The 69,981-nt window shown below is 43.2% G+C and overlaps 1 long non-coding RNA gene and 1 pseudogene across 1 annotated transcript; both read left to right on the top strand.

The window, feature by feature from the left end:
- Positions 1-9,646: 9,646 nt before the first annotated feature.
- Positions 9,647-19,732, top strand: LOC140586371 (uncharacterized). Its single transcript, XR_011988194.1, has 3 exons — positions 9,647-9,931; positions 10,887-15,437; positions 18,856-19,732. It is a non-coding gene; the product is annotated as an uncharacterized lncRNA (long non-coding RNA).
- On the top strand, positions 14,641-14,873 carry LOC140586375 (U2 spliceosomal RNA; annotated as a pseudogene).
- Positions 19,733-69,981: the final 50,249 nt, after the last annotated feature.

Genomic DNA, 69,981 nt, shown 5'->3' with positions numbered 1-69,981 from the left:
GGCCAAGTAGAACGGACCAACCGAACCGTCGTCGGTATGGTCAAGAAATATGTGGCATCCAATCAGAAAGATTGGGATGTGAAATTGCCTCTGGTGCTCATGGCAATCAGAGCCACACCCCACAAGTCCACAGGAGTGTCCCCCTTCGAACTGATGACAGGACGACAAATGACACTCCCTCTCCACCTGCTCTACCAACCTGGTGACAACAATCTCATCACAGCCTACACCACACAACAATATCTGGACAGCCTGCACCAGCATTTGAGAGCTTCCTTTGCATTCGCCCAACAAAACCTGCAAAGAACCGCAGAGGGCAGGAAAGCCTACAATGACCAGAAAACCTCACAAGATGAACTCCAAGTGGGAGACAAAATCTGGTACTATAGGTTTGTGCAACCAAACTCAGCACAAAGACTTTCCAGGAAGCTTCTACCACGCTGGTCGGGACCACATGAGATCGTGGACAAACTGTCACCTGTGGCTTACCGAATCCGAACCAACAAAGGCACCCACGAAACATGCCTCAAGTGGGTTCATCGGAATCAAATCAAGAAATACCAAGCCCAGAGAAAGCCTGAAACACCCACCAACCAGTCTTCTCAAGATGAAGCCAGCAGCTTGGAATAAACCACATTCCAACCAAAAGAAAGACATCTTTTCAGTCTGAAATCTCCCCAAACTCCCAAGGAGAAAGACCAAAGAGAAAGGGGAGGAAAGATGGTCACAGATAGGGTAGATTAAGGTGGTGGGCCTGACTACTGATATCTGGGTGACCTTTTCAGTTTTTGCTGTACTTATCTGTTTCTTTCTTTTGATAGCTTTTCATTTTATTTTGGTTGTTGTTTTTGGTAAGGACCTGGGGTGGCTCACGCGTGCCCGGGAAATTACTGAAGAGGATCCAGTTTTGCAATTTTCTTTGTCCCGTTTGTTTCTTTGCAATTGTTCTCTGGCCAAGAATTGTTGCCCACTATTTCTTTCTCCTGTTCTCTTTTGCACCGGTGTGCACAACATTCAGAGTCTCGACTCACCACCTCACTCCTAATCTGGTCTTTATTTTCTACCCCCTATTGCTAGGATGATGCTGCCCCCGCTATTAGCATTACTCTGCCTAGGAGGCTGAGGCTCCAGTCTGACACGGCGTTCCCTGGGCCTCCGCCTGGCACCGTCTTCCGGGGACAGCCCGGTCTCGTGATTACCAACTGTTGTACTCACACAGAGAGAGTATTCGTCGGACGATGTCAACTGAGCCATTACCTGCCCGAGAGACCCCAAACTAGTGGGACAGGTGTCAGATGGACTCAGGAGGCCCTGCATCATGCTGCCGCTGACACTACCCACAGATTGGAGCAGTAACCCAACGACCGAGACCCAAGCTGAGTCCAATCGACGGCCCAAGAGGCTCCTGAGCACCCTGCTGGGAGCTGCAGCAGCCGTTGGCACCCTGTTCGACATAGGATTCACCACTCCTCGCGGTCCCAGAAGCCAGGCGCCAGCCCCTGAGCCTCCTCCCTGTCCATCCTGTCACTGTGCCACCCAGAGTGCCAAACAATGGGATGTCAACAATGCCTCGTTGCATGGTGGTGATCCTGTTTCAACTTCCGTCGCCTGAATGATGGCAATGCCATCATCAGCCGAAAGGGGGGATATGTAGGATCACACATGCACATATCACAGGGCCTAAATTCCAGGTGGCCTGAGACAAGGCCGAGCCTGGTACGAGAGGCACCAAAGGGGGGTTACACACACGAACACATACACACAGATAACAAGGGAGGCCAGTACTCCAACTTTTATTGCCCTTGACTTGGCACACAACCCCCCTCCACATACACTCTGCCTTACATCTCACTCACCCAACAGACGAACACCCTAAAGGAAATTTCATTTAAGTTTGGCTTTTGTATACCCTGTATATTGATTTACTCACGACTACTAGTCTCAATCTACAGATACGTTATGTTTGTATGTGTCCTTAGACAATCTTAGTGTTTTGTGTGCCACCCTTATAACCATGTTCACGGAGTATCACCTATTTTACCCCTTTGTACTTGAACACATATAAATTTAAATAAATAGATAGGTATAGCTACCATTGTATATATGTTCTCATGGTATACCAGAAGAATCTGGAAAATTAGTGTAACCAATGTGTCCTAACTTTGTTAAAACCCCCCCCTTCTCTTCCAACATTCCTCTGTGGTCCTTATCTGATCTTGGTGGACAGTCACCAAGTTTCTTTGTTTCTACCATGCTATGTTAAAAGAACTGAATTAAGGTGTATCTTATCCATTCTGGAGAAGATGAATTGGCATAAGCCACACCAAACAAAATATGTTGTTTCCAGATGTGCAACTTATATTGATATTACCACAAACTAACGGCCACGCCTATCTATGGATAAGATGTGCTGTTTGTAATATGAATATTTGATGTAATATCCGCACAAAGTGTAACATCTGTTGAGGTGCAACCCAAAACACCTGTATCCTGATGTGAATCAGTCACATAGATAAAATAATTAATTGTTTAATCAATTAATACAGAGGGTATGAGGTATGTACCTGTGAAGCTGGTATGGCATGTTTGGTGTCAAACTGATTGTTAATCACCCCTGATTGCAAATCTGGTCAGTGATTACCATAAAAGTGGATGTATCAAAAGTTATAACAGCTTAATGAAAATCATCAGTAAAGGGAGAATCAGTCGGGCCATAAATCTCAAAAGGACTGATACAGACCCCCTTCCGAAAGCCCGCCAAATGGATGGCCAGCCATTGGGCCAGGAGTCGAATTCCTGGTCATCCCTATTCATGAACTTTACAGCATAAAATCCTGGCACCTCAGAACAAAGGCGAGCAGAACAACCGCCAGCCAGCGCAGAGAATAACCGCCAGCCCGAAGGAGAACATCAGTCCGGGAGGAGAGAAGCCCACAAGAAGCCCTCCGGTGAAGGCCCAGCTGAACAGAGAACAGCACCCAAGACAAAGCTTCACCAGGAGAGAGAATCTAAAGGGACTCCACTCCACTGCTCCAAACGCCGCGCCTTCCTGAGTGCCATCAGCTCAGCAGCTCTGCCATCAACTGCCAAGACCCCCCCCCCCCACTCTTCAACCAAGTAAATCAACTTCCTTTCATTCTAACAACTTAAGCTGTTCTGTTTAACCTGCTATAAGACTTTAGGGTCGTGTTTCCACAAACTATGCTTGCTTTGCAGAACAGTATTTCCCATTTAAGGTTACTCATTTAAATCCGGTCATTGCATTTTCATAATTACATCGTTTGTTTTATTCCGTTATTTCGTGTTTGTTGTTTGTGTTAGGTGTAATGTCTGTCTTATGTTAGTTGTAGTGTTAGTTAGGAATAAATGCATGTCTTTTACACAACTTCAGCCTCCGTCATTGAGTACTCACACTAAGTTCCTGCCTCTGTGTGATCTTGCTACACGCTCTGAACCTCAAACTCGCCTGAAACATCGCGAGACTCTCTCTCATTGGCCGTGGGGGAAGCTTCGCTACCAATCGTGTACATTACCTGGTGATGCAGCTCGCTGGACGAGCCTTCTAACCCAGGTTACTAAGCGATACTGGTAATTAGTGAATCCCATTTAAGTCTCACATTAACCCTTTCATGCACGCACTATGAAAAAAATTGTCTAGATTTTTTTTATATTGATTTTATTACTCTAAATGAGACTAAAACTGAAAATCATTTTTAATTTTTTAAAAATATAATTTTATATAGAAGTTATTTTACTGTCCACGTATGTGGACACTGCGCAACAAAGGGGTAAAAATGAATAAAGAGAGACGTCAGAAAATATGGACCATTATATAACTTTAATGTAAAAAAACAACTGATTTTTCAAGTATATAATGACAGGATGTGTTGGATATATTATTAAGCTCATAAAATGATTTTTTTAAACACGCTGTGTAACATATCATGTTTAAACTGTATCAAAATTCTAAAGGCTTCTCACCCTGTGCAATTACATTGACCATCCCAGTAAAGGCAGGGAGATTTCCCTGATACAGATTGTCCCTACGTGCCCATATTCTGTTGTTCTGACTACCTCTTCTCCTGTAAGGACCGCTTCCATTACCATTACCTCTGCCTCGTCCTCTTCCTCTGCCTCTGCCGTCCACCATCTCAACCTCTTGTCTGCCTGTGTCACTCTCTGTCTCATTCTCTGATGCTCCCTCATCACCCTTTGCCTCATTCTCTGGTGGTCCTTCTGTGTCACTTTCTGAATCTGTGCCAGATGCTTGTGGTAGGTAATCGTCATCACTGCCATCACTATCACTTCCACTGCCCTCTGGGATTTCCTCAACTACTCTGTACTGAGATGATTTGGGTAGTTCCTGGTTGAAAGGGAAAATGTGATTGGTCTCATTGGTCTCGCTCTCTGTCTGTGTGTGTGTGTGTGTGTGTGTTTGTTTGTTTGTGTGTATGTATAAAATCACTATCTAATGTCATAGTATATTTCTCTATGGAGAACATGCACACCTCTATATATTTCTGTAATGTTGTCACTGAAAGGCAGTACACATAATTTATAATATGTAGTGAGATCATTATTTATGTTTATACAGTATGTTTAATAAATGTTTGTTTTCTTGTAATATAAAGTAGTTAAATTAATCTTTGAACAATATAAATAAAAAAAACCTCCCTAATTACAAAATCAGATTTTTGGTCATTTAACTCCTTTGTTGCGCAACGTCCACATATGTGGACAGTTGGTTTTTAAGGTCTGCAAACTATATTTTACCTCAAATTTCATTTCTAAAAACATAGAATTGTCCAACATACTATCCTGTACATCATAATATTTTTTTTTACCTGATTTTGCCTTTTTGAGTAGAACATTTTTACAGAAATGCCTGGAGCATTTAGCACATGGCCATTACGGTCAGCCATGTTGAATTAATGATGTAATCAAACAGTCAATATTCCAAATACAAGATTATACATATTGTTAATATATAGCGATGAATCTACTAACACTGCCCTCAAGTGGTTTGGAGTATATCAATATGATAAATAAATAGGAAATGGAGTTAAATTTACAGTCCTCAAATGTGGACGTTGTGCATGAAAGGGTTAACAGACTCACAGGGATGCCGCAATTGAGTTTGGAGGAGCCGACCATTCGGCATAACAATTGATTAATAATCAGCATTAAATAATAATTCATTAAACTTTAATTAATTCAAACATATTGGTGGAGAATATTAAAATTTATTTGAGCTAATAATTCCTACATTGGGATAGAACAACAAATTTAATCATTCTGCTCATTTAATATTTCGATTTTAATTAGGTTTACTTTTTGGATATCCATGTTTACATAATATTTAGAATCCCACTGCAGTTGAGAATGGAATGCCACAGATATTAGTCTCCACCACATATCATTGCTTGTTTTACTTCAGGATTCCTTTGGTTGTTTAAACTGATTGCTCTGTATCAGTTGGCTTTGTGTGTTTTGAGATGTATAATTGCCAAAGAGTCCTGAAAAGCTGATGGTTTAGATACCAGAATTAGTATGAGCAGGACTTAATGTGTTTTCTTATGGTGGGGATGTTAGAAGACATTGAGGTTTTTTATTCTATGTACATCCAATCTTAGCCACCCACCCAAGATCACTCCATGGAGCACGAACCAACACACCCCACCAAGATCCGTTTTAGCTGTGGTAGCCAATATATTTGGGGATTTATGCACTTGTCCTATTCAACATCATAACAGTGAATTAAAAATCTACTACATCAAAGGCAGTACCATGTCATGCTATGCAAATATACATATACATACAGCTCAGGCTCTTTTCTGCAAATATAAGGCTACAAGGCCAAGTGTGGGTAATCAAAATGGCCTTACATTAACAAATACATCACCCCAAAAAGCATTACATGAGCAATCACAGCTATTCCATTTTTTTTTTATCTCAACAGAGAACATCTTGCAAGATCAGTATTTGGGAGAGTTTCCTTCATGACGGTGGGTGAAATATACCACAGCTGCAGAAAAGCCCAGTCTTGGCAGAATAGCCATATTAATGAGCTCTTGAGCAAAGACCTTTACTCCCAAAGGGACAGAAAACTGTATCAGGCCATGCTGGCAAAGACCCTTGTTTCAAACCTGGTATCACTTTGCGTTGAATGCTGAAAAGGGCCCTTTAAATACATTAGGTATGTTATTTGCTAAACTTGGGTTTACTTTACTCATAAAAAGTAATATCCCAATTTACCCAAACGAGTGAGTACAAATATTGATTTGAAATATTAATTAATGTTAATATTAAAATTTATTAATATTAATATTGAAATATTGATTTGAGTAAATCTTATAGGATAGTACTGTGACAGTGGGTAGACTATAGCTTTATTTATTTAAAATGTTTCTTAGAATTGGTATAAAGTCAACCCAAAAAAGTGAGTGCAAATTGTTACATCATTCAATCTGAGTAAATTCTACAGTTTATTTTTTTCCAGTTCATGTACAGAATTACAGTACATTACAGTATTTTATCAACAAGGTTCTCATAAATATTGCCCAGAAAGCGTTTTTTCTACAGTATTGTACTATTTTAAACAGTATGTTACTGTAATAATGTCACTGTTTATTACAGCAGGGGTGCAGATTGAACCCATGACCCTGGAGGCGTGAGGCTATAGTAGGAGCAACGGGCCACTATTCATACTGTGAGAAATGATGTATTTTTAATCATACATTGTAACTGATATGTCGTTACACTGCTTGTGTATGCTTTGCACCTTGCCTTTCTCCCTTACTTGTGTTTCTTGTTCTCCACACCTTGTGAGCTTCAACATGAATTGATTGATTGTTTTTTTTAATAAGGCCCCAGGTTAGTTAGGTCCAGTCTCCTGGAAAATCACTAGAATGTGTCCTTGCCTTTGGAAGCTAAGAGCGTCTTATTTTCAGGGAGAGCCCTGTAATATTTAGTTTAATAAATTATTTTTATTGATAAACCTTCATACTGATAATCCTCTTGTAGTGGTCCTAAAAGAAAACATGACTGAAGATATTATCCATTTTAGTAGACACATTTCACGATTCAGTAACCTGACTTGTCCAATAGATGGCAGTGTAGTACTTCGACTAAGACGTGCTATGGAAATTGCCGGTAAAAACGGAAAGCTGGTTTTCCATTTTAAACGTTTGTCTGACTGAAATGACCACATGTTGTACATATGTAATCGTACTATACATCTAACCTTCAGCGTTGTATTACCTACCTTAATTATCTGCAGCAATAAAATATGTACGCGTAATTGGACAGCTGCAAGTTAAGCAATCTGTCTGATTTTACATTGAAGTAGGCATGGACGCAGGAGAGACCTGTGAATAAGCTTAAAGTATACATAAAATATGATAAAATAATACATATTTTTAAACATTTAACTGGATAACGACAGCTTCACAGTACTTATATAACCCTGCACAATTTCGAATATCATCACAGCTCCCTGAAAATTAACAGCTATCATTATAGTACAAATAAGCAGTTATCCAGACATCCCGACTCTCCGGGAAGTTCCGGGAGTCTCCCACATATTGACAGCGACTCCCTGATACCCGCAAATTGAATAAAATATCCCGGAAAGAAGAGGAAGTAAACAAGAGCATGCACGCGAGACAGTAGTGTGTGCATCGCGCACTCGAGAGACGCGCGCGTACGACGGAATGAGCGAGAGAAAGAGAGAACGTGCATATATGTGTGGATCCCTGCGTGTGTGCCTGTAGCCCGTGCTAGACAGACAGCATCCTGATTGGTTTACTTAGCAAATTAAGCCATTCAGATTTCAATGTGGGCGGGCTTCTATTTAACTTCTCGAGGACCGAAGTTATCGGTTCAGTGGAGCATCATGACAGACGGAGAGTGCCCCAAAAAACGGAAGTATAAAACGCATTTCACTTCAGAAAGTGTATCCATGTTTAATAAGGATGAAAATAATGACAGTGTTGCGTGCTGTACTGTTAGCAACAGTGATTTCAGCATTGCTCATGACGGTTTAAACGACTGTAAAATGCATGTTGAGGTGAGTTTAACAAGTGTCATTTCATGTGCTGTATTATTCAGGTCTACACTAGTTAGATACTTGGTTAGTTGCCAATGCTGTCATGAAAGACTCCTTGAACACTTTTGTAACGTAGCAATGGAATATAATTAAGGAATTTGCATAAATGGTAAAATAATCTACTTATATTATTGTCAAAATAATACATAATATTGACCTTCGTAATTTAGTGCGCTGACTAGAGGAAATTAATGAAGAAATTAAACTGTGAAATCAAGTTTATTGGAGTTACATCTCACTCCTTGTCGGGCGGTTGGGGGCACCTCACAGAACTGAGTTTTTGCAGGTTGGGATGTCTGAATTATTCTACCTTAGGGAAGGGAGGGGGTCCTGGCTGTGAAAGTTGGGGGGCGGCGGCAGACGATCTCAGAGGCAAACTGCTGTCCACCCAAAAATGCAGGCCCCTCATGTAAGATCACATCCACCCAAATGTTCCAACCCCAGAGGCAAGCTGCTTTCAACTCAACCCCCTGACCCCAGAGGTAAGCTCACTTCCACCCAAAGACCCTGATCACAGAAGTAAGCTGACATTCACCCAAACCCCCAGCCCCCAGAAGGAAGCAGCCATCTATCTAAACGACCTACCCCCAGAGGTAAGTTGACATCCATCCAACTGCCTTGATCCTAGGCGAAAGCTGCCCCGGTACGTCTAGGTGGTGACACTCCATCCTACAGGGTTCACGTGATGCACTTTCCTGAAGCACACAGAGGACACTTCGGGTTTTAGGTAAGTGTGCTTTGTTTTTCTGTGTGTGTGTTTTATTTGGTATGGATTTTATTTAATGGCACGTAAAGATTTTATTGAGCACTGTTTTGGTTGATCACTGTAGCACTTATTCATCAATATTAACATTATTAACATTTATTAGCATTTTATTTGATCTGTTGTGCTGTTTATTGTGCGATTAACCTATTTCATTCCCAAGCTTACTGATTTTATGTGTTTTGGGAAGGTGTATGATGCCGTTTTAGCCCGACCCTTGTGCAGAGTAGGGCTGCACGATATTGGAAAAAAATTACATTGCGATATTTTTTTCCAAACGATATATATTGCGATATTGAGAGCCATCAATCCAGGCTAAAGTCAATAATTACCAATAATTACATATTAATAATTTCACTAATAAGCAAGCTTCATTACAAGTGACAAAAAGGTTACTTAATATTTTATTCCAAAATTCGAACATTTCTGTAAACACAAAAGCAGAACACATTTTTAAATAAAACAGCAGCTTTACACCAACCCCCCTGATTGATTTACAACAATATAACTTAAAATAAATATATTTTTTATAAAACAACTTATAAGCATTTTGGTTCACAATCTTTTAAGTCAACTTTTCTTAGCCAAAGTGCCAAAGTAAAACAGTGTTGGTGTTGGTCATCATAATCATGGCTAAATATATGAAATAAACAAAATGAAATAAAATTTTTATATATTTTGTATTAAATCTTCTAAACAGATTAGAGAACATATTCCTGTAAACAGAAAAGCTGAACACATTTAAACAGCAGCTTTGCAACACCAACCCCCCTGATTGGTTCATAACATAACTTAAATATATATTTTTTTATTTGCTTTGCTAACTCAAGGTTTTCAGCTAAGAATACAAGTCTATCAACTAGAGGTCGACCGATATATCGGGCCGATATTTAGCATTTTTTAATGTATCCGCATCGGCCGATATCCGAGTGCACTACGCCGATTTTCAGACAGGCACGTCTGCGGGCAGCCCAGTGTTATTGTTGCTGTGGAACACGTGACCCATGCTGCCTTGTGCAGGGCCACAGCCAGAAGTTTTGGAAGAGTCCTGGGATAAAACGGTAAGGCTTAAATTCTGATCTTTCAATGACCTGTTTATTTAAGTAGTTTGCTATGAAATGTTGCTTTAAAAGAAAACGCGAATTACGCTATTGGGAACTGGGGTAATGATAATGAGCCTTCAACCAACTGTAGCTTACAGGTAACATTAAGGATCATTGATTCTAATAGAGTTCGTTTTGTGCGCTTATTGGTGGGCTCACAGACGTTTTTTAATCGTTAAAAATCATTTTAGTTGTTAACATTTTAATTATTACCATATCTGCCCGATGTTATCAGTTACGTTTTTTTTCTTGTGTCGGAGAGTTTCACTCTGTGAGTGTGTGGGGCGGAGCAGGCAGCTCTCAAATACTGCAGCGTGTGTGAGAGTTGCGTTACTCTGCCCTGATCACAGACAGCGCCGTCCTCGGGAGACACAGAGCTGCTAAGAACAATGCATGGCGGAGAAAAGTGTTTGTTCGAAAGCCTGGTTACCATTTACTTGAGCTGATGCTGACAATGGTCCTTCTGTGCAACTTTTTTTCATTTGAGACCGGAGATTCAAACAATTTGTCAGACGTCTAGATAAAAAGTGCATGACTTTGCGCAGTTAGTTTCCTCATTAAACATGTCTGTCCTTTATACGGGCTTATACGTAGACAACGTCACAATCACTAGGGGCTTATGTTGTCCTTGCATACAAGGCTGTGCAATACGACAGTTATTTTATTTTATTTTCCGGGATCACTAGATTCTGATTGTGAATTTGGCTTTAAGCTATCTGTCTGCTAACAACAGAAACAACATGTTAGTGTACACTACTCATCATACCATGATGCACTTAGTGTTTTTTTTTTCTTCAAAATGTATTAGAGTGTAATTGTTTTAATGTGCATGGAATACTGGAATTGTAGAATGAATTGAAGATGAAGGTACTATAATAAAAATTCTAACCTTGCATTTATTCTTCTGTTTTAGTAATTGCTGTCTGATGGCTGAACAAAAATCTAATCCTGTATGGCAGCATTTCACAAAGCCAACACCAGGAAAAGCCAGGTGCAATATCTGCAGCAGACTGGTGAGCTTGGGAGCTGAAGAATGAGTTTGCTGCTAAAGAGATTCTGATGCTGCTATCTTTATTGTTTATAAGTTTAAGTTGTTTATAAGTTGTATTGTGTTTTTGTTATTTAAGTTTATATTTAAATTTACACAAGTCAGTATTCAGTAAATGCTAAGTTGAGAAATTTTGTGTATCGTTTGTTATTATTAATGTGATATTTTATCATGCAAATAGAGGGGAAAACGTCCAATTTTCGGCCAAAAAATATCGGCAGCATATAATGGCCATCGGCTGACCCTGACTCCTAAATATCGGCATCGGCTATTGAAAAACCCATATCGGTCGACCTCTACTATCAACCTTTGCAGGCTTGAGACAGGTTCGTTGGCAAGTGACGATGTTGCCACTAGTACTGAAAAGTCTCTCTGACGGCGAGCTTGTCGCAGGAATACACAGGTTTTTGCGGGCAAGTCTGGCGAGATGAGGAAAGCTTAGTTTGTGTACTTTCCACCATGCAAGTGGATCCTCCTCTTTGTCTATTGGAGGTGTTAGCAGGTAAGTGTTTAGCTCTGCTTCCAAAGCATCCTTTAGGGTCAGAGAGGAATCACCCTTTGCTTCAGTTTCTCTCTGTTTAAAGAAGCTTCCCAATGACTTCTTTGCTTTCTTTGCCTGGGGTGCACTGGTAACGTTGGGCTCCACGTCAGTGCTGCAGCTTGATTTCTCCTGGCATTCCATCATCTGTGATACCACTCTGGCCTTAACTTGGGTCTTCTTGTCTGCACTGATGAAGTCTATCTTGAACCGGGGGTCCAAAAAATATGCCATATCTAGCAGCTTCTGAGTATCATCATCTTCGTATTTCTCATTGAGGTAGTCCAGCATCTTCATCTTTATGTTCTTGGTCAGGTCTGTGTCTTCCTCTCGCATTTCCAGTAGTGAAGTGTTGAAGAGCTGAAGAACTGGCTTTACAAAGGAGACACTGACGTATTCATCGCCTGAAAGTGCATCGGTGAAATCCAGCATTGGGCCCAGTGACTTGCTTACAGACTCCAGCACATCTATATCTTGCCAGGTTGGAATTAGATGCCGCAGCTTCTTGTCTGCAGACAGGACCTGAGTTAAAGCCTGCTGCTGCTCTAATATCCTGCTGATCATCATCTGTCTGGAACCCCATCTTGTTTGGCATTCTGAGATGAGACAATGTGATGGTAGATTGAGTTCCTTCTGGACTTTTGCCAGGGCATCGCTGGCCTTCCAGCTGTGAGAGAAGTGGCTCACCAGCTTCTTGCAGACTCCTGTAGCACGATCATTGCGGCCATCCTTTTTCACTGCATTTTCTAAGCGGAGAAAACAAACAAAACATTGCGAACTTTAATTATTGAAGCACACTGTTTTATTTCAAACAATAAATGAAGAGCTCTTTTCCAAAACGCGATAAACGGCAATAATAATTTCCTTGTTTAAAATGTACTGCAAGATGCAGTTTCTTTCCAAACCCCAATAAGCACCGAACTTAATTTTAGCCTAGTGAACGTTCTCGCAATCCAACGTGGCTGCGCTCCTAACAGATGTTTGTTCATTAGGCTATAATTCCTCAAAATAAGTAAAAAAATCTTATTCTTTCTCTCTCTCTCTCTCTAAGTTTTCGGTGCTGATGCAGGACGCGTTCATGTAAACGGCACCTAAAAGCTGTCACAAAGAACCAGCAAAAGTAATGATTAGGAATATGTAAAATATTGCAATGAGACATTTTAATTGTTTATTAATAACTGCGAACATGAAAAATAAAAGACAAAAGACTTTTAAAAAAAGACAACCATCAATTTTTGGGAAAAATGGATGGATTTATAGCGTTTTGAAAAGAAAAAAAAATTACTTTGAATTTTTCAACAACAATATAGTTGTTTGATTTAATAATCATTATTCAACATGTTCAGACTAAGCAAAAAACATTTTAACAGGATAAATTGAATATTCACAAAATGTGTGGGTCTAGGTAAAACAATTAATTTCCCTGAAAACTATTGAAATGGAGTTATCGCATTTTGGAAAAGAGCTCCTCAAATGTGCTCATAAAACTATTTTTTGTTTAAAATTAAATGTTTAGTGTCTGTATTTTTTCTTACGTTTTAAAGCTCTACGTACACACATGCAACAAATTCATTTTACAAGTTTTGTCAGGTTCAGGACAGGTTATTAAGTAAAACAGCTGAGTAAAAATGTATTTTTATTTTGGATAAAGATCATGGTCATTACTCACCAACTGCAAGATGCAGTCTGTGGCCGAAGCACTGTAGCCTGGTCCACTTGTTCAGATCGGCAGCTTTCACCATGTTCGCTGCATTATCTGTTGTTATTCAGACTTGACATGTCTCATCTAAGCCCCAAGCGGACACCGCTTCTCTCAGGGCCTCTGCGACATTCTCGGCTGTATGACTTTCCGGGAAAAATGCCGTCTGCAAACAGCGACTTTTTAGCTCGAAGTCCTCTGCGATGAAATGGACCGTCAGACTCATGTAGGGCTCCGTTGTCCTGCTGGACCACAAGTCTGTTGTAGTTGCATAGTATTCCACGTGCGACAGTTCTGCTTCAATCTTAGATTTGCATTTTTCATACAGCTCTTTTATCGCAACTTGGGAAAAATATGTGCGGGATGGTATAACATACCGCCTGTCAAGCGTTCGGATCATTTTCTTAAATCCCTCTTTGGCGACGGTATTTAATGGCAACATATCTTTAGCGATATGAAACGTTATTGCGTCTGTTATTTCTTTCTGTCATTGAGAGCCTTTCTGGTAAGGTGTCACACTGGCAAAGGCATCACAAACATTTGTTTGTTTTGGTTGACATCCAGATTTGGCTTTGTATTCGTTGTAAAGAGCTTTGTGGTGCCGTTTTAAGTGATCAGACAAATTGGTGGTGTTTCCATGTTTTGTGGCCACAACTTTATGACACTCCATGCAAAGTACCTCTTTTTGGTCAACATCCTCCTTTTTGTAGCCGAAATAGTCCCAAATAGATGATTTCGACTTTCTTTTTGGTACGAAATAATTTTTTTGCGGCGGATCCTCTTCGTCGCGCATTTTTAGCAGTGAATGTTGGCTGTGAGCGGTGAGCAGCGACACAGCGAACCAATCACTGTGCAGGCACGCGGAACGTGCATGTCACCCCAGCAACAAGCCATACAACAAACTCGTGTTTACTGTGTGCTACCGTTCTCTTAATACACAATGGGCTTCTACCCTTCACATCGTATGTTCCGGCGATGTGACTATCGCTCACGCGCACATCGCGATGTCGATGTCAAAACAGAATATCGTTCAGCCCTAGTGCAGAGCTTGGAAGTCTGCGGATGTGTTCCTTTTTAACCCTCTGGAGTCTTGGGGTAGGGGACACACTTTCACTAACTGGGGCATGCTCACACATTTCATTCAATATCATAAACTTAATTCCTGGCAAATAAATTATTTCTTATATATTTGGTTTGGTAACAAACTCATCTTAATCTTAGTGTACTTTAGATTTATGTGAAGTTTGTAATTTGACATTCAAAGTATAGACATTGCAAAATGCACTTTGGAACACTCTGTGGGTGTTTGTTTAATATTATCTTTGAAAGTCTTATTGTACTGTGTTGGCATGATTTGCATAGTGTGGGAATGTTTCAGCCTTATAGATTGTGATTATGTGTTAATGTAAGTAGTACAAGCATAATATTTATTATTCATGTATTTGAGCTGATTTACATTTTGTTTTGGTATGAAAAGGTTATTTTGATACGTCCCCCATGGAGGGGACCACATATTAAACGGATTTTTGGAACAGGGAGCCGGAAGTGGGGCTTGCCCCGTCTGCTACAGGCATCGACCCGGTATTGCAGTGCTTCCGGGAACGGTGCACCTCTACTGCCCCCTGTTGTTGAAAGGCAGAACTGACTGACTGAATGGGTGACTAATAGACTGAGTGCCTCTGGATGGCCAACTAATTAGCCGCATGTGGTGCGAGGGAGGGGCCCTGTCCGTGCGCGGCCCCAATTTCCCGCCTTTTTTCTTTTTTTTAAAGTAAGGTGACACGCTGTCGTTTGTGCGGTGGGCAGCTGTGCTGAGGTAAGGCATGACTTCATCTTTGCCTTTTGAATTTTCCCTCATGTTTGTTTAAATGATTGCTGTTTTTTGAGAGGACAGGAGGACAGGGAGGACGCCGGTGACTGCGACGCCCCTGGGCATTCTACTCTGCGCGGGGGCGTCACGGAGGCCCGGCTAACGGCGACCCGCTAAGCGGCAGCCCCATATCGACTCGGGTCTCTCTTCGGTTTCTTCTCTTTTCTGGATTGGAAAAGACAAGAGCAAAAGTGGAAGAGTTGACGAAATGGCGTCGGATGGCGTAGCTTATAGCGGTGGGGCGTAAAGACCTTGCATTCCAGAGCATCCCTGCGCATATGAGAGTCTGCTCCATACATCTCCGTTCAGGTAAGTCAAGTTCCGGTGTGATCACTAGACTCCATTCCTGTGTTTGTCCCTAAAGAGAACAGCCAGGATAGGAAATGCTGGAAACCCATCCCGACTGGAGTCCATCCCTTCCCGGTGACACAGTAACCCAAAAGTGTTTGTGAGTGTGGTTTATGTCAGATTAGGAGAGCTGAAATGAACCTTTTGTTGGATGATAGTCGGCGACCAAAACAAGAGCTAGATCACAGAAAAGTGTTTCAAAAGCGACAGCGTCAAAGTGAAATGCAACGCTGGATGGAAGTTTTCTAGTACTGATGAAGGATGTAGAATCGGAATCCAGATATGTTTCCATACAAGGAATTTGCCTTGGTGGTGCTTTTACATGACATTACAAAGAACATAAGAACATAAGAAATTTACAAACGAGAGGAGGCCATTCGGCCCATCAAGCTCGTTTGGGGAGAACTTAACTAATAGCTCAGAGTTGTTAAAATTTTATCTAGCTCTGATTTAAAGGAACCCAGGGTTTTAGCTTCCGCTACACTAGCAGGAAGACTATTCCATACTCTAACTACACGCTGTGTAAAGAAGTGCTTCCTCAAATTTTTCTCCCGCTAATTTCCACTTATGGCCACGAGTTCTAGTATTTAGACTAATATTGAAATAGTCATTTGGCTGAAGAGCATCCAGACCCGTTAGAATCTTATAGACCTGAATCATATCCCCCCTTAGTCTCCTTTGCTCAAGGCTAAACAGATTGAGTTCCGCTAACCTCTCCTCATAAGACATTCCTCTAAGACCAGGAATCATTCTCGTAGCTCTTCGTTGCACCTTTTCTAAGGCAGCAATGTCCTTCTTGAGGTATGGTGACCTAACCTGCACACAGTATTCTAGGTGGTGTCTTACCAAGGAATTATATGAGTGTATCATCACCTCCCTTGACTTAAACTCCACACACCTAGAGATATAACCCAACATTCTGTTGGCCTTTTTTATTGCTTCCCCACACTGGCGAGAGTTACCCACATTTAGCAAAGACATATGCAGAAAGGTAATAAACAATAGACTGGCAATTGGGTAATATGATAATTATATGATAATTAAGTTTATTAATGGTAGTAATGATGGTATTATGATATTTATATATGTGTGTGTACATAGTAATCATTGTAGTATGAATATAAACTATATAAATGGTATAATAATTTAAAGGGCTCTTAAATGGTGCCATTATTAAGTAGCAGCCAAGTCAACTATATGTGCAAGAGTGCAATATGTATACAGAATTTGCAGTATGTGTGCATAATGTGCAAAAGTGCAGAATATAATCATAGAGGAAGTTTATCAGTTGTTCACTGGTTATGCTGGTGGATATTTCACTGCAGCTGACGATTAATTGAACGTCCATTCAGAGACTGGTTTGGTTAATGAGAGAGACTACCTGAGGGGAGAAGCTCTTGGGGGTCTTGGTTCTGATTGCCATGAGTCTTCTCATGGAGGGTAAGGCTTGAAAGATGTGGTGAGCAGGGTGAGATGGGTCCTCAAAGATTTTGTATGCCCGTTTCCTGGTTCTGGTGATGTAAAGTGTCTGGAGGGTAAGCAGGTTACTGCCGATTATTCGCTCTGCTGAGTGGATGATGTGTTGCAGTCTGGCCTTGTCTCGTTCAGTGGCTGATCCAAACCAGGCTGTGATGGAGGAGGTGACGATGGACTCAATGATTGTAGCGTAAAACTGGGCCATCGTGGTTATAACATGTTATTTTGGATCAGGCACGGACAGTTGTGAGAGTTCATTCCGCATTAGCTCCGATAGAATAGTATTAAATGCAAAGCTAAAGTCCACAAACAGAATCCTAACATATGTCTCAGGGCACTCCAAAAGTCGGAGTAAGAAATGGAGTCCAGTGTTAACTGCATCGTCCACAGGTCTGTTGGTTCTGTAGGCAGACTGTAGCCTGGGGTCAAGCGATAGGTCTGTGATGGTTTTAAGGTATGACAGCACAAGTCTCTCAAAAGCCTTCATTACCACCGATGTGAGAGCCACCAGTCTGTAGTCACTGACTGGTTCAGTGACTGGTTGAAAATATCTGTGAAGACAGGTGACTATTGATCTGCACAGTGCTTCAGAGTGGCTGGGGAGACAGAGTCTGAACCAGGAGCTTTCCTTGTATTCTGGCTACTGAAGATCTTGTTTACATCTCTGTCGTTGATTCTCCTGGGGAGGTGGCTGGACGTGGGGGGGGTGAGCTGGGTATAGTGTGGGCGAGGTGTGAAGGTACCCAGGTGTGAAGAAGGCCATTGAAAAGGTGAGGGCTGTATGATGCGCGAATGTGGCTTTTCAAACCCGCAGTAGAATTTGAACAGGTTTTTGTCACCACTCCTGTAAGCTTCATCTTTTGTTTTAGGAAGCTGCCTGAGTTCAGTTGTAAACCATGGTTCGTCGTTATTATAGCTGACAACAGACTATTTGGGAATGCGAGAGTCCTCGCAGAAGCTTATGTGCCATGTTACAGTGTCCGTGTATTCATCCACGCTGTTAGTAGCAGTTTTGAAAACATTCCAGTCTGTCGAGTCAAAGCATGATTTTAATTGCTCTACTGCTCCACATGTTCAGTGTTTCACTCTAGTAACAACAGGTTTAGCAGTTTTCAGATTTTGTCTGTATGCTGGAATTAGATGAATTGTTGCATGGTCAGAGTTTCCTAGTGCAGCACCAGTCATTTTCTGTCATTAAAATGTGACGTCTTTTCAGTTAGCTATTTATTTATTTTGGCTTTTTCTTATTATTATGTGTTCATTGTAATTGATTAATAAAATTATTTATTTTCATTATTATTTCTTTTACTTATCTTTGAAATGTGATTTTGACATTTTAATTTGATTGTATCCTTGTCTTTGTAAAGCACTTTGAATTGCCTTGTGCCCGAATTGTGCTATATAAATAAACATGCTTAAAATCTTTGATGATGACAATGTGCCCAGCCGGCTGTGAACTGTTCTTCGCTTTCTCCATCTTTGCATTTCTTGCATTGTGAAGATCTGCGAGCTGTTTAATTTTAGTGACCACTCCTTTTCAGGATTATGTAGTATATGTTTAACATTACTTCAAAGTGTGGAAGGGAAATTTAAAGTGATGGTAGGCCAGGGTTGGGAGGCATTGTGGGATTGTTCTTGTGTCTCAGGTTTTGTTGTTTTGGGGATGGTGCCGTGTGTCCTTGCCTCACAGCCACCTGCACGGAACCAGCTTTGCAGGCCACAGATCTTGGAGAACTGGGCTAAAGGGAACATCGCCGGGGGGAGAAAGGGGACCTGCAGGAAGCCTTGAAATGTAGCTGCTATACTATGCTAGACGCAGTTTGTTGTATGGTAGCATTTGAACACACAAGCAAGTTATGTACCCATAAGGGTTGTATATGTTTACGCTGAAGTCTTTATTTAGGTATGTTGGAGCACGGCGTCTCCACCGGGTCCGTGGATGAGAAGAGATTCACAGCTGACACGGGGAGAAGTTGCAAATCACCGGTTTATTGTCTGACAGATTGCAATCCGGGAGCGGCCATCTGACATACATTCAGCATGTACAGGAGGAGGCTCTGCCATATGTATCAGCTGTATCCCTTTTAAAGCCCTTTGGGCATCTCCCCCCCTTTCTCGGTACCTTCCGTGTACGTGACAACCATATGTGTGATTCTAGCCGGCTCGTACTGTTCTTGGCCTTCTGGAAGGCTAAAAGATAAGTAGGGGCCGCTGATGTTCTCTGTCGCCCCCCTATCTGTTCCGATTAGGTAGCCTTGACTTGCCGGCGCGCCAGTCAGTTCTTGTTTTGATTAGTTACAGCCTTATAGAATCATTCCCTTTATTTTATTAATTATTCCCTCAATTAATATAGGGTTGGGGTTTCCCTTACTGATAACATTGTGAGCCATGCCAGCCATGGACACCGAAGGGGGGGTTGCACCTTTTTGCTGGGTTGGGAGTGGAATTTCCCTAATGTTTAGGGTTTTTGCCCTCCTTCCTAGGCTGGATAGACAGGATTATGTGTGGGACTCATAGGAGGCCTAGGCCTAACGAGGATTGGAAACTGAACATCCTTGAAGTAGACCAATAGAGGTGGCGTATTATGTTTGTTGTATGTTCGAAACCTGGTTTGCAGATGTTTGGTAACCAATCAGGACTTAGAAGTCCATATAGGGGAATTCGTCTTATAGTATATTAACCTGCTGATTTCTGGGTGCGGGGTGCATTGCGCATTGTCCCCGAGTGTGGTTGGAACACTACGCTGGATTGCTGAATAAAGAAGAAAATTTTGCTCATTACATGCGAGGCCTGGAGTTTGATTCAAGTGTGACAGAGTGAGAGTGATTATAGAGGATTATAGAGTCATAGTTGTTTGGGTTAATTCTGAGTACCACAAAAGTTTACAAGCCCTATTTTGGCAAGAGCTAATCCTAATCATTTTCATCCTTGCCGTTTAAATCACTCATGAATAGATGTGTTTGTGAGAAATTGATCTGTTTTAAGCATTTTCAATTTAAATAAATACTGCAATACTACTACGAGATATCTAACAACATACGATGCAACATTCAACAGGGGGTAGTGAAGTGATTCATGGCTGATCAAAGTGCCAATTCAATGTGGGGCAGTGATTAGCATGTGGAGAATGCTGCAGCAGTATTACAAAATCATAAGAACATAAGAAATTTACAAACGAGAGGAGGCCATTCGGCCCATCAAGCTCGTTTGGGGAGAACTTAGCTAATAGCTCAGAGTTGTTAAAATCTTATCTAGCTCTGATTTAAAGGAACCCATGGTTTTAGCTTCCACTACAATAGCAGGAAGACTATTCCATATTCTGACTACACGCTGTGTAAAGAAGTGCTTCCTCAAATTTGTTTTAAAATGTTCTCCCGCTAATTTCCACTTATGGCCACGAGTTCTAGTATTTAGACTAATATTGAAATAGTCATTTGGCTGAACAGCATCCAGACCCATTAGAATCTTATAGACCTGAATCATATCCCCCCTTAGTCTCCTTTGCTCAAGACTGAACAGATTCAGTTCCGCTAACCTCTCCTCGTAAGACATTCCTCTAAGACCAGGAATCATTCTCGTAGCTCTTCGTTGCACCTTTTCTAAGGCAGTAATGTCCTTCTTGAGGTATGGTGACCAAACCTGCACACAGTATTCTAGGTGGGGGTAGTGATAAAAATATATTATTTATTAATAAGTATATATAATCAGTACACAAAGTATAAGTATATAAATATAAGCATATAAAGTATACACTCACCTAAAGGATTATTAGGAACACCTGTTCAATTTCTCATTAATGCAATTATCTAATCAACCAATCACATGGCAGTTGTTTCAATGCATTTAGGGGTGTGGTCCTGGTCAAGACAATCTCCTGAACTCCAAACTGAATGTCAGAATGGGAAAGAAAGGTGATTTAATCAATTTTGAGCGTGGCATGGTTGTTGGTGCCAGACGGGCCGGTCTGAGTATTTCACAATCTGCTCATTTCACAATCTGCTCAGTTACTGGGATTTTCACGCACAACCATTTCTAGGGTTTACAAAGAATGGTGTGAAAAGGGAAAAACATCCAGTATGCGGCAGTCCCGTGGGCGAAAATGCCTTGTTGATGCTAGAGGTCAGAGGAGAATGGGCCGACTGATTCAAGCTGATAGAAGAGCAACTTTGACTGAAATAACCACTCGTTACAACCGAGGAATGCAGCAAAGCATTTGTGAAGCCACAACACGCACAACCTTGAGGCGGATGGGCTACAACAGCAGAAGACCCCACTGGGTACCACTCATCTCCACTACAAATAGGAAAAGAGGCTACAATTTGCACAAGCTCACCAAAATTGGACAGTTGAAGACTGGAAAAATGTTGCCTGGTCTGATGAGTCTCGATTTCTGTTGAGACATTCAAATGGTAGAGTAAACAGAATGAGAACATGGATCCATCATGCCTTGTTACCACTGTGCCGGCTGGTGGTGGTGGTGTAATGGTGTGGGGGATGTTTTCTTGGTACACTTTAGGCCCCTTAGTGCCAATTGGGCATCGTTTAAATGCCACGGCCTACCTGAGCATTGTTTCTGACCATGTCCATCCCTTTATGACCACCATGTACCCATCCTCTGATGGCTACTTCCAGCAGGATAATGCACCATGTCACAAAGCTCGAATCATTTCAAATTGGTTTCTTGAACATGACAATGAGTTCACTGTACTTAAATGGCCCCCACAGTCACCAGATCTCAACCCAATAGAGCATCTTTGGGATGTGGTGGAACGGGAGCTTCGTGCCCTGGATGTGCATCCCACAAAACTCCATCAACTGCAAGATGCTATCCTATCAATATGGGCCAACATTTCTAAAGAATGCTTTCGGCACCTTGTTGAATCAATGCCACGTAGAATTAAGGCAGTTCTGAAGGCGAAAGGGGGTCAAACACCGTATTAGTATGGTGTTCCTAATAATCCTTTAGGTGAGTGTATAAGTACATAAAGTATAAGTATATAAAGTTTAAGTATATAAAGTATATAAGTCTTAAGTATAAAAATGATATAAGTATAAAAAGTTTAAGGGCTCAGAGGACCGCTTCTCCTACTCATCAGAGTGGATCTGGTGCCTGAACTTCTTTTTCAGAGCCTTTGATTTTTTTATTTTTTTTTCTCTTTTCCCTTTCCTTTTTTCTTTCTTTTTTAAATTCCCCACCACCACCCCCCCTCTTCGGAGGACAACTTTATTTTACACTAAATTCAAGAGCAAAGAGTGTGGCTGCTCCGAACTCACCTGTCCCGTGGAGGAAAGGAAAAAAAAAAAAAAAAACGGGGGATACAGAAACAACAATCGTAACGAGAACAGACATTAATCACCATGGGGAGAGAAAAGAAAAAAAAAAAAAGGAAACAGAGGTACACAGGAAAAATAAAACTAATAATGTAGGTGGGACGGAGAAAATGAAGTGTAGGGGAATACAGAATACAAACAACCATAAGAAAAATAACACTCATTACAAGGACATCAAACAACAAACATTATAACATCAGTAATAATAATTATAATTAATAATGTGACAAATAGGTATTATATATATATATATATATATATATATATATATATATTTATGTAGCATACACACACTTGATCCTACCCTTATACATGTATATTTCAATTCCTATGTCTATAACACACGCTAAAAAGTAACAATAATAATGATACTGATCGCTCAACCATTCTTATATGTATGTGTAAGTGTAGGTGTGAACTGATTTGTCATTGGATGTGCTGGCATATGATGCCGTCGGGGGAAGCGACAGCACCCCACCCCCCCACAAGGCCGAAGGCGAAGGCAGGAGAAACCAGGCAACCGAGGCCACCCTGCCGCCCCCCCAGCACAAGGGCCCACGGCCATGTGCCCCGGAGATAACCACCCGCCCAACCCAGGAAGCAGCCCGCGAGGGACTAAAGGGGCGCCAACCCCCGTACAGGGAGGCCCGCAGAGGGAGGACGGGCGGCGAGCCCCCCCGCCCAGCCCAAACCGAACCCCCCAATCCGCCTAGAAGGCCCCCAGTGTCCCAAGATCCCCCGGATTGCCCGCCAGGGCCCCACCACGGCGCAGCAGAGCCAAGCACCACCCGGCCCGCGGCCCAAGAGAGGAGGCCGCCCACACCCGCCAGAGCCTTTGATAAGATGGAAGTAATGTCCTCTTGAGGCCATGGGCGTCCCCTGTGTCAGCCCCTCCTTGGCACTGGCGTCCCACCTGGCGATCTCAGCACCGGGTGCAGTTTAATGCGGGGCAGCTCCGCCAGGACATCCACCATGTTGGGGCCTTTGGTGGGTCCTGCGCCACTTCCCTGACGATGACTCTGCTTGGGGCCCTGGATACTAGCAGGTGGAGGAGGACGAGGTGGCGGTGGAGGATGAGGAGGAGGAGGAGGGGGCGGGAAACAGCTTGGAGCTGAAGTGGGGACTACAAAAGGAGTCCCAGTGGTCTCCGAACTACTCCGGGATATATATGGGTCAGTCAGGGCACCAGCAAGCATGGAGATCTCGGACCGGAACCTTGTCTTCGAGGGCTGCAATCTTTTTCCAAACTGCCGCCCACTCGGACCCTGCCTCTGCTGCAACAGCAGCATGCTGGAGATCCCCGTGTCCACTGGGGAGGTGGATGCCGTTGCAACACTTGAGGATTTCTTCACAAAGCGCTGGGAAAGAAAAAATCTCCAGTTGCAAAAAACTTGTTACATTGCGCAGTTCAACGCAGAGGGAGCGACTCTGTGAAACAAGCGATCTTCCTTGGCCGAAAAAATACTGAATTCGGAACGGAATCAAATCCAAAAAAAACAGTCTGCACACAAAGTACAGAGAGTTAGATGTCTTACTTAAACATCACACAAAATTATATTTTTTTCCATCATCCATTAACATACAGCGCAATCTCAGATTCACATTAGGCCATACACAGATTTCCTGAATAACATTAATATACACATATACATGTATATACTTATATATGCACATTATAAACATTTCAACCTGCAATGGTACTAACAGGGTGGCTAAACTGAATAACACCATATCACAGTCAACGTATTCCGATCAATTAGCAAGTAGCCTTATAGGTAGCTTTAGCATTTTACATACAACTACAAAAAATGATACATTAGTAAAGAAAATAATCAACCACACAATCAGCAAAGGTTCACATTCATATCCTGACTGTTTTTCCTTCACACTAATGATCCCTATATCTATATTTTCAAACAGGTAAATTGACCTACCAGGATATCCAAAAGAGAGCACTTGCACCAAAATCTTTCTATCCACTAATTGCTGCAATTGTATGCTTAGGCCAAAAAAAATAAACAGTGCTCTAAACATTGACATCTACACAAATATATATATATGTATATATACGTTTATTTCCCTAAGTTGCCGTTGACTCTTCTTTCCGCTCTCTTTACCCGCCTTCCTCAGTCTAGAAAAACCCACCGGAAAAAAAACTCCCACCCTACCTTTCGGCACTCAGGAACGTCTTAAAGAGACAGCTGCCCACTTTGGTATACACACACTTATTGTAAGGTTCATGTCTCCCTCTTTACAAATTACGCTCTATAATAGCTTCAAAGCCTTATGGTAGCTTTATAGACCTGGCTACATTTGGTTTTGTTATTATTATTATTGGTATTAGTATTATTATTTTAAGAATGAAGCTAAATAATATAGCTAATATATCACATATGGGTTAAAATGCAGAGGACGCATTTCGTCGTTGTGTGATGTGCCAAGAATGGCACTTGATCACAAAGTTCAAATACTTTTTTACTTGCCAACATTCATAAGCAACGTTATTTTTCAGTACAGTTGAACTTTTTTTTGGGGGGGACTTTTTTATTTGAAGGACTTACTTCAAATATTGACAATAATAACAAAAATAAAGTACAAAAAAAACTGCTAAACAATAGCAAGTGCTTAAAGTGCATAAATAACAAGTGCTCAAAGTGCTAAAGAACTGAACTGCTAAACTGAAGATTAGAAGTGAAATCAAGGCCATTATCACTTATTTTTTCTTTTTTTCTGGGTTGTAAGCAAAGTCCTGCAAACTCTTTCTTTTTAAGACATTTGGATCAGAAGATGGAGCTGGTACAGTGGAGGAGGATGAGGCTTTGGCTGGTCCAGATGATGAGGATGAGGCTTTGGCTGGTCCAGAGGGAGGGAGAAAGAGTTTGGCTAGTCCAGAAGAGTCTGGTCCAGAAGATAAGGATGAGGCTTTGGCTGGTCCAGAGGATGAAGATGATGCTTTGGCTGGTCCTGAGGATGAAGATGAGGCTTTGGCTGGTCCAGAGGATGAAGATGAGGCTTTAGCTGGTCCAGAGGGAGAGAGAAAGAGTTTGGCTGGTCCATTGGAAGTTGAAAATGGTCTGAATGGTCCAGAGGAGGAGGCTGAGGGTCTGGCTGGTCCAGAGGAGGTTGAAAAAGGTCTGGATGGTCCAGTGGAGGTTGGTGAGGGTCTGGATGGTCCAGTGGAGGTTGGTGAGGGTCTGGCTGGTCCAGAGGAGGTTGAAAAAGGTCTGGATGGTCCAGTGGACGAGGATGAGTGTTTGACTCGTCTAGAGGAGGCTTTGGCTGATCCAGCGATATTCCTGGCCTGCCGTATGAGTTTGTTTGCCATCTGTGATGGCCGAATCCTTGCTGCCTCATTCACCCTTTTCTTCTTTTGTGCCTGTTGTGCCTCTTTCTTTTTCTGCAGATGTTTTTGATATGTTTGATACGATGACAGGCAAGACCACCTTAATGGCTGGTCTATTGTCATTGTCGATGCTGTCCACTCCCTTGCTTTAATCGTGGATTTTACAATTGCAAGGCTCTCATAAGTTTCCACATTCATGGAGCATCTGTCTGCTTCAAGAATATCACCCATGAGATTAAATGATCCCTCAACCAGGGGGCCTGTGAAAATGCTAAGTAGTGCTTTGACCAGCTGACCCAGAATGGGAAATCTCACACCTCTCTCTGGATTTTTCATGGATACAACTCTGCTCCACCAATCTACATCAACTCGGCCTTCTTCTTCAATGTAGTTCTGGGCACACGTTACCAGGTCCACCTCTATTTGGTACGCCCGTATCTCTTCCTCCACCTGACCAATCTCTTCTGGTGCGACCACATTAGGCAAGGCCTCTCCTAATGTGATAAAAGCCCCACAGATGGAGTCATCTTGAATCAGAGAGGGAGTGAGTGCAGAAAGTGAGGTGATTATCTTGTTGTCCAGAGGAAGGTCTTTGAGAAGGAACTCTGATGACTTCATGTACCCTTCTCTGAGAGAGTTGTAAATGTTTCTCACCCATATCAGCCTCTCCACACGGGCCTTGTTTAGTGCAGAGTAGCAGTATCTTCCAACAGACAACCTTTTGTCTTAAAGTTGCAAATCTTTACTCCGGACATCAACCTTGATGATATCCTTTGCACTCAGTGGGATGGCTTCCAGCTTCATAAATTTGCTGAGGAGCTCTCGAACTAGGGCCACCATCTCCACGTGCAGCAAGTGCGCCATTGGTTTTTCATGTTGCATTTTTTTCAAAAATCCCTGAAATGTTGAAAGTATGCCTGCAAACATTAAAAAAAAAAAAATTTATTTGACATTTTCACATGCGTAAAAAAAACCCAACAAGAAAACAGAATTAAAGACAAGTTGCATACAGTTCAAATAAATAGCAGTGCGTTTTAAAAAAGTGAATAAAGTATAAATACTTTTAATAGCTTTTATTTCCATATATCAGATGTAATGGAAAAATTACTCCAAATCAAATTATTAACGAATTTGACCAGGTCTGCAGTTTTTTTTACTGGAAGCAAAGGAAATGGAATATGAATCTGTTCCCAAAAAAAAATAAAAAAATTGCAATGTTGAGATTTTTCAAACACTTGACATAAACTTAACACATTTTTCAAGATTTAACTTAACTTTAAATTACTGAAGTAATATTTTGGTGCATAATCATTGTTTTTGTCAGATGTTAATCAGATCATAATCAGATGTTATCATCAGTTAAATCTTTAAAATGTTTTAAGTGTATGTGAATGTTTGTGGCTGAAGAGAAAAGAAAAAATTCACAACACTGCTATATTTTTTTCTTAAGATAAATATTCCTTCTCTTCATTTCCTGTAAAAAAAAATGCACACTTAATAAAGTATTTTACATTTTTTGCCTTGGAATTGAATGTCTAATCTTTCCATTACATTTGAAATATGGAAATAACATACTGATTAAAAATAATTTCACTTTATTCACTTTTTTTTAACAATAAACTGCTGTTTATTTGAACACTTCTATATAACTCTGCATAACTTCTAAAGCTGGTTATGATTGCTGTAGTAGAGACCTGGCTGTTCCCTTTGTAAAAAACAACAACTGTTATTAACTTTCATTACATTTAGCCTAAAGTTTTTGCCTACACAAGTTAGCCTGCTACAAGATACCTCTGAACATGTCGACCATGACTTTGAATCGGTCAAACTCTGTAAAGAGCACAGAGATTCGTGCCTTCCGGTCAAGGTTGGCTTGTGTTCCCATTCGGGATGTTGTGGCTTGTTCTTGTTGAAGAATTTCTACTCTGGTCTTTTCCTCAACTGTTAGTGCATATCTCGTCAGCAATTCATTAAGAAGCCTTCTGTATCACACAAACACACACACACACACCACTGTGGCTATTTTCATTGCTTATTCCTACATAAAACCTAACAACACTCTAAACTAGCACATCACTCTACATGCAATATAATACAATAAAAATGGTTAACTGCAGAGACAGCACATTAAAAAATACTTAATTTATACTACAAAATGATTAGCATTACCTGTATTTGTGTTCTTCATTTGGATTCCCTTCCCTACCCTGTTGCAAGTCTCGACTTTAGTGTTGTGAGATGTGGTGACTATGTGCTTATTGCTGAGGTGTTTTTTTTCTGTTCCTATATTGTACTTCCTACTGGAGTACAGTCTGGGGGCTGTTTTTTTTATTCACCTCCACTCTCCTCACGTAATCTGTTTCTCTGAGTTTTCCTACAGTCCCCTGTCTTCCTGACCTGTCTGCCCCCCTATAATGTTTGTGTATGTATGGTCGGGTTGATGGCCTGCTTTTCGCTGGTACTTGTGACTAGTGACATGGTGAATTGCAACAGCAATAAAGGGAATCAATCAATCAATCAATCAATCCAGCACATAGTAATAATGCACCACCAGTACATCCATGAGTTCATTCAGCCTGGTGCACACCTCCAGCATCTGAAGAAATCTGTTGCTAATAGGTCTTATCAAGCTCTTGGAAGGAAGATGGAGCAGACTCTGAAAGTCTGAGAAAATCTCCTTCTGTTTTGGTGACTTCTCAATATCATAATAGACATCGGAGCAGAAATTTTCCACTTCTGTGCTGAACGGACTCATGAGGGCCTTGGCAGCATTGGAAACCATGTGCACGGTGTCTCCAGATACATCAAGGAGGTATGGGTTCGCCTTCCTTGCTTGAGTTTCAAGGCCAGACTTTTTTCCTCTCATGACTGCACAGTTGTCAAGGAGGATGCTGGTAACTTGTCTCCACTCAAGACCATAAGTCTGCATGACATCTTTAAGTTCCAGCATAAGGTTTGGGGCATTTGCAATGTTGACTTTTCTGCTTGCCAGATGTTGTGTTATTACTCTGTTGCTTTCATTATCAAAAAAGCGAACAAGCACATTGAGTGTTTTATCCATATTCAAGGTTGTTGCTTCATCAACATTGAGTGAGAACATGCATTTTTTTAGCTTCTCAGACAAACATTTTCTGAACTGTAATGCAATTCCATGAGTGTTCATGTAACTCGCATGTTGATTTGAAACCGACAGGCTAGTTAACGCTTTTTTGTCTTCTGCCAGTTTTTTACACAGGGTGACCAGTGGATGCGAAATTCTGAATGCCAAATCATGTTCTGCTATAAATGTGCACAAACGTATTTTTAAATCGCAGACACGGTCAGTCATAGACAACGGTGTGTCAGCTGTAACAGTTGCTCCCGGCAACGTCGTGGTAAGTTTGAGTGCACGGGCAGCGGCTCTATGACCGGAGTCTAAATCATGACAAGCAAGCACTTTCTTACAGCTGCTGGCATACAGTAGCTTCCTCCAGCAAATCGTGCAGAAACAAGCCCGGGGCTCTCTCAGTTTCTTGCACCAACTGCCAAAAGGCTCGCCATTTCTACTTTCTTCAATCCACACCCAGCACCATTTATTTTTGAGTCCTTTATCTATTGCTAGGACATCATCCCCAGGCTTCATAAACTTGCGCTCCATTTTTTTTTCTCCGACAACGCTAACGTGACATTGACGTATGGGTGTCAATCATACCGTGTTGCAAGGACCCGCCCTTCTCTGCTTCTGATAGGCTTGTAACGTTAGTTAAAGCTGCGTTCCTCTCATATGATTGGTAGGTGAAATAAATTGGCTCGAAAATATTAAACCGCATGCGCAGGCTCTAAAATATTATTATTTTTTTCCCTCACGGCCGCACGCCGGAGATCCGGCACGGTGCCGGAATACTTTAAGCCCTGCACTAAGGATCTGGTCTCAGTTTCGTAAACATTATGGCCTAGCCTCCATGTCTGTTTACGCCCCTGTCATGGCCAACCTGCTATTTCCAGCTTCTCTATTAGATAATGCATTCAGACAATGGTTTAAAAATGGAGCGTTGAATATTAAGATGTTATATAAGGATGGCGTCTTCATGTCATTTGATCAGGTTAGACAGGAGTTTGCTCTGCCAGCAAATCACTTTTTCAGATACCTACAAGTTAGACATTTCACACAGAATAACGTCAGTCATTTTCCTTCACTACCTCAGACATCATTTCTTGATTCAATCATAGAAAGTCAGCCAGAGCTTAGGGGAACCGTCTCAAAGCTGTAGACAAATATATTTGACATGGAAGGTTCTTCACTGACAATAGTAAAAGAAGGATATGGGTACAACTATTAATGATGGTCAATGGTCTAACATACTTCAAAGAATCCACTCCTCCTCTATTTGTGCGAGGCACTGCCTCATTCAGTTCAAGATTGTACATAGACTTCACATGTCTGGGGTTAAGTTATCCAAGATTTACCCGGGGGTTAATCCTATTTGTGACAGATGTAGACAAGCACCTGCTACTCTCTTTCACACTTTTTGGTCATGTCCAAGTATGACTGCATTCTGGTCTTCAATATTTGAGGTGTATTCTGTGATTTCGGGGGTAACCTTTGACCTTTGTCCTTTTATCGGACTTTTTGGCGTACCATTGAATGATCTCCCATTACGAAAGACACAATTAAATTGTATAGCCTACTCCTCCCTTTTGGCTCGGCGACTCATTCTTTTAAATTGGAAAAATGAGAAACCCCCCCTCCTTTGTTAGATGGATATGTGATGTCATGTTTTTCCTTAAGATTGAAAAGATTAGATATGCATTGCATGGATCAGTGGGAAAGTTTGATATGGTATGACATCCTTTTATTTCTCATATAGAACAGCTGACAATGCACCTTGACTCTCGATAATGTGTGATGTGTACAAAGTAACTGAGTGACTACTTTTTTTTTTTTTTTTTGTCTTGTGGTGTTATGTTTATTTGTCTTAATGCTTGTACCTGTGGGGGGTTTTTGTATGTCTGAAAAAACCAATAAAAAATACATTGACAAAAAAAAGAAACAATTGCATAACATAGGATACCATAAAATCAAGATAGGATAGGTTAAAAGAAGAAGTTTAAGATAAGATTGTATAAGATAAAGGATAAGATTAAGATAATGATAAGTAGAGATAAGGTTAAGATAACATTATATAACATAACATAGGATACGATAAAATTAGGATAGCTTACGATAAGCATAAAATAATATATAATAAGGATAGGATAGGTTGTATAACATTAGATAACATAGGATATGATAAAATTAGGATGATTGTAAAAATCGAACACGAGAAATTGTGAAATTTACGTGACGTCCCCTTGTCCGCATCTGAAAACGAACACGGAAAAGTGAAGCATCAATTGGCCTTAAGTGTCACGCCAGATGCGTTAGTTGGCAACCCTGTTAAGCCCCCTAGACCCCATCCATGAAAGAATCATGATGGCCATTGAAAGGATGCAGGCAGACACTGGAAACAGTATTGAACACCTGGTCCAGACCATTCAAAAAAATCCCCCTGGCCCGGCGTCCATGGAGAACATGTGTTTTGAGAAGCCCTGCAGGACAGTGCAAGAGCTTGAGGGATTCAAATTGCAGTTGGAGGGCCCAGAACAAAAACAAAAGATGGAATGTTGATATGCTATATTGCTGTTTAAAAGGGTTTGTCTAATTGCAACACTAAGAATTGTTTTTAAGTATTTATCTTCATATGTTGTATAGATCCGTTTTTTTAGTCTGATGGGAGGCTGCAGCATTGGGGACGTTGTGAGGAGAACCCTCAGAAAGATGGCTACAAACGAGGTCTGGTCACAGTTACAGCCTGAAAGGCCGAAAAGGAAAGCTGTCCTTCTTGGGAACAGCACTCCACCATGTTGTTTTAAATTACCTAGTATGTTAAACGGTTAGATTTCACAAAATGTCCATTACATTGCATAGACCCATTGTTTAATATTTATTAAATACTGCATTTTTTCTAGGAGCTTGTGCTGCACAATTTCCGAGGGTTAGCGAGAAGGACATTGAAAATTATATAGGGGATACCCTAAAACACGCACCTCAACGTGCAAAGATCCACCCAATACCTGTACGTTTTTTTTGTTTTTCTTCGGAGCAGTTAACACTTAAAACTGCACTGCACATTGATGCCATTTTTAAATTCGTAGTACCTGTTCACTTAAATCGGACAAGCCAAGGTCGTCACGCCCAGCTCGTCCGATCCTCGTGTGTGCCACGTCCCCTCATTACTCACGTGCACTACCCTGATTGTGATCACCTATTTCCTGTTATTTCGGCTTGTCTTGTGTGTTTCAGTCCGCGTTCGAGTCTGTTTCCCCAGGTCTGTCATTGACGTTGTTAACCGAGTGCTCCCCTGTCTGCTTGTTCTCCATAATAAACCCCGTTGCCCTTGGATTGCGGTCTCCCTGCTCCTGCTTTTCCGCATCCCACTCGCTCGCCCGTCACCCGGTCGTGACAAAGGTGCTGTAACATTTTATGGCAACACAGGAGGACATCCAAGATATTAGTGTAACTGGTTACTTTAATTACCCTTCACCTTGTCTCTCTATTAAACCTTTGTTTCTGTCACAAATTCATGGACACCTACTCATAGTCTAACCACTAATAATCTCAGTTTTGTCTTATATTTCCACACTTTACATGGCAAACACATTTGGTTAATATGCTAAGTTACCTCATAGCCTGTACACCTAAGGGTAATCAAAAGCAATTAAAAAGTAAACGAAGTGACTGGGAAATATTGTTATTTATGATTTTCAGGCAGCGGAAGAAGAACCTGGGCCATCTACACGATATCAAATTGAAGACAGTGACGGAGTTTTCTCTCAAACGTTTCTTTCTTTTTTATTGATAGTGTTTTTGGATGGTTTCAGCTCAGTTTGAGAAAAGAACATTTTAGATGTTACTACAGTGACTGAAGTAATTGTTTCATGTAAATAATTTGTTTAAATAATTGTTTTACATAATCTGAGTCATTTTTGGTCCAAAACCAAAACATCTCTCTCTCTCTCTCTCTCTCTCTCTCTCTCTCACTCGAATTATGAACAATAAAAGAAATAATAAGAACTGAAATGCATTGGATATAATTGTTTTATAGTGTAAACACGTTTTGGTATTGCATATATTAAACTTTAAGTCACCTAAATGTTGTGCAAAAGTCCCTGTAATGTTACTAAAGTTCTGCAAACGATCTGAGTTGTGCTGTACGAAAAATCCACCTCCGCATCATTGTGATGTGCGCATGCACAATATTACTCATTGGATTAGGTACTGTTTTGTGTCTGTTGTTGCAGCTCGGGGTAACACCACTAACCTATTTGTCACACTATGTTAATTGGTAGATAATATCAAGTCCTATTTCATTACAGGTTATTTTGGGTAATCTCTCCTTTTCTGTTGCATAAAAATCTCAGTATTACTCGTGGAAAGATCACATATGGTGATGTGATCGTACAGCCCTAGCTTTGAGAAGGTGGTGCAAGGACTAAAAAATAACATTCCAGGTAGGTCCCCTAAAGGTTACTGTAATTGTCACTCAAGATCTATAAAAATCCTGGGAAAGTGATGAAAAGACCACATAGGACCCGAAACGTTACCAACACGTCCTGAAAGTTCCCCGAATTTTCCCAAAATGATGTTCCCCGAACGTCTAAAGAACTCCACATCGTGACATCCCGGGAACATTCTGGGAAGGTTACACAGCGACGTCCTTTACACCAATGGGTACGTTCTCTGAACGTACAGGGAACGTACAATTTCCAGCTGGGTAGACTCCATTCTTGTGTTTGTCCCTAAAGAGAACAGCCAGGATAGGAAATGCTGGAAACCCATCCTGACCGGAGTCCATCCCTTCCCGGTGGCACAGTAACCCGAAAGTGTTTGTGAGTGTGGTTTATGTCAGATTAGGAGAGCTGAAATGAACCTTTTGTTGGATGATAGCCGGCGACCAAAACAAGAGCTAGATCACAGAAAAGTGTTTCAAAAGCGACAGCGTCAAAGTGAAATGCAACGCTGGATGGAAGTTTTCTAGTACTGATGAAGGATGTAGAATCGGAATCCAGATATGTTTCCATACAAGGAATTTGCCTTGGTGGTGCTTTTACATGACATTACAAAGAACATACCACGTTTAGCAAAGACATATGCAGAAAGGTAATAAACAATAGATTGGCAATTAGGTAATATGATAATTACATGATAATTAATTTTATAAATGGCAGTGATGATGGTATTATGATATTTATATATGTGTGTACATAGTAATAATTGTAGTATGAATATAAACAACATAAATGGCATAATAATTTAAAGGGCTCTTAAATGGTGCCGTTATTAATTAGCAGCCAAGTCTACTATATGTGCAAGAGTGCAATATGTATACAGAGTTTGCAGTATGTGTGCATAATGTGCAAGAGTGCAGAATATAATCATAGAGGAAGTTTGTCAGTTGTTCACTGGTTATGCTGGTGGATATTTCACTGCAGCTGACGATTAATTGAACGTCCATTCAGAGACTGGTTTGGTTAATGAGAGAGACTACCTGAGGGGAGAAGCTCTTGGCGTGTCTTGTGGTCTTGGTTCTGATTGCCATGAGTCTTCTCATGGAGGGTAAGGCTTGAAAGATGTGGTGAGCAGGGTGAGATGGGTCCTCAAAGATTTTGTATGCCCGTTTCCTGGTTCTGGTGATGTAAAGTGTCTGGAGGGTAGGCAGGTTACTGCCGATTATTCGCTCTGCTGAGTGGATGATGTGTTGCAGTCTGGCCTTGTCTCGTTCAGAGGCTGATCCAAACCAGGCTGTGATGGAGCAGGTGAGGATGGACTCAATGATTGTAGCGTAAAACTGGGCCATCGTGGTTATAATATGTTATTTTGGATCAGGCACAGACAGTTGTGAGAGTTCAGTCCGCATTAGCTCCGATAGAATAGTATTAAATGCAAAGCTAAAGTCCACAAACAGAATCCTAACATATGCCTCAGGGCACTCCAAGTGTCGGAGTAAGAAATGGAGTCCAGTGTTAACTGCATCGTCCACAGGTCTGTTGGTTCTGTAGGCAGACTATAGAGCAGGGGTGTCAAACTCCAGTCCTGGGGGGCCAGAGCCCTGTGTAGCTTAGTTCTTTCCCTGTTCCACCACAAATGATTCAGCTCAAGAGCTGTGTGGTAATTAGCACAAGGAGTTGAATCAGGTGTGTTAAATGAGGGGAAACCCAAAAATGTGCAGGGCTCCGGCCCTCCAGGACTGGAGTTTGACACCTGTGCTATAGAGGGTCAAGCGAAGGGTCGATGAGGACACCATAAACAGTGGTGTCCTCTCACTGTTCTTCGCTTTCTCTTCGCTGTTTAATTTTAGTGACCACTCCTTTTCAGGATTATGTAGTATATGTTTAACATTAGTTCAAAGTGTGGAAGGGAAATTTAAAGTGATGGTAGGCCAGGGTTGGGAGGCATTGTAGGATTGTTCTTGTGTCTCAGGTTTTGTTGTTTTGGGGATGGTGCCGTGTGTCCTTGCCTCGCAGCCACCTGCACGGAACCAGCTTTGCAGGCCACAGACCTTGTAGAACTGGGCTGAAGGGAACATCGCCGGGGGGAGAAAGGGGACCTGCAGGAGGGTAAATGTAGCTGCTGTACTATGCTAGACGCAGTTTGTTGTATGGTAGCATTTGAACACACAAGCAAGTTATGTACCCATAAGGGTTGTATATGTTTACGCTGAAGTCTTTATTTAGGTAATATAGGGTTGGGGTTTCCCTTACTGATAGCGTTGTGAGCCATGCCAGCCATGGACACCGAAGGGGGGGTTGCACCTTTTTGCTGGGTTGGGAGTGGAATTTCCCTAATGTTTAGGGTTTTTGCCCTCCTTCCTAGGCTGGATAGACAGGCTTATGTGTGGGACTCATAGGAGGCCTAGGCCTAACGAGGATTGGAAACTGAACATCCTTGAAGTAGACCAATAGAGGTGGCGTATTATGTTTGTTGTATGTTCGAAACCTGGTTTGCAGATGTTTGGTAACCAATCAGGACTTAGAAGTCCATATAGAGGAATTCGTCTTATAGTATATTAACCTGCTGATTTCTGGGTGCGGGGTGCATTGCGCATTGTACCCGAGTGTGGCTGGAACACTATGCTGGATTGCTGAATAAAGAAGAAAACTTTGCTCATTACATGTGAGGTCTGGAGTTTGATTCAAGTGTGACAGAGTGAGAGTGATTATAGAGGATTATAGAGTCATAGTTGTTTGGGTTAATTCTGAGTACCACAAAAGTTTACAAGCCCTATTTTGGCAAGAGCTAATCATAAGAGGTAATCCTAATCATTTTCATCCTTGCCGTTTAAATCACTCATGAATAGATGTGTTTGTGAGAAATTGGTTTGTTTTAAGCATTTTCAATTTAAATAAATACTGCAATACTCATTGCAGAAATACATCTTTTCCAATATTGTGCAGCCTAATAATGAAGTACTTACTACTACGAAATATCTAACAACATACGATGCAACATTCAACAGGGGGTAGTGAAGTGATTCGTGGCTGATCAAAGTGCCAATTCGATGTGGGGCAGTGATTAGCATGTGGAGAATGCTGCAGCAGTATTACAAAATCAGCAACTCTTTTAAAAATAATAGTGATATAAATATATTATTTATTAATAAGTATATAGAATCAGTACACAAAGTATAAGTATATAAAGTTTAAGTATATAAAGTATATAAGTATAAAAATCTTAAGTATAAAAATGATATAAGTATAAAAATGTTATAAGTATAAAAATGTTATAAGTATAAAAAATTTAAGTAAAAAAAGTTTAAGTAAAAAAGGTTTAAAGGCCTCAGAGGACTGCTGCTCTTACTCATCAGAGTGGTTCTGATGCTTAAACTTTTTCTTCAATGCTTCTGCTAAAATGGCAGCAAAGTCCTCTGAGGGCATGGGCGTCCCCTGTGTCGGTCCCCTCCTGGTCACTGGCGTCCCACCTGGCAGCCTCTGCACTGGGCGCAGTTTAATGTGCGGCAGCTCCGCCAGAACATCCACCATGCTGGGGCCATTGGTGGGTCCTGTGCCACTTCCCTGAGGATGACTCCTCTTCTGCTTCGGGCCCTGGATATTAGCAGGCGGAGGAGGAGGAGGCGGCGGTGGAGGAGGAGGCGGTGGAGGAGGAGGAGGGGGCGGGAAACAGCTTGGAGCTGAAGTGGGGACTATAAGAGTGGTCTCCGAACTGCTCCGGGGCATATTTGGGTGAGTCAGGGCACCGGCAAGCTGGGAGATCTCGGACCGTAAACGGCCCACCTCGTCTTCGAGGGCTGTAATTTTCTCCCAAACTGCCGCCCACTGATCCCCGTGATCCCCGTGTCCACTGGGGAGGTGGATGCCACTCCCGACCGTTGCAGGGGCGTTGCCATTTATAGCAACCCCCGTTGCAACACTTGAGCATGGTGCAGTGGATTTGCCCACACGAAAGTTGGAACGCTTCAAGCTTCTCAGACAAGTGCGTAGAAAACTACGCAAGCGACTGAAAGGAGCCATTGCCGAAGTTATTTAAAGGAATTGAACAGGAACAGTAATCACCAACCAAGCCCAAATCAAGACTGAGAGAAATAAAAAAAAATACAGCTTCTGCTTCCAGATATACGTAGCAATAACTATAAATTCTAGAATCTCTCTGAACCTTCGCTTGACGTCACTCCATTGGCACGCTGATTGGGTGGCTTCAGTTTCTTAAAACAAGAAACGAAAAAAAAAAAAAAAAAAACAATGAGTACGCAGAACCGTTCGAGGTCAACTTAGCCGACCATTTCACATTCTAAAATTTACAGGATATTTGGTTTTGTTATTATTATTATTATTGGTATTAGTATTATTATTTTAAGAATGAAGCTAAATAATATAGCCGCCCACTAATATGTCACATATGGGTTAAAATGCAGAGGACACATTTCGTCGTTGTGTGATGTGCCAAGAATGGCACTTGATCACAAAGTACAAATACTTTTTACTTGCCAACATTCATAAGCAACGTTATTTTTCAGTACAGTTGCGGTTTTTATAAATCTTGGTGATTAATATTCGCGGAGAGCGTGGGGTTTCCATTTTTCTGTAACATTTATATTATTAAAGGAAACACAACTTAGCAAGCTGATTAATTTTAATGACTGATTGTTTTCAGACTAGTATTTGTTTAACATTGGTTTAAAGTTGACTGCTGCTACTTTAGCAACAGCTCGGCATGGGCTCTCTGAGCTGATCCTAATCACTTTCATCCTTGATATTTCAGTCAGTCATGAATGGAGGTGTTTGTGAGAAACTGATTTATTATTATTATTATTATTTTTTAAAAGATCCTTTATAAACACTCCAATACTTACTGCGGAAAATGATTTTACGCAATGTCCTGCAGTGCAGTTATGAAATACTAATCTAACTACATACCATGTGCAGCCCACAGAAACGCTGTCTGTGCGCAGCCTGCTGGCAAAAAGCGGAACTACAGTTACAGCAAATAAGGCAGAACGGAAACATCGGCGTCACTCCTTGGACTGATGATAGCTTATAAATAGTTATAAGTAATCGCTTGTGTGATTATAAATGTGCTGTGTGTTATGTCATGTATAGTGGTTAATGTTTATTGTTGTGTGTAGTGTGTGTGTATGTGTGCGTGCGCCCACCGTGTGTATGAGGAGTAAACGGGGCGACGTGCACGGTGAGCAGTGCCGGTGTGTGGGTGTAGTAGTGCAATTGTTATTGTAATCAACGCATGCATCTGATGATTAAACCCCGAACTATCCCTGCTGTTTTACCCTCTGGGGTCGAGTGCATCGTCGGCGATGCAACGTACTTTTCGCGTCTATTTCAGTTTATATCTCGCTGAAATCTGTTGGAGTAAGTAGTCTCCACCGGGTCCGTGGATGAGAAGAGATTCACAGCTGAGACGAGGAGTAGTTGCAAGTCACCAGTTTATTCTCTGACTGATTACAATCAGGGAGCGACTACCTGACATACATTCAGCATGTACAGTAAGAAGCTCGAACAATAGTTATCGGCTGTCTTTTTATAGCCCTCCGGGTACGTGTTCCCCCCTCTTTTGGTATTTTCCCAGCTACGTGACATCAACATGTTTTTACATTTGCTTCTGTTTGTCAGTTAGCACATGTCCCCCCTCCCAGCATCTTATTGTGTCAGCATTTTTGCAGCCCCCTTTTGTTAAGCAAAAGTTAAAATAAGCATCTGTTCCTCTTTTCCAACTGTCTGGGACGAGGTCACCCTGCCCTGCTCGCACACTGTCAGTTCCTGATTTCTGTTAGTTGTATTATTTTAGAATCAACCCCCTCCTTTCATCATGCCCTGCTTTAAGCTATATTCTCCTTTTCCTCTATTCATTGTATGTTCTTTATAATTCTATTGAATCCCACAAATCTTAATGTAGAATCATGAAAAATCCGTAATCTGTCTTCTTTTCAAAACATCCATTGACGGACGTATTAAAGTTTTTTAAATTAGGTTGAATCGGCAAAAAAGTAAACCATGTCACCTTACTTTGTTTTACCTGCATCGGGGGCGTGTAGCGCGTATTCAAATCGCATTCGCATGGTAATTTGATTAACAGCGCAATGGTGAAACGCGATCCAGATACTGTACGTCCCCATCAGCGCCATAAAAGGGGGGTAGGGACGTGGCCAGGTGACAATGGTTCATTCATACACATTAAAGTTGCTACATATTCAATGAAAGGAGCCAGAAATAGTTACATGAGTTAGGTTTTTCTTATTTATTTATCCAAATGAATGTTGCAACTACACCATTTAGTCATCTTCATGTAGCCAAGACTTTGGTGATCAGATATCTGGGATCAAAACAAACTGCCAGCATTGCTTACTATGTACTTTTATAATGTTTCTGCAAGTGTTCCAAACTGCATTTTGCAATGTCTATACTTTGAATGTCAAATTACAAACTTCACATAAATTTGACATATTTACAAAGTACACTAAGATTAAGATGAGTTTGTTGCCAAACCAAATATATAAGAAATAATTTATTTGTCATGAATTAAGTTTATGATATTTGAAGAAATGTGTGACCATGCCCCAGTCAGTGAAAGTGTGTTTCCTACCCCTAGGCTGCAGAGGGTTAATTATTGTGAGCATGGCTCAGCGACCCACTATTAAAATACTTTATTAGAAATATTATAGTGTGTGTGTGTATGTGTGTGCGCCCGCGCCTGTTTGCTAGCCTGGCGCCGCTGAGTCATGTGACAGCTGGGAGCAGCAATTGAGAGCAGCAGCGCGAACACACAGCTGCGGTGCATTCGGGAGAGAGATTGAAACTTATAAGTATCGATCTCATTAAACTGGTATTGATCAATATAAATACCAACATTATTATCGATATTTGGATCGATCCGCCCACCACTATCGGACAGTATTGCTGTGTTATAATCACTTCAGCATAAATGTTAAACCTAGTGTTTCTGTTTCTGTCATGTTGTCAATATCAAACAGTAAACGTTGTAATGGATTGTTTCTATATATGTGCTTTTAAACAGTATGCCTGCATGTGGGGCTAACAGAACACATCTACCCTATAGGAATACATATATACTATAAACCTGTTGTGGGTTATAAAGCCAAATAAGGAAAAATAACAGTGGGCTATAGGTAGCATAGTGAGCACATTAACGTCGCCTCGCTGTTGAGAAACATGGCGCAGACATCGGGGGAATGTCGAATCAATGTTCGTTAGCGATGTTTCTGCAACAGAGATGCTTTGACGATGGATTTTCAAGGATCGCGGAGACAATGCCAATGCCTGGTAGTTATATCATTTTAGTGTTGCAGCTGTGACAGTGCGAAACAATACAACTGACAAATTGTCAGTAAGGTCGGATGGCGTTAGATCATAAACCGGAAATTAGCGGAACAGGACGCATTTGTAACTTAATATTTTAACGAAAGACAAAAGTAACAAGTCCATTTAAATTTCGGTACTGTTAATTGTGTTATTTAACTTGAAAGGGTATTTAGCTATATTACTCCTTACAGCCAAACGTAGTGGAATTATAGTAACGTGTTACTTCCAAAGATTACTAGGCAGCTGTTTGCTAATGCTAACGTTAGCATTGCGTCATTTTGCTTCTTCCACTCTCAGATAAGATAAAGATAGCTTTATTGTCATTGTGTAAATGAAATGAGATGTCTTTAGAGCAAACCCGTGGAGGCTATGTTAAGGATAAAACTGTAAACATGGGTAAACAAAACATAATATCGGCATAAGTGCATAGATCCACCTCTGTATTTTTAGGAAGATTAGCAATACATGAAAATTTCCTTCAAGTGTGGTAAATATTCAGTTTTAAATGAAAACCACATGTGACATATTATCTGTCCCATTGCATTAAGCCCTCCATCAAAGCCCCATGAATCCTAACTGAATGGGTCGCTTTTCGCTGTGAATTCTGGGAGTCTGTGCAACGTCGGGACCGCAGCTCTCGCGTTACTTCTAAAAGGGGAAGGAATTATATTCAAAGTCTTTAATAGCGCCCGATTTTAACAAACGACCAAATTATGTCGATATAAACTGTATTGTGTCCTCCTTTATCTGGTTTTGATAATATATCGATATTCCGTAAATATCCGATAAACAGCCCAGCACTAATTGGTCCGTCTTGTTTCATTGTCACCCCGAAACTTGTGTGGATTGCTCCAGAAAACAACCCTGGTTCCATTGCCCCGGTAAGAATGGCAAAACGATGGCCAGAGTAACTCAACACTTGAAGAATGAAAGTCAGAATAGGGCTGTCTGGTGTTGTTGAGTCTTGTATTCTGTGACAATCATCTTGTTTTGGAAGTGTGTGTCTTGGAATACTTAAAAATAAAATGTTCATAAGGGATGGATGGAGTTTTACTTACAGTAATAGATCGTGTTTGTTACCATGAAACGGTAAACATACGGGGCTCTAATCCGCATGGTTACTGTATTGTATAATGGAATCGGTAAATTCTGCTGCTGTGATGTGTTTAAACATCACAGATAATCATTGTGAAATAGTAAGATAACAGGTGAATATGTCCCCATAATGTAAATCAGAAAAGGCAGAATTCTTACTTTAGGTACCCTGAGAGTAAAGAAATAATGGAATTTATGGAAGGCGCAAGATATATGTATATTGGTTTGTATATTTAGTGTCTGTCCTGTGCTGCCTTATGCTGTCTTACACAGTCTTAATTACTTCTGTGTAAGAAGTGAAATTTTCTTTGTGTTATCCATGTGTTGACTATGTGCACCTGTCTTTTTATGTCTGCACATTGAGCCTGGAGGTATGCAATTTTGTTCAGCTATGCTTCCGTTGTTGTACTGTTGTATGGTGTGAATGACAATAAAGTTCACTTATATACAGTAAATGATTTGATTGAATAGTCAGTTCCTGATGCCAGCATTTGGATTGAGTGGGCTGTTAGCCTTGGTGCACATGAACCTTTCCAGCGTTGCTATTCTCTATAGTAAATGCTGTTCTGCATATCAGGCAATCTGTGCACTGACTGGTGTGTTTTTATAGGTGAAGTACCCCTACGGAAATGCAGGCAGCCCAATCCGAGACCAGCGCGTAAGTCTCCCAAGCATTCGTTTCCTGTCTCCAATGAGACAATGAGATGGCAGTATTTTTCTCAATGTGCAGTACTGACTGCCAAGTGTGCTGTCTGTCTGTCACTAACAGCCATCAATTGATTTGACTCTTGTATTTTTACACTTTATTTTGCATAATTGTACCGTCATTCTTTTATCAGGACGAAGGAGGAAACCTAAAGGACGGAAGGGGGCCATATACCAAGAACTTACAAAAGCTGCTATTCTCCAGTAACCCCTTCGATTCAACCCATGTGGGATCGCTACCATCCTGCATCGAGTCCCAACAACGTCGCACCCTGAGCCCTACTCACCAGCCTTATCATCAACTTCCTTCTTAGTTCCCTCACCAGTCCCATCCTCTTTTGTTTTACCTCCTTCTCCATCTCTTTTTATGGACTCCCCTCCTTCATCCCCATGCGTAGCCTCACCAGTTAGCCCAGCTCCAGAACCATCTTCAGCCCCAGCCATAGTTCATCCCACCCCTCTGCCTCACGTTCTGGTGCAGGCCCCCTCATCTCAGCTGGTCATGGGTCCAACACCACCGTTTTTGTCCCCTTCTCTTGTTATTGAAAAAATGGAAAAATTCAATAATTACGATATAAGCAACTACAATAAGATGACCTATGATGCCAAGTGCTATGCTCATTACTGGTGCCAGCAGTTCTGGAACGACTTCATGAGCTCAGCTCACATCTGCAAGCAACAGAGGAATGGAAACTCTGAGGCTCACTATTCATACAGGGATAATGAGGGTGCCCCTGCGACCGAGACTTGATGAAGATGAGGTCAAATTTCCTAGTGATGTGCTGGACCAGCTGAGTGACATCCCTGGGGTTCTGGAGATGGCTGTGGAGATGGGCTATCTGTCAGATGTAAATAGCGACATTTCACATAACGTAAGATAACATAGGATAAGATAAGATAGGTAAAGGTATGTTTAAGAAACAATTGCATGGGAACTTCCGGTTGACGTTCGACACGTGAGGCTGTGAGGTCCTGGAGCTCAGCGAGCAATTTCATTTTCATTATATTTACATACTTGCAGAAGCTATATTGATAGATAAATATTTATCCGAAAAGTTTAACATCACTAATTGAAGGACTAAGGCAGCAAGAAAACGCGTTTAAAAGTTTTGTTTTCCTCCTCGTTTAAAAATGGCTAGTCGCTCACAGAAACCTGCTACAGCTAGCAAGAAGGCTACCACTGAGGGTGATGCACAGCAACTTTCTTCGGATTCGGTTAAGAAAATTATGACAGCGATTGAACTATTGGGCACGAAAATAGATACACAAACTGCTGTCCTCTGGCAAGAAATAACTTCTATCCGCCAAGAGTTGCATTCTACGGCTAGCTCCTTACAGACTGCTAATGCACAGCATTCCGAGCGTTTGGACGACCTCGAGCAGTCTACCACGGCGTGGAGCTCTACAGTCTTTACTTTGGAAACTGCTGCGAAAAAACTGCAGTCAGATGTGTGTAACCTGACAACTAAATGCATTGTTGGAATAGAGGAGGGCCAAGAGGGGACCAACCCGCGGCAATTCTGCGCGACTGCTTTGAAGGAGATACTGAACCTGGAGGAAACTCCACGTCTGGACCGGGGCCACCGTTCATTAGCACCGAGGCTGCGGGAAGGGGAGAGGCCAAGACCATTCATAATCCTTGTACATCATGGTGACGTGAAGGATCGCATCCTTCGCCTCTCCAGCCAGAAGAAGCAGCTGTTTTACAAGGAGAAGCGTGTGCACTTCTTTCCGGACTTCACTCTGGAGATAGCAAAGAAGCGAGCTGCCTTTAAAGAGGCAAAGCAGCTCCTTAGAACTGTTAAGGATGTGAGATTTGGTCTCCGTTATCCAGCTACATTCCGTATCACATTTGATGGCGAGGAAAAAACCTTTACCGATCCCCATCGGGCCATCTCGTATATAAAGACTACCATTCTCCTCCATCATGATCAGGTACAGACATAACTTTCAAAAACGGTCAGTGTTTTTTAAGTGACCGAACTGTACAGGTTTATTTCACCGTCAGTGTCAAAGTTGAATTAACCAGGTCTATAGCCTACTAAATGCAGATAGTGCTATGTTGCTCAATTTATGAGAAAGACATTTATTTTCCCTTTTTTCTCTCGGTTCTTATTAGTCTATATGGAAAGGTTTGGTGTAGGCACTTTTTTCAACATGCCGGGAATTCTTGTTCTCTTCCTCATATAAATAGGCTATAACATATGAATAGTTGATTTTCTTGAGCTGCTTTTGTTTACTATAATTTTAAACCATTAAACCATAGTATTTCATATTAGGCTACTGAATTGAAAACCAATGGGCTGCTCTTTGATAGTACACTATGTTTAGTGGCCTAATATTAGTTTAGGCCTACTTCATTTGAGACATTACAAAATACATGGTATTTTGCACTATACAGTGGTACCTCGGTTCTCGAACTTAATCCGTTCCGGACCCCAGATCGAATCCTAAAAAGTTTGAGTTCTGATCTAATTTTTCCCATAAGAAATAATGGAAAACCAATTAATTGGTTCCCGGCCCCCCAAAATGACACCTAAATATGTGTGTGTGTGTGTGTGTGTGTGTGTGTTTTTTTTTAAGCACTTCAACACAAAATGAACAGGATAAAACAAGAAGAGCATTTTTTTTCTTAATGGCTTCCAAAACGATAAAGATATTATCCCAACATTACCCCTGTCCTGCCCCGATCGCCCGCTCCTTCCGTGTGCCACGCCCCCTCGTTAAGCTCGTGTGGGATCCCCATGTGATCAGCTGTTTCTGGTTGTTGTCATTAGTCCTCTGTATTAAGTCCGCTTGTAAATTTTGTTTCCCCAGTCCGGTCATTGGGTGCGTTCGACTTGCTTACAGCGCTGGCTTAAAGCAACGCATTCTGATCCTGACGCAATGCATTACGGTTAGATGCATTGCGACCTCTCACCCGGCTGCACAAACTGGAACCGCCTCCGTGACAACACACCTTTGCCCTTATTGGCTGAAGAGTTTAGTTACATGCATGACGTTTGTATCCCAGGCAGTTCCGATGCGTAATCTGCTATTTCTCCCGAATATCACGTAAAGCAGTGGTTTTCAGTTAATTTACCTGGTAAAATAAAGTTTAAATAAATGACATAAATGCTCTAATAGTACACGTAAGTTAGTGGTTTATTTATTGTTAGTTACTGTAATGTTGCGCTGTTTTATTTGGTTAATCGTCCAGTCTGTGAAGAAGGCATTCAAGTAAGAATTGCATTGTCGTATGACTCATTTCCTGGCGCGTACAATTTATATTAAGTCAGTGTTCATGGTTCGACTTCTGATATTCAGATCGAGTTCTAGGTCAAACTGGTTTGTTCGACTTTCAAGAAATTCGAGTTCTAGTGAGTTTGAGAACCGAGGTACCACTGTATATATATTTCTGAATGTGATTGCTCGCTGTGCTTTGGGTCGTTTTTGGTTAAATTAGAGACCCAAGTTAGAATTTTGCAGTGTTTTGCTCTTGGGATATGCACTGTGTTCGGGATAGTGCTGGGGGGTGGGGGTGGTGGTGTTTTTGTACTTAAAGTCTCTTTTTTATTTTGTTGTTTTTTTTGTCTTTCATTTTGTCCATTAGTGGTTACACTTTGTTTCGAACATGACATCTACCAGAGTCACAGAATTAATTTACTGCAACTCAGATTATGTCTGCTGGATATTACCAGTATTAAATATGGCAAATTCAAATATGGCTTCTGGGAGGAGTGGCCAGTCAGTTAAGTTTACTAATTGGAATGTGAAAGGCCTAAATCATCCTATGAAACGCACCAAGGTCCTTGCTCATCTTAAGTTTTTAAAAACGGATATAACCTTCTTAACTGAGACGCACATGCGTAGGTCAGATCATTTGAGTTTAAAAAGAGGCTGGGTTGGACAAGTATTCCATTCAACCTTTCGGAGTAGGGCCAGGGGGGCTGGAATCTTGATCAACAAATCAGTATCATTTGAAGTGTCTGAAACAATATTGGACCCCAATGGCCGCTTTGTTATTGTGGTGGGTAAACTGTACCGTTTGCCTGTGATATTAGCTTGTGTATATGCTCCAAATTGGGACGATTCTAAGTTCATGAACAATTTTCTATTGACCGTACCATACCTGGACACTCATCAGCTTATTTTAGCTGGTGACTGTAACTGTGTAATTAACCCAGTATTGGATAGATCCTCCAATCGCCCAATTGGTGCTTCAGAAACAGCTGAATGCATAGAGACTTTTTTACAATCTTGCAAGGTGTCTGACCCATGGAGATTTCTTTATCCTACAAAGAGGGAATACTCTTTTTATTATTCACGTATAGATTATTTCTTTATACATACATACATACATATCTACTCCCATTGGTAAAAGAATGTGTTTATAACAGTATAGTAATATCAGATCATGCACCTGTAACACTGGTCCTGACCTTCCCCTATCATAGACCTAGCAGATTCAGATGGAGGCTCACTTCACTTCTTTTGTCAGATGAATCATTTATTGCCTTCGTAAATGCTGGTATAGATATGTTTTTAGAAACTAATGTAAATGAAGAGACCTCCCCTTCCTTACTTTGGGAGACGCTCAAGGCTTACCTGAGGGGCCAAATTATCTCCTACAATGCCTCTGTTCATAAAACACAGGTAGCTAGGCAAACATAACTTTTGGAATTCATCTCTAGAGTAGACAAAGCCTATGCCACTGGTCCATCTCCAGAGCTATATAAACGGCGGATGATGTATCAGGCTGAATTTGATCTGCTCTCAACTGGACAGGCGGAACGGGCTCTGTTAAAAACCAGACACATGTTTTATGAGTATGGGGAGAAACCAAGCAGGGCTCTGGCTTATAGTTTAAAACAGACATCTAGTACTCAAGTAATTGCCCAGATTGATTCTGACACAGGACTATTATCAGATCCCTTAGATATTAATAAGCAGTTTAGTGATTTCTATTTTAATTTGTATTAAACACTCTTTTGATCTGAGTTTAATGGATAGGTTCTTTGAAGACCTGAATATACCCACCGTGGATGAGAATGTAAGAGAATCCTATTTCCTTACATGAAATTCATAAAGCTATCACATGCATGCAGAGTGGGAAATGTCCAGGCCCGGGCGGCTTTCCTACAGAGTTTTATAAAAAGTCTGCAGCAAAATGAAACCCTTTACTCAAGGATGTATTTGATGACAGCTTAAAGTCCCAATGCCTGCCTCCAACTCTACGTCAGGCATCAATATCCTTACTTCTGAAGAAGGGCAAGGATCCCCTCGCTTGCTCCTCTTACCGTCCAATTAGTCTCCTTAATGTTGATGTTAAGATACTGGCTAAGGTGTTGGCTCTCCGTCTTGAATCTGTATTACCCTCCATTGTGTCATCTGATCAAACTGGTTTCATTAAAAATAGACAGTTGTTTTTTTAATATTAGGCGTGTATTTAATATCCTTTACACATCATCTTCGTCTGAGTGCCCAGAGGTACTCCTATCTTTAGATGCTGAGAAAGCCTTTGATCATGTTGAATGGAACTATTTGTTTTATGTTCTGAAGCGGTTTGGCTTTGAGGATATTTTTATTTCTTGGGTGAAATTGCTGTACTCCTCGCCTTTGGCTTCAGTTAGAACCAATGATACTTATTCATCATACTTCCCTCTTCAGTGTCGGAATTTCTGAGGCATGTATTTAAAATAAGTATTTTAACTGGAAAATTGTATTTTATAATTCATATTTGACTTGTTCATAAAACTTTTTTTAAACAATTTTGTTTTAAAGAACTGTGTAATTTCAGAGCCAAATGCCGTGTGTACACAAATATTTTAATTATTATTGTTTATTATTATAACTGCCGAATACATTCCTGGAGCCTTCGATTTAGCATACACAGTGCCCTCTACAGGATTCTGTCGAAACAGCATCTCCTTCAATCTCATTTATTTTTACAAAACACCTGTTTTTGAGTTCACTGGGTCTGTATGATAATTTTAAGCAATGGACATATTTTTCCTCTAATTATAAGGTGGTCTGGTTTCCCCAGGGATATGTGCGTTTTTTTTCACAAAACGTTTTCTTCATAAATCCCAAAATCTTCCTATAAATGTGTGTATGAATGCTTCTCATATTTTTCAGTCACATTTATAGATGAGCACCCTGATTAATCTGTTTACATGAAAACATCTTAATTGCATTAAGGCATGTAAACGTAGCCACTTAACAAAAGGTAATTTGGTGACTTTGCAAACTGCATGTTCCTCATCTCCTCTGTATGGACCATAGAGCTGTGCATCGGAGAGTCTGGCAACACGCTACGTTTCAAGATACAGGCATTACAATTCAATGCGCTGCTCTATTTCACCTTTAAAAAAAATATCTGCTTTTAGGAAAACTTGGCATGGTATAAAGAGCACACCACCAAATTCATGAAATCTGAGCAAAAACGTTTGATTTTAACGCAATCAGAACAGCATTTGCATTTAACACAGTCCCTGTAACAATCCAGCCTTGTAGCACTACAACTATTTCGGATTCAGCCAACTGGCAGTCTCGTGCAAGTTACTGAAAATGACTAGTTACCAATTACTGCATATCCTCCTGAGACCCGACCCATTCATTTATGTCCATTGTAGTGGACATTGTATTTTTGCATTTATTTTTTCACTGATGTTAGGAAACGTATTTATTCCTGTTGTGCACTAAAGAGGACATGCTGTGAAATTAAAAATAAAAATAAATTAGAAAAAATCTAAATTGTAAGATGTCTTATTTCCTCCAAAGACACATAACCTACAATTGAAGGACACTTTTTTCCTTGGGTCTCAGGAGGATATAAAAGTAATTATAATAAGGGTGGGACTGAATCGAGCGTGTCTAGATCTCTGCCTGGGGGGTCGCCGGCCGGGATCGCGAGCAGTTCCGACGTGTGGTGGGTGCGGCACCGGGCTGCATCAGCGCCTGCTCCCCCGGCCTGAGCTGCCCTGTACAGTATAATAACCTAATAACGGAAAATAACAGCGGGCTAAAGGCTGCAGAGTGATCAAATTAACATCGCATCACTGTTGAAATACATGGCGCAGACATCGGGGGAATATGGAATCAAATGTTCGGTAGCGATGTTTCTGCATCACAGAGATGTTTGCCGATGGATTTTGAAGCATCGCGGAGACATAGTACCAATGCATGTGCATGTGCACTCTGGTTAGTTATATTATTTTAGTGTTGCAGCTATGACAACGCCAGACAATACAACTGTCTAATTGTATCTATTACCGTACCTATAATATCAGCCATTCATTTCGCCACGGTGAGGTCGGATGGCGTTCCATCAGAAACAGGAAATTAGGGGAACATGCTGTCTTCATCTTTCCTATTGATGCACTGGAGCAGCTAAGTGCCATCCCTGGGGTTCAGGAGTTGGCTGTGGAGATGGGCTATCAGTATTAAGATAGGATATGTTAAGGTTAAGATCAAGTTCTGTAGCATAAGGTAACATAGGATAAGTTAAGATTATATTGGATAAGTGTTGGATTATGTGTTCTCATCTCATATGTTTGTATTATTTCTGATTATTAAGTTTTTTCCACGATGTTGACAAAAAGGGTCTACTTTTTCTTTTCTGCGCATGTATAATGTGTGACACGATGTATGCTGCGTGTGGAGTGATTTCTTCTCTCTTTCTGTAAGTTTTTCATGACAGCAGACGTGTGTAGACGTGTGTCAAAATGTATGCTTTAAAACGAAAATGTAAATACTGAAAAGACGTAAAATAAAACACCAGTTTACAATATTAATCAGTTTATTGATTTACACAAATGAATTAAGAGAACATTTGGTTCATACATATGGAGGCAGAAAGCTCAACAGGTTATGGGCCCAGGAGAAGTGCAGGAGCATGGCAGAGGCTGGTTTTTGATGGCGACGAACAGAAGTACGAACTATGGGAAGTAAAATTTTTAGGCCACATGAGAATGCTTGGCCTAAAGGAAACAATACTATCCGCTGACGACAATATCGACCGAGAGAAGAATGAAGAATGCTACGCAGCGCTAATTCAGTTCCTCGACGACAAAAGCCTGTCGTTAGTGATGAGAGAAGCAACCGACGACGGAAGGAAAGCATTAAAAATCCTAAGAAATCACTACGCCAGCCAGGGTAAGCCGAGAATCATTGCCTTATATACAGAGCTAACTTCTCTGAAGAAGGAACCAGAAGAAAGCGTTACAGACTATATTATCCGAGCCGAAAGAGCGATAACGTCTCTCAGAAATGCTAAAGAAATGTTAAGTGATGGACTGATAATAGCTATGATTTTGAAGGGCTTGCCAGAATCATACAAACCCTTTGCCATCCACATCACACAAAGCAGCGAAGAATTGACGTTCGTACAATTCAAGAGTCGACTACGAAGTTACGAGGAGACAGAAAAGTTTGATCCCAAGACAAAATCGGACAACGTGATGAAAGCAGAAGCATCGACCGTGACATGCTATGGTTGTGGTAATCGAGGTCACATAGCCAGAGAGTGCCGCCAGAAAGCATCATCGAAGTGGTGTAACTACCATCGAAGCTCAACGCACAGCGACGAAACGTGCAGGAGAAAAGGCAACAGACAAAGAGATGATGCCAAACAGACAGCCGAAAAGAAAGACGACAACGAGCAAACTTTCGTTTTTAAAGTAAGCCAACGTTTACTTCCCGAAAGCATTAAAGGAAGAGGACTAATGGTGGACTGCGGAGCAACATCTCACATCATTACAGAGAAAGCAAGATTCACGCGGTTCGATGAATCTTTCAACCCTGCATTGCATTACATGGAATTGGCGGATGGAACGAGAATGAATAACGTAGCCTTAAAGCGCGGAGAAGCAGAGGTGTTCTTACAAGACGGGGAAGGAAAAACGGTCAAGACCATTTTAAGGAGAGCCCTCTTCATACCGTCATATCCACAGAGCATCATCTCCGTTCAAGCTGCCACCGAAGATGGAGCAAGAGTGATCTTCCAAAAGGGCCAAAACGAACTCATAGGTGAAGACGGTACTGTGTTTCCAATCAAAGAGCACGAGAGACTATTCTACTTGAAAACGGTAAATGAACCAGATCAATGTGATTATGAATTTGCAAATGATATGTGTGCCAGAGATAAAGTAAACTTAGCATGTGATGTTAAGACATGGCATAAAATCATGGGGCACTGTAACTTTGATGACTTGTTGAAATTACCTAAACTAGTCGAGGGTATGCAGATAAATGATAAAACTAAAGTAAATTGTAACATATGCATAAAAGGGAAGTTCACAAACTGTAGGAGTAGAAAAGCAGATGCAAAAGCTAATGCCCCCCTCGAACTGGTGCACACTGACTTGGCGGGTCCCATTGAACCAACTGCTTCAGAAGGGTACAAATATGCCATATCATTCACAGATGATTATTCAGGTGCCATATCAGTGTACTTTCTCAAAAATAAGAGTGACTCAACATTAGCCACTGAAAAGTTTTTTGCAGACAGTGCAAGGTAAAATGTATAAGGTCTGATAATGGCACAGAATACACTAGTAATGCGTTCCAATCCCTTTTGAGAAGAAAAGGGGTTAGACATGAGACATCATGCCCGTACTCTCCGCATCAAAATGGCACAGCAGAGAGGCAGTGGAGGACCATTTTTGAGATGGCAAGATGCCTACTGTTAGAGAAAGAGTTACCAAAGGTGTTATGGCCATATGCTGTTCAAACGACTGCCCATATTAGAAATCGTTGCTATAATGAAAGAACGCAAAACACACCTTACTTCATGCTCACCGGAAAGAGGCCAGACCTCTCAAAAATGTGGATATTTGGCTCAGACTGTTACGCATACAGGCATGACCAGAAGAAATTAGATCCTAGGTGTGATAAAGGAGTCTTTGTGGGGTACAGTAAAAATAGCCCTGCATATTTGGTCTATAACCGTCAGACAAGAAAAGTGACCAAGCACAGATTGGTAAAATTCACTAAGAAAGAACGTAGTGAACAAACAACACAAACAGATGAGGATGATCTAGAAATAGTTGCCGGTAGAGACAACAGTGCTGGTGGGGAGAAGGTTGACGAGTCACATGGTGAGGGCAGTACAGATGATGAGATCAAAGATGATCAAGAGGATAATGAGGTGATGAGGGAGGAAGTCTCAGATGAGAATGGAAACAAAACAGATGCAGAAATCATCCCAAACCAAAAACAACGGTTATCACAGAGAGAAAAGAGACCCCCAAAATATTTAGAGGATTACGTATCAGATCAAAACAAGAGTGATGTAACATATGTGAACATTGATTATTGTTACAGGGCAGTATTTGGTGTTCCCCAGGCGTATAGAGAGGCTTTGATGTCACCTGATGCACCTGAGTGGAAGCGTGCAATGCGGGAAGAGATGGATTCACTCAAAGAAAATGACACTTTCGAATTAACTAGCCTACATTACCTGAGAATAGGAAGATCGTTGGAGGAAAATGGGTCTACACCATTAAAGAAAATGGTGGGATGGGAAAGCTCTTAAAAGCAAGATATGTGGCAAAGGGCTATAGCCAGACTGAAGGTATAGACCTACAGCAGATCTGACGTCAGTGCGAGCATTAATGCAAATAGCTGTCCAGAATGACCTTATAGTTCATCAAATGGATGTCAAGACGGCATACTTACATGCACCTATAGATGAAGACATTTACTTGGAGCAACCTGAGGGTTTCGAATCAACTTCTGTGACAGGGGAAAAGTTGGTGTATAAACTGAAAAAATCCCTGTACGGTTTGAAACAATCTGGTTGGAACTGGTATGAGCTACTAAATGATCACCTTGGACAAAATGGTTTTGAGAGAAATTTGTCAGATCACTGTATATATAGGAAGCAAGCCGGAGAAGACATTATCATAGTCATCATTTGGGTAGATGACCTAATCATTGCAGCAAGCAGTAACAAAGGACTTAACAGATTCAAAAATAGCATGAAAAATAAATTCAATATGAAAGATCTAGGGAGGATTTCACATTTCTTAGGTATTGGATTTGAACAAACAAATGGAAAAATCAAAATGAGCCAAAAGGGATATGTGATGAAAATGCTAGAACGTTTTGCAATGTCAGACTGCAAGCCTAGGACTACTCCATGCGAGTTAAAGGTAGAGAGTGGTGAGAATGATCAAGATAGCAGCATGGAGGTCCAAAATCCCAGAGAATATCGAGAGATAGTGGGCAGTCTTATCTATGCCATGACATGTACCAGGCCAGATATTAGTTGGATAGTAAGCAAACTATCACAAACCCTATCAAGTCCAAAAGCACGGGATTTTGTGACTGCCAAACACGTGCTAAGGTATCTAAAGGGCACAAGTGATTACGAGTTGTGTTTTCAGAAAACAAATTGTGATCTGAGTCTAATAGCTTTCAGTGACTCTGATTGGGCATCATCCCTCAATGACAGACGTAGTACTTCAGGATATTGTTTTAGCCTGACAGAACAAGGTCCGGTAATTTCCTGGAAGTCAAAGAAGCAACCAGTCGTTGCATTGTCCACATGTGAGGCCGAATATATAGGTCTAGCAAATGCTACCCAAGAAAGCATATATCTAAGTCAGTTGCTGAGTGGTATGGATAACAAGGTGTACACCTGTACTAAAATGTATGGTGACAATCAGGGAGCAATTGTACTAACAAAAAATCCTGTGAACAGAAAGCGATCAAAGCACATTGACGTTAAATACCATTTCATTCGCGATGCAGTAAATGAAAGAAAAATAGGTATTGAGTATTGTTCATCAGAAGAGATGGTTGCTGACATGTTGACCAAACCTGTATCAAAAGTAAGAATGTTGAAGTTCAAATGTTTTCTTTTTGGAAGTGAATAGAGATGTATAATACCACTAACAGGTGTTTTCATATGATGAGAACAAGTGGGGGTGTTGGATTATGTGTTCTCATCTCATATGTTTGTATTATTTCTGATTATTAAGTTTTTTCCACGATGTTGACAAAAAGGGTCTACTTTTTCTTTTCTGCGCATGTATAATGTGTGACACGATGTATGCTGCGTGTGGAGTGATTTCTTCTCTCTTTCTGTAAGTTTTTCATGACAGCAGACGTGTGTAGACGTGTGTCAAAATGTATGCTTTAAAACGAAAATGTAAATACTGAAAAGACGTAAAATAAAACACCAGTTTACAATATTAATCAGTTTATTGATTTACACAAATGAATGAAGAGAACATTTGGTTCATACATATGGAGGCAGAAAGCTCAACAATAAGGTTAAGATAGGTCAAGTTAAGATTGTATAACATAAAATAGCATATAAGTTAAGACTAAGACAGGATAACTTACCATAAGGTTAAGATAAGATTATATGATATAAGATACCATAGTATAAGAATGATAGGATTGTATCATGTATTTATAGGATTCCTATAAATGTTTGTATGAATGCTTACCATCTTTTTCAATCAGATTTATAAATGAGTTCCCCAATTAATCTGTTTACATGAAAACATCTTAATTGCATTAAGGCATGTAAACGTAGCCACCTAACAAAGATAAAGATAATGTTTATTGTCATTGTCACTTGGACAACGAAACTGAAAATGCAATTCAAGTCAATGTGAGGTATAAAAAGAGTAATAAAATATTACAAAATATACAAATTGCATTGAATACTGCATTGACTATACCGACTGCACTGAATAACCATACTGCACTGATTAAATATAAGAAATGAACTGTTATGTTTTGCATTTAACGCCATGATTGCTAGGGGTGTGGTCCTGGTCAAGACAATCTCCTGAACTCCAAACTGAATGTCAGAATGGGAAAGAAAGGTGATTTAAGCAATTTTGAGCGTGGCATGGTTGTTGGTGCCAGACGGGCCGGTCTGAGTATTTCACAATCTGCTCAGTTACTGGGATTTTCACGCACAACCATTTCTAGGGTTTACAAAGAATGGTGTGCAAAGGGAAAAACATCCAGTATGCGGCAGTCCTGTGGGCGAAAATGCCTTGTTGATGCTAGAGGTCAGAGGAGAATGGGACGACTGATTCAAGCTGATAGAAGAGCAACTTTGACTGAAATAACCACTCGTTACAACTGAGGTATGCAGCAAAGCATTTGTGAAGCCACAACACGCACAACCTTGAGGTGGATGGGCTACAACAGCAGAAGACCCCACCGGGTACCATTCATCTCCACTACAAATAGGAAAAGAGGCTACAATTTGTCCATCCCTTTATGACCACCATGTACCCATCCTCTGATGGCTACTTCCAGCAGGATAATGCACCATGTCACAAAGCTCGAATCATTTCAAATTGGTTTCTTGAACATGACAATGAGTTCACTGTACTTAAATGGCCCCCACAGTCACCAGATCTCAACCCAATAGAGCATCTTTGGGATGTGGTGGAACGGGAGCTTCGTGCCCTGGATGTGCATCCCACAAATCTCCATCAACTGCAAGATGCTATCCTATCAATATGGGCCAACATTTCTAAAGAATGCTTTCAGCACCTTGTTGAATCAATGCCACGTAGAATTAAGGCAGTTCTGAAGGCGAAAGGGGGTCAAACACCGTATTAGTATGGTGTTCCTAATAATCCTTTAGGTGAGTGTATATATATATATAATATTTATATTATAATATTATATTATTTAAGTTAATTTCCTAGATCCTTAAATTTGCAAGCAATCATTTGAAGAGAGAATGAACCTTTACTATGTGAGAAAGAGAAGTGCTCCTCCCTGCTTAATCAACTTAAAACACATAAAAGATTCTCCTTCACCTTTCCCCTTATACTACAAGCCTTCCATTTCAGTTTAGCTGATTCTTAGCACAGCTGACTAGTAAATTTCTATGCTATATTGCCAGTAACTCACTAGCAGTGTACTGATTTTTCAGCTATGCCCTTGTTTGTCAAAGTTTAATTATCATTAATTTCCCCCACAAGGATTGTTGATGTACCGCTTAAATAATCTCAACCAACATATTGGAATATTCTTATGACAGAGAACCTGTCGTGTTAGATGGCATAATTAAAATACAAAAAAAGCAGTCGTGTGTGTAGAAAAGAATCTGCTGTATCGATTTTATTTAACCAGGAAAAAAATCAGCGTGTAATATTTCAATTAAATATCCTTTTTATTTATGACATAGTATGATAGTTTCATGGACAAAGAGCAAGTACTAAATGACCAACAGCAAGCAGTTATGAAACAGGAAAAAGAGAGAAAGAGTCCGACGGAGTCACCACTAGATCCAGTACCAGGGGGGTCAGCCACGTTTCCGTGAAACATGATGTATTGCAGTTTCTTGCATCGTGCTGGAACTCCAACCTCGCTCTTAGGTCACCTAGTTTAGACTGGACGTTTGCGAGCGGGACTCTGGGCAGTGGCGGGCGATGTGCTCGTTTCCTCATTCTGTTTCGGACGCCGCCGTATGTCCCACAGTGCTTCTTTGTTCGGCGCCGCGGGGTCATGCGGCCGCATCCTTTGTTTGGTTTGTTTTACACAAACGTAAAAGCATGGACTATACCCCTAAAGGGAGGCCTTATTGAAATAATATGGATCATTTAAGGCCTGCATTCAAATATTACATTAAAATGACTAAATTAAAATGATTAAGTTTACCCATCTTTATCACTCTGCCTTAAACAAAGGAGATGCCTGAAACTCATTCCGGTCCATCTCCTCGGTATACAGAGTACACTTTAGATGGGCAGTAAGTGCATTTCCCTGCCACTCCAGGGAAGCCGGTGTGGATGTGCAGGCTAGCTGTTTGGTCCCTGTTTCAGGTTCCATGCGGCAGAATCTGCAAAGGCGGCCTGCTTGTCGTGAGTCTGGCCTTTTCCTCTTTTTCTCCACCCTCTTCTCCACCCGTTTCTTGGCAGCCTCCCGCTCCTTCTGGAAGAATTCTGTCTCTGCAAATTCATCTAAGGCCATTTTGGGGTTAGAGAGCCCCTCAGCAAAAAATGTTACATTTGTAAACAAAAATCAGGTAACACTACTTAAGGCCATTGCTTTAGCAATTTATAAACACATTCATAACTAATAATAATGAATCCATAAAGTATTAGAAACATGGCTATAATTATTTATCAAAAGGCATAACACATTATACCCATGTGTATTATGCATTATGAATGATTTATGAAGGTCTCATCTGGAATGCACTATAGATACCTTCATAATGCATTATGATGCTCGGAATAATACAGCTTTGTACCGTATTACAAAGGTATCTATAGTGCATTATAGATGAGAGCTTCATAAGGCAGTCATAGTGCATAATAAACATGGCAATTTGTTATGCCCTTTTAGAAATATAGCCATGTTCATAATGCTTTATGAATGCATTATAATGCATTGTCAATGTGTTTAAAAATGACTAAAACAAAAAAAATGTTACCAAAAATCATTTATGGTTCTGCCTGTGATGCTATCAACACTCAAGCTTTTCTGGTCAGTGCAATTTATAATTGTTCAGACAGATAATAGTCTACCATGTGAGCGATGCTCAGGTCACTGATCAACACAAGTTTGTCAGAAACGGACTGACAAAATTTTTTAACGTTATGACAAAAAACTATACAAGCCATGGACACATAGGCTATGCGGCAAACCTAGCTTCAGCCTCTTACCAAGTGAGCGATGCTAGCTAATTGGTGACACAAAATTACTGTCAATACCGTGCCGACAAGATTTTATCATACAACAACATAAAAACCACACACATTATCAAATAACGGTCATGACAATTCATTATTTAGCGCATAATTACAGGGAACGTATGAGAGACAAAAGTCTGTCAGTTCTCTCTCGTCAAACGAGTGAAATGGTTGCTAGTGATAATGTTACTATAAGCAAGCTGTTATGAAAACACCTGGCGGTATAACTGTAAATTTATCCTGTAGTTCTACATTTATCTCAAACAACGTGTCTTACCTTTGATAGATGAACATTGCGTGTAAATAACTGAAGTGAGAAGCTGGTGACTCGTCCTGCCTCCACAGAAGTTTGTCCCTAGAATAAAAGTTTTCTGAAACTATTTCCCCTCAGCACCTGGAAAGCTGAGCTTCATGTTTGGGTCATTTCAGTGCCCCTAGGCAAAATCTGCACAGGTGTACCTCTGTTTCATATATGTGCCCCATCCTTGGATCTGTGTGCTCTCAAATTCCCGGCCAAGGTTCAACAAACAAGCCATGTCATGTCATTCTGACACTGATATGTCTTCAAGCCATCATTAGTGGCTCCCTCATCTGGCCTCAGTAGTGGTTGCATCCCAGAGCCACCAGCAGCCTGCTGGTCTTGGTGGCACCCCAGTGTTTGCTTGTAGAGGAGATGCTCAGTGGCAGTGGCAATTCTATTTAAAAGAACAGTTTAATTTCAGAGCCAATGGCCGTGTGACCATGAAATGAAATGAAATGCCGACAACATTCCTGGAGCCTTCAATTTAGCATACACAGTGCCCTCTACAGGATTCTGTCGAAACTGCATTCCTTTCAGCCTCGTTCACAAAACGTGCGAGTTGTTTTCAGCATACGTTTTTCTTTATAAATCCCAAAACCCTCTTGCAAATATGCCTATGAATGTTTGGCATCTTTTTCGGTCACACGAAGCCTTTATAAATGAATTCCCCAATTAATACGTTTACATGGCTAGTGTTGTAATTGTATCCAGAGTGCGAATTACCCCTCCATAATTGGGGGGTACTGCCTTCATAACACTTCTATGACCATTATGGTCCGCTACCGCGTCAATACGAATAGTCGCCACCAGGATCAATGTTAAGAGTGCAAGATGCGCTAGGGGTGTTTACTAACATGTATGCAACACACGGTCATGGTCTGGACATGCGACAAAATGAGAATCAATACAGAAGATCTCATTATCCTTATCCCTATCCAAAAGAATTTGGTTTTGCTAACTCTCAGGAATTATCCTAGAAGTAGTATACTAGTAAAAGTAATAAGCCTATACATTTACAAACAGCCTGGTCTGGTCCAGCAGTCTGGTGTTATTCCTGCCCTCTCAGTCCCCCCAGCTCCAACAGCCTTCAGAAATGAATATTTGTCTATTAGGCTAATATCTGCCTTGATGATACAGTAGATAATGGTAGTAAAGTACAGCCTAATTTCTAACTCACCACTTGGTCCTGTGCGCTGTCCTTATCCTGCCATCTCCCTGCTGCCTGCTCACTGTCCTCATCCTGCCATCTCCCTGCTGCCTGCTCACTGTCCTCATCCTGCCATCTCCCTGCTGCCTGCTCACTGTCCTCATCCTGCCATCTCCCTGCTGCCTGCACACTGTCCTCATCCTGCCATCTCCCTGCTGCCTGCACACTGTCCTCATCCTGCCATCTCCCTGCTGCCTGCACACTGTCCTGATCCTGCCATCTCCCTGCTGCCTGCACACTGTCCTCATCCTGCCATCTCCCTGCTGCCTGCTCACTGTCCTCATCCTGCCATCTCCCTGCTGCCTGCACACTGTCCTCATCCTGCCATCTCCCTGCTGCCTGCACACTGTCCTCATCCTGCCATCTCCCTGCTGCCTGCACACTGTCATCATCCTGCCATCTCCCTGCTGCCTGCACACTGTCCTCATCCTGCCATCTCCCTGCTGCCTGCACACTGTCCTGATCCTGCCATCTCCCTGCTGCCTGCACACTGTCCTCATCCTGCCATCTCCCTGCTGCCTGCACACTGTCCTGATCCTGCCATCTCCCTGCTGCCTGCACACTGTCCTCATCCTGCCATCTCCCTGCTGCCTGCACACTGTCCTCATCCTGCCATCTCCCTGCTGCCTGCACACTGTCCTGATCCTGCCATCTCCCTGCTGCCTGCACACTGTCCTCATCCTGCCATCTTCCTGCTGCCTGCACACTGTCCTTATCCTGCCATCTCCCTGCTGCCTGCACACTGTCCTCATCCTGCCATCTCCCTGCTGCCTGCTCACTGTCCTCATCCTGCCATCTCCCTGCTGCCTGCTCACTGTCCTCATCCTGCCATCTCCCTGCTGCCTGCACACTGTCCTCATCCTGCCATCTCCCTGCTGCCTGCTCACTGTCCTCATCCTGCCATCTCCCTGCTGCCTGCTCACTGTCCTCATCCTGCCATCTCCCTGCTGCCTGCACACTGTCCTCATCCTGCCATCTCCCTGCTGCCTGCACACTGTCCTCATCCTGCCATCTCCCTGCTGCCTGCACACTGTCCTGATCCTGCCATCTCCCTGCTGCCTGCACACTGTCCTCATCCTGCCATCTCCCTGCTGCCTGCTCACTGTCCTCATCCTGCCATCTCCCTGCTGCCTGCACACTGTCCTCATCCTGCCATCTCCCTGCTGCCTGCACACTGTCCTCATCCTGCCATCTCCCTGCTGCCTGCACACTGTCATCATCCTGCCATCTCCCTGCTGCCTGCACACTGTCCTCATCCTGCCATCTCCCTGCTGCCTGCACACTGTCCTGATCCTGCCATCTCCCTGCTGCCTGCACACTGTCCTCATCCTGCCATCTCCCTGCTGCCTGCACACTGTCCTGATCCTGCCATCTCCCTGCTGCCTGCACACTGTCCTCATCCTGCCATCTCCCTGCTGCCTGCACACTGTCCTCATCCTGCCATCTCCCTGCTGCCTGCACACTGTCCTGATCCTGCCATCTCCCTGCTGCCTGCACACTGTCCTCATCCTGCCATCTTCCTGCTGCCTGCACACTGTCCTTATCCTGCCATCTCCCTGCTGCCTGCACACTGTCCTCATCCTGCCATCTCCCTGCTGCCTGCTCACTGTCCTTATCCTGCCATCTCCCTGCTGCCTGCACACTGTCCTTATCCTGCCATCTCCCTGCTGCCTGCTCACTGTCCTGATCCTGCCATCTCCCTGCTGCCTGCTCACTGTCCTGATCCTGCCATCTCCCTGCTGCCTGCTCACTGTCCTGATCCTGCCATCTCCCTGCTGCCTGCACACTGTCCTGATCCTGCCATCTCCCTGCTGCCTGCACACTGTCCTGATCCTGCCATCTCCCTGCTGCCTGCACACTGTCCTCATCCTGCCATCTCCCTGCTGCCTGCACACTGTGCTTATCCTGCCATCTCCCTGCTGCCTGCTCACTGTCCTGATCCTGCCATCTCCCTGCTGCCTGCACACTGTCCTCATCCTGCCATCTCCCTGCTGCCTGCACACTGTGCTTATCCTGCCATCTCCCTGCTGCCTGCACACTGTCCTTATCCTGCCATCTCCCTGCTGCCTGCACACTGTCCTCATCCTGCCATCTCCCTGCTGCCTGCTCACTGTCCTTATCCTGCCATCTCCCTGCTGCCTGCTCACTGTCCTGATCCTGCCATCTCCCTGCTGCCTGCTCACTGTCCTGATCCTGCCATCTCCCTGCTGCCTGCACACTGTCCTCATCCTGCCATCTCCCTGCTGCCTGCACACTGTGCTTATCCTGCCTTCTCCCTGCTGCCTGCACACTGTCCTCATCCTGCCATCTCCCTGCTGCCTGCTCATTGTCCTGATCCTGCCATCTCCCTGCTGCCTGCACACTGTCCTCATCCTGCCATCTCCCTGCTGCCTGCACACTGTGCTCATCCTGCCATCTCCCTGCTGCCTGCACACTGTGCTTATCCTGCCATCTCCCTGCTGCCTGCACACTGTCCTCATCCTGCCATCTCCCTGCTGCCTGCTCACTGTCCTCATCCTGCCATCTCCCTGCTGCCTGCTCACTGTCCTCATCCTGCCATCTCCCTGCTGCCTGCACACTGTCCTCATCCTGCCATCTCCCTGCTGCCTGCACACTGTGCTTATCCTGCCATCTCCCTGCTGCCTGCACACTGTCCTCATCCTGCCATCTCCCTGCTGCCTGCTCACTGTCCTCATCCTGCCATCTCCCTGCTGCCTGCTCACTGTCCTCATCCTGCCATCTCCCTGCTGCCTGCTCACTGTCCTGGTCCTGCCATCTCCCTGCTGCCTGCTCATTGTCCTGATCCTGCCATCTCCCTGCTGCCTGCTCACTGTCCTGATCCTGCCATCTCCCTGCTGCCTGCACACTGTCCTCATCCTGCCATCTCCCTGCTGCCTGCACACTGTGCTTATCCTGCCATCTCCCTGCTGCCTGCACACTGTCCTCATCCTGCCATCTCCCTGCTGCCTGCTCACTGTCCTCATCCTGCCATCTCCCTGCTGCCTGCTCACTGTCCTGGTCCTGCCATCTCCCTGCTGCCTGCTCATTGTCCTGATCCTGCCATCTCCCTGCTGCCTGCTCACTGTCCTGATCCTGCCATCTCCCTGCTGCCTGCACACTGTCCTCATCCTGCCATCTCCCTGCTGCCTGCACACTGTGCTTATCCTGCCATCTCCCTGCTGCCTGCACACTGTCCTCATCCTGCCATCTCCCTGCTGCCTGCTCACTGTCCTCATCCTGCCATCTCCCTGCTGCCTGCACACTGTCCTGATCCTGCCATCTCCCTGCTGCCTGCTCACTGTCCTCATCCTGCCATCTCCCTGCTGCCTGCTCACTGTCCTGATCCTGCCATCTCCCTGCTGCCTGCTCACTGTCCTCATCCTGCCATCTCCCTGCTGCCTGCTCACTGTCCTCATCCTGCCATCTCCCTGCTGCCTGCTCACTGTCCTGATCCTGCCATCTCCCTGCTGCCTGCACACTGTCCTCATCCTGCCATCTCCCTGCTGCCTGCACACTGTCCTGATCCTGCCATCTCCCTGCTGCCTGCTCACTGTCCTCATCCTGACATCTCCCTGCTGCCTGCTCACTGTCCTGATCCTGCCATCTCCCTGCTGCCTGCTCACTGTCCTCATCCTGCCATCTCCCTGCTGCCTGCTCACTGTCCTCATCCTGCCATCTCCCTGCTGCCTGCACACTGTCCTCATCCTGCCATCTCCCTGCTGCCTGCACACTGTCCTCATCCTGCCATCTCCCTGCTGCCTGCACACTGTCCTCATCCTGCCATCTCCCTGCTGCCTGCACACTGTCCTCATCCTGCCATCTCCCTGCTGCCTGCTCACTGTCCTCATCCTGCCATCTCCCTGCTGCCTGCACACTGTCCTGATCCTGCCATCTCCCTGCTGCCTGCTCACTGTCCTCATCCTGCCATCTCCCTGCTGCCTGCTCACTGTCCTCATCCTGCCATCTCCCTGCTGCCTGCTCACTGTCCTCATCCTGCCATCTCCCTGCTGCCTGCACACTGTCCTCATCCTGCCATCTCCCTGCTGCCTGCTCACTGTCCTCATCCTGCCATCTCCCTGCTGCCTGCACACTGTCCTCATCCTGCCATCTCCCTGCTGCCTGCACACTGTCCTGATCCTGCCATCTCTCTGCTGCCTGCTCACTGTCCTCATCCTGCCATCTCCCTGCTGCCTGCACACTGTCCTCATCCTGCCATCTCCCTGCTGCCTGCACACTGTCCTGATCCTGCCATCTCCCTGCTGCCTGCACACTGTCCTCATCCTGCCATCTCCCTGCTGCCTGCACACTGTCCTGATCCTGCCATCTCCCTGCTGCCTGCACACTGTCCTCATCCTGCCATCTCCCTGCTGCCTGCACACTGTCCTCATCCTGCCATCTCCCTGCTGCCTGCACACTGTCCTGATCCTGCCATCTCCCTGCTGCCTGCACACTGTCCTCATCCTGCCATCTTCCTGCTGCCTGCACACTGTCCTTATCCTGCCATCTCCCTGCTGCCTGCACACTGTCCTCATCCTGCCATCTCCCTGCTGCCTGCTCACTGTCCTTATCCTGCCATCTCCCTGCTGCCTGCACACTGTCCTTATCCTGCCATCTCCCTGCTGCCTGCTCACTGTCCTGATCCTGCCATCTCCCTGCTGCCTGCTCACTGTCCTGATCCTGCCATCTCCCTGCTGCCTGCTCACTGTCCTGATCCTGCCATCTCCCTGCTGCCTGCACACTGTCCTGATCCTGCCATCTCCCTGCTGCCTGCACACTGTCCTGATCCTGCCATCTCCCTGCTGCCTGCACACTGTCCTCATCCTGCCATCTCCCTGCTGCCTGCACACTGTGCTTATCCTGCCATCTCCCTGCTGCCTGCTCACTGTCCTGATCCTGCCATCTCCCTGCTGCCTGCACACTGTCCTCATCCTGCCATCTCCCTGCTGCCTGCACACTGTGCTTATCCTGCCATCTCCCTGCTGCCTGCACACTGTCCTTATCCTGCCATCTCCCTGCTGCCTGCACACTGTCCTCATCCTGCCATCTCCCTGCTGCCTGCTCACTGTCCTTATCCTGCCATCTCCCTGCTGCCTGCTCACTGTCCTGATCCTGCCATCTCCCTGCTGCCTGCTCACTGTCCTGATCCTGCCATCTCCCTGCTGCCTGCACACTGTCCTCATCCTGCCATCTCCCTGCTGCCTGCACACTGTGCTTATCCTGCCATCTCCCTGCTGCCTGCACACTGTCCTCATCCTGCCATCTCCCTGCTGCCTGCTCATTGTCCTGATCCTGCCATCTCCCTGCTGCCTGCACACTGTCCTCATCCTGCCATCTCCCTGCTGCCTGCACACTGTGCTTATCCTGCCATCTCCCTGCTGCCTGCACACTGTGCTTATCCTGCCATCTCCCTGCTGCCTGCACACTGTCCTCATCCTGCCATCTCCCTGCTGCCTGCTCACTGTCCTCATCCTGCCATCTCCCTGCTGCCTGCTCACTGTCCTCATCCTGCCATCTCCCTGCTGCCTGCACACTGTCCTCATCCTGCCATCTCCCTGCTGCCTGCACACTGTGCTTATCCTGCCATCTCCCTGCTGCCTGCACACTGTCCTCATCCTGCCATCTCCCTGCTGCCTGCTCACTGTCCTCATCCTGCCATCTCCCTGCTGCCTGCTCACTGTCCTCATCCTGCCATCTCCCTGCTGCCTGCTCACTGTCCTGGTCCTGCCATCTCCCTGCTGCCTGCTCATTGTCCTGATCCTGCCATCTCCCTGCTGCCTGCTCACTGTCCTGATCCTGCCATCTCCCTGCTGCCTGCACACTGTCCTCATCCTGCCATCTCCCTGCTGCCTGCACACTGTGCTTATCCTGCCATCTCCCTGCTGCCTGCACACTGTCCTCATCCTGCCATCTCCCTTCTGCCTGCTCACTGTCCTCATCCTGCCATCTCCCTGCTGCCTGCTCACTGTCCTTATCCTGCCATCTCCCTGCTGCCTGCACACTGTCCTCATCCTGCCATCTCCCTGCTGCCTGCTCACTGTCCTCATCCTGCCATCTCCCTGCTGCCTGCACACTGTCCTCATCCTGCCATCTCCCTGCTGCCTGCACACTGTCCTGATCCTGCCATCTCCCTGCTGCCTGCACACTGTCCTCATCCTGCCATCTCCCTGCTGCCTGCTCACTGTCCTCATCCTGCCATCTCCCTGCTGCCTGCACACTGTCCTCATCCTGCCATCTCCCTGCTGCCTGCTCACTGTCCTCATCCTGCCATCTCCCTGCTGCCTGCACACTGTCCTCATCCTGCCATCTCCCTGCTGCCTGCACACTGTCCTGATCCTGCCATCTCTCTGCTGCCTGCTCACTGTCCTCATCCTGCCATCTCCCTGCTGCCTGCTCACTGTCCTCATCCTGCCATCTCCCTGCTGCCTGCTCACTGTCCTCATCCTGCCATCTCCCTGCTGCCTGCTCACTGTCCTGATCCTGCCATCTCCCTGCTGCCTGCACACTGTCCTCATCCTGCCATCTCCCTGCTGCCTGCACACTGTCCTGATCCTGCCATCTCCCTGCTGCCTGCTCACTGTCCTCATCCTGACATCTCCCTGCTGCCTGCTCACTGTCCTGATCCTGCCATCTCCCTGCTGCCTGCTCACTGTCCTCATCCTGCCATCTCCCTGCTGCCTGCTCACTGTCCTCATCCTGCCATCTCCCTGCTGCCTGCACACTGTCCTCATCCTGCCATCTCCCTGCTGCCTGCACACTGTCCTCATCCTGCCATCTCCCTGCTGCCTGCTCACTGTCCTCATCCTGCCATCTCCCTGCTGCCTGCACACTGTCCTGATCCTGCCATCTCCCTGCTGCCTGCTCACTGTCCTCATCCTGCCATCTCCCTGCTGCCTGCTCACTGTCCTCATCCTGCCATCTCCCTGCTGCCTGCTCACTGTCCTCATCCTGCCATCTCCCTGCTGCCTGCACACTGTCCTCATCCTGCCATCTCCCTGCTGCCTGCTCACTGTCCTCATCCTGCCATCTCCCTGCTGCCTGCACACTGTCCTCATCCTGCCATCTCCCTGCTGCCTGCACACTGTCCTGATCCTGCCATCTCTCTGCTGCCTGCTCACTGTCCTCATCCTGCCATCTCCCTGCTGCCTGCACACTGTCCTCATCCTGCCATCTCCCTGCTGCCTGCACACTGTCCTGATCCTGCCATCTCCCTGCTGCCTGCACACTGTCCTCATCCTGCCATCTCCCTGCTGCCTGCACACTGTCCTGATCCTGCCATCTCCCTGCTGCCTGCACACTGTCCTCATCCTGCCATCTCCCTGCTGCCTGCACACTGTCCTCATCCTGCCATCTCCCTGCTGCCTGCACACTGTCCTGATCCTGCCATCTCCCTGCTGCCTGCACACTGTCCTCATCCTGCCATCTCCCTGCTGCCTGCACACTGTCCTGATCCTGCCATCTCCCTGCTGCCTGCTCACTGTCCTCATCCTGCCATCTCCCTGCTGCCTGCTCACTGTCCTCATCCTGCCATCTCCCTGCTGCCTGCACACTGTCCTCATCCTGCCATCTCCCTGCTGCCTGCTCACTGTCCTCATCCTGCCATCTCCCTGCTACCTGCTCACTGTCCTCATCCTGCCATCTCCCTGCTGCCTGCTCACTGTCCTCATCCTGCCATCTCCCTGCTACCTGCTCACTGTCCTGATCCTGCCATCTCCCTGCTGCCTGCTCACTGTCCTCATCCTGCCATCTCCCTGCTCCTGTGCCTCTCCTGCCTTCTGCTGACCACCACTTTCCTTCATACACATTAAGTAACCTATACTTTTAGTGTAATGTTCTGTAGCTCTTAACACTAATATTTCCTACTTACTCTTCTTTTACCACCAAAAGAGTGTCTGATGTCTCCATCTTTCCTTTTCCTCATAGTGTGTCTGTGAATAAAATCTAATCTATATTTAACAAAACAGTATCTGGGCTATCAGATGAAGCTTCTAAAATGTCTATAAATATGAAATTGTGGAATGCAGAATCAATACCACTAAAATTCAAATAATAGGGCTTATTATTTGTTAGCTAGTTTTTTTTACGTTGCCCCTATAGGTTTCACTTATAGTAATGTTTTTTCAGAGCATGACGTTAGACATTCTTATGCGTTAATATTAGCCTAATAACAAACCACACAGGCTAAGTGGCAAATTAATTTCAGAATGGCACAATTTATTCGTGATAAAATGAGAACGAAAACATATGGAGTTCATCTCCTTGGAAAATGACCATGATCGATTTTACCTCACCAAATAAGCCTGGTTTAAATAGAGAACTTAGCTCATCTTGCTAGTTAATGTAACTAAAGTTGACTGTACCGGTGTTCTGTCGAGTTGAGCTACTTTGTCGAGGTAAGCTATGATTAGGGCTATCAATTAGCACTACAGTAGATTACCTGGACAAAGTAGGTCAACTCGACAGAACATCTGCCTCAGAAGGACAATGGTAAGTAATTCAACTTATAAAGACTTCAGCTTGCATTAGTAGATGAAACACTTAAACGAATAAATGAAGGTTGTAAAATAACACATTTTCAACAGGTTAGACTTCTGCTGGCTACTCACATTTACCAATGCACGACAAACAGTACTATGACAGACGAACACAATGAACAGGTCACTCAATGAGAATGAATGACGCAACCGACTGGCTGCTTCTAGCGCCGAGGTGGTTAAAATGGTACGGTCCACATTAGGGGTGTCTGAAATTGTTTTACATAAACTTTTCCTACAAGGTGAGGTTATCTTTTTTTTTTTTTTTTTGCAGCAAAAGAAAAATGTTAAAAACCCCCCAAAACTGCTATTTTTGTCTCTTTGGGGGGGTCTGGGTCTTGATCGGGGGGTACAGTACCCTCCAGTACCCCCCATAATTCGAACCATGAGTCTGATGTAGATTGAAAATTGTATGGTACTATGACTGAATAACAGCAGAATGGTTGCTGTAATCATCTTGCAGTTTACTATAAAGAGAAGTGTTTCTATGTAACAGGTCAGCAAAAGAAACTGCTGTCCAGAGGCTTAACGGTGAGGATACGACTTCATTCTTAGCCTCAGCAATTGGTCCAGCAAAGCCAAGTGCATGACAGGGAACAAGAAGCCCCAGTTCTGGAAACCACCGTCACCCCATCAGCGTGGAAGGAACCTGTCGCTCAGGGAATGAGGGAATTCACAGGGTGGAAGGACCCATTCTCTGTGCCTCAGTACGAGACCCACCACTGGTCCAAACAGAGATAGTGGTTTTTACGCTCTCGTGAGAGGGAGCAATATGGATTTCTAAAAACACCCAAAACTGCATTTAAACGTTTGACATTATGTGAAGTGATAAAAAGATGCAACAAATACCAGTTATCATGTTCAGAAGGTCAAGTGCACTCACCCTTCCCTTTGTTGGCATTAAGTGGATAACTTTTGCCAAGCAATACATTTTATTGACTGGGGGAGGGGGGTGGCACTAGAATTAATTCCATACCGGAGAATGCTCGGTATGCCATATGCCCCATATATATATATATCCTGTAGCTGCAGTGAGTATATTAGCATTATTGTTAACAAGTGTACTGCCACAGTAACAAGTACATATATATGTGACAGTAAAATTTTCTGGCCATCTACATTGATAAAACTTAGATGATTGTACTGTTTTATTATTAAATACAATTATTAGATAGAACCGGCTTATGTATTTGCTCTTTAAGAGGTTTTTACTGTTGTCTGGTGAGCTGTAGTGCAACCTGTCTGACTGAAACCTGTTTCTCCTCTCAGCACTAGGCGATTGGAAAAAGCCGTGAGCTGGACAGATAATGAGTACTGGGCAGCCTGGAATAAGTGGGATGAGGTGATTGATTGGGGAGATGACGAATCTCCACCCACATCACCTCCCTCTAACCAGGCTGGCACCTGTACTGGAGACGTGGATGCTGGGGCAGTGGAACATTATCATCAGCCCGTATATAAACGTATGTATTTCAGAACTTTTTTTAACATGAGTTTGAGACAGTCTGATGTTAATTGAAGTTTAAAAAATTGGTCGGTACTATGTTAATTATTCTCACTGATTGAATAACAGCAGAATAGTTGCTGTAATCATCTTACAGTTTACAATAAAGAGAAATGTTTCTGTGCAACAGGCCAGCTAAAGAAATTGGTCTCCAGAGGCCTAACATTGAGGATGCAACTTCATCTGTGTGTCCGGCCTCAGCCAGTGGTCCAGAAAATGCATGACAGGGAAGAAGCCCCAGTTCTGTCCACCGCACTCCCCCCATCATCTTGGAGGGAAGCTGTTGCTCAGGGAAAGAGGGAATCCGCAAGGCGGAAGGACCCATTCTCTGTACCTCAATATGAGACCCACCACTGGCCTAGGCAGAGACACTGGTTACGACAGCCACCAAAGACCTCCATAGATGAGAACATCATCCAAGACCTCTGCAATGGCCTGCAGACTTTTTCACTGTCATGAGGGGGAGCTGTATTTAAACTGCT

This window comes from Paramormyrops kingsleyae, unplaced genomic scaffold, assembly GCF_048594095.1.
Source record: "Paramormyrops kingsleyae isolate MSU_618 unplaced genomic scaffold, PKINGS_0.4 ups45, whole genome shotgun sequence".
NCBI classification, from domain to species: domain Eukaryota; kingdom Metazoa; phylum Chordata; class Actinopteri; order Osteoglossiformes; family Mormyridae; genus Paramormyrops; species Paramormyrops kingsleyae.
The sequence above is the reverse complement of the archived record's forward strand: the minus strand, read 5'-3'. Positions and strand labels throughout refer to the sequence as shown.